Here is a 72089-nt window from a genome sequence, read left to right as displayed (position 1 = left end):
ACTGGACAGACAATTTTAAAATTCAATTAAATCTTTTAACTCGTTCATTCGCCTGTGGACTGCAAATTGCAGACTGATGATGAGAAGTCCCTCGACCTGAGGAACTCTCAGGTTGTGCGGGACCTGACCTGTAAGCCATGGTCCAAGGCAGTAATGTTTGGATGTCCCTCTCACCTCAATGTTGTTATTAGGAAGTCGCAGACAATCTCTGCTGTCACTTGACTACAGAAAGCAACCCCAGGCTACTTACTGAACTAGTTTGTTGCAAAACGGTAATGGTGAGAGAAGTTTGTAGAATAGTTCCACAGTGTCTGTTCCAAGCTGTTTCCATGCGCTTATTGGAAAAAGCACTGGTTGTAGAGGTGATCCTTCTTTCGCTGCTTACTTGTCGGTTGTCTGACATGCGTGACAGTATTTGGACAAGTATTGGCTTCGCTATCCATTCTGGGCCACCACAGAAGCATTCACATAGTTGTATTTTGGTTCACACCATTCGTCTGAGTGAAGCAGAAGGAACCAGCAGTTTTGCGTATAGCAGTAAGCCATATACAGAGGAAAGTTCTTTTCGTATCTTGTAGTGGGAGACAGTGCTGATTCCCATAGGTATTTGAGACCCCAACCCATGTTGACACACTATCACCCGAGGTAAATCGGGGTCTTGTTCTTTCTCTTTCTGTACCTCTTCTTGGTCAATTCAGCAGAGACTGCACACAGGGCAAGTGAATTTTCTTTTTTCGACGTATGACTTCGTGCAATCTGAGGAATTAAATGCAGGAAGACGAGAAATCTCGACTGCCACAACATTCTCATTGCCCTTTTGGTGATCTTGAGGAGACGCATGGCCACCCGGCAATTGTTATCGGTTGTCGACCGTTTCCCTAAATACAGAGTAGTGTAACCAGAGCCTGGTGGTCCATCCTGAGCATGAAATGGTGACCGAAGAGGAAAACATGATGCTTCTCGCAGGCCCAGAGGCACGCCTATTCCTCTAACTCTGCAGAGCGGTTGCACTGGGCGCTGGAAAGCAATGGCGATGTGAACAGGATAGTGCGAATTCCATCTGGATGTTTTGCTGTAGCACTGTGCCTAATCCATAATCCGATGAATCTTTTCTGACGATTGTAGAATTCTAACTGGAGAATTAAAAAAAAACTGAGAAGTAAATTTCTCTTCAACCTGTGACGATAGCAGGCAGTGTCACGTCGAAAACTAAATGGAACAGTTTCGAATCGTGTTTTGACTGATGCAAATGCCACCTCTTGTGCTTTTTGCCATTATAAGGGGACATCTTTCCGCAGATGCACATGCAAGGGCCTCACGATGGTTGCAAAGTTAGGTATGAATTTGAAACGGTATGTAAGCAGGTCAAGCAAAGACCGTTTATGATGTCATGTCTCTGAGTAGAAGCTTGCATGGTGGCTTGAACATTATCATGGCATGGCTTAATTCCCTGAGGTGTCAACTTATGTCCAAGAAATTGAAGTTGCTGCACTGAAAAATGCATTTGTTTTTGTTCGGTTTCCAACCTGCGTCCTGTAGGCGGGGTAAGCCTTGTCTTAGGCGGGCATCATGCTCTTCAGTTGTGCAACTGAAGTTGAGCACATCATCCTGGATAGATTGACAATGGTGCCTGTTGTGTCCCAAAGAATACAGTTCTTTATATTTTGAAAAGCCGGAGCAGTGGAAGCCAGCCCAAAACATACTGTGAACAGGAAGAGACTTTCATGAGTCACGAACGCAATGACGTCCCCGCTCTCCTCTATCAGGTTCAGCTAGTGGTACGCTGACGAGAGGTCCCACTGGTTGAAGATGTGGGTGCCAGAAAGCTGGTGAAGGAGCTCGTTTGGACACAGAAGAGGGCGTGAATTGAGAACAACAGAGGTGTTTGATTTGCGGAAGTGGTCTGTGATGCATTATTGCGCTCGATCACCCAGGAGTGCTCCAACTTTGCCGGCTCTACAGGAACTTTGTCATGCACTGCAAAAGTTATCCTTCATAGATTCTGTTGCACCAGACTGATGGACACTTCGTCTTCACCTTGTGAACATACCCAATGGCGTGGCCCATACCTGAGAACAGCTGGAGGAAACCTTTGACGGCCTCTGGAAGGTCGTTTGCCGAAATGATAGTCACCTGTCATCCGCAGGAGATGAAAAGTCCAGTTGAATTTCCAACCCTTGTAAAGCATTTATAGTCCCATTAGGGCTGTCTTGTTCGGACGACGTGGAATGTGCAATCGCCATTACTTTGCGCCAACTGTACTGGTGAGCTGGCTTTTTCCAAAATGTTTGGAATAGCAATGTTTTCTTACGGAGTAGCCAATGAATGCAGTACTTGTAGGTTGCAACTTACAAGAATGGAAGCATCTTCTGTAGACGCTTTCCAGAAGGATTGAAACCGAGGGTCTTGTGTCTACTAGGAGTTTGATAAAAAGGAACGCAAGTATCCTGCATGTGGTACAGTTTGCTAATATCCGAGTTGCTATATTTCAGTTTGTTCTATGCTTGGTACTTGTGATCCTGTCAAAACTGTTTGCTTGCAAACAAAGGCAAAATGTCCAATCTTTCATTTTCTGCATGCTTGATTCCTTGCAGGACGTTTAGGGTAGTCTGCCATGTGGCACATTGAACCAGATCTGCAGTAAATGCTGGACGACCTTTGATTGGGTGTTTTGCCCCTAACTATTGGTTTCTTTTGGGCTTGAATCTTTGCCACTTGAAAACTGAGTCCCGCATCTTTGGTAAAAACTTTGGCCTCCTTCATCGCCCGCTGAACTTTTTAGGTGATGGCAAGAGCTGATTCGAGTGGTAGCTCAAGCTCTAGTAGTGGGCGGTTTCATACTTCGGCATGAATTGTCTTATTGACAAGTTGATTGCAGATTATTTCATCTGTTATTGTCCCAAACCAGCAGTTTGTCGCAAGGCCCCGGAGAACGTGACACACTCTTGTACTCTTTTGGCCGGTCATCCACGTGTGCAACGAAAAATAAATCTTTCCAATGTTTTACTGTCAAGAATTTTTGTAACTCTCTTGCCACTGCATCATAGGCTCTGGAAATGGGCGATGCAGGTCTGCGCGATTCGGAGGTAGCTCCTGCAGTACTTGCACTTAGATGAGTGGTAGCAGTGGACAAGGCAGAATCTTCCGGCAGTTTGCAGTAGATCCGCTGACTCTCAACTTCAAGTGAGCTAAATAGAATGGCAGTTCTGCCATTATCTATTGTCGACCCATTGGAAGGGATCGTGTACTGGCGTACCATTCCTCCATGAAATCGCAGGCTCGCCTGGGTATGGTAGGAAAGACGGGTGAATCAACCTTTATAATCGAGTTGAAGCTGTCGATTGTGACAATTGTTATGTATAGGGACTGTCTATGCAAGTTTAACAGAAGGCAAGCTGTTCCCATTCAGAGCTCAGTTCGTTCATTCTTATTCATTGTCTTCTTCGGCTCAACCTACACGTAGACACAACAATTTAGGTAATTCAATATTCCCCCCTCCCCCAAAACAAACACCTGGCTATGTGCCTTCTTCGATCCAAGGTACCATGAGCACAACTAACGTTTGCAATATTCGCGACTCCAGCTTAGTCTAGGGGGTGTGCTGGTCAGGCAAAATGGCGGACAAAAGGACGTCGTTTTCATCGTTCAGCACGCGGACCACCATAAATATCTTGCATTGCAGCATAACATCTGTGTTACATAAGAAAGCAAAACGATTTTTCGACAGTAGAAACCTTCTAATCAATGCATGGGAATGACATGGCAGAAGCATAAAAATAATCACTGGAAACAGTGTTTGTTTCTACGCTGCCTACAAGAACCAAGCTGTGATAGCAGAAGACAGAATCAAAATGACCTCCTCTCTGGAGCTTCTCGGCGGTGCCGCTACGCAGCGTCGATAGATTTTGTTGGAGTCGCCAATACACTAAGCGGGATTTACAGACTGTCTTACAGTGTAGTGCATTTATATTTGATATGCTATAAAAGTTCTGGTCTTACTTGTTCCGATCCCGAGCTGCTGGCTCCAAATATGTTGGGCGAAAAAATTTCAGCTGGTCGTACGCTATGTTCAGCAGTCGCACATCCAGACATACGAGCAGAAAAAGTTCATTTTCTGTGACACACCTTCCCAAGTTTTTTTGTGTGATTTTTGGCATGTCCCTGCAGCATTGCCCGACCTCCTGGGGGCAATTTCCACATGTGCATCTGAAAGAGGATACATTTCAGTTGAAAAATTATCTTCTATGCTTATGTGAAAAGGGAGCTTGAGGCAGATGTGAGAGTGGCGTGCCAACGTTTCACTAGGAGACCTGCCTTGTTCAGGAGACCTAACCCTGAAGAAGGTAGGTTTCCTAATGAAGTATCAGCACGCCGTTCTGAGGTCCACCTGAGAGGTTAGGTCTTCACATTCTTCCTGCCAGCCTGGACTCCCTTGGTGCTATGTTTGTACTTTCTATAGTTCTGGTCACCCCAGAAAATGCAAGTTGCACAAATAGTTCTTATCTGCATAATGTAGTTCGTACTGGACTTGGGACTCCTGGCTTTCCTGTTGCTGGCTATCACGTCGTTCCCTTGCTGGCAATGGGGGATCAAAGTTGTACGGATCAGGTACATATATAGCTCCTTGCTGCAGGCCTCCCAAGTCTGCTCCAAGCGGCAGGCTGTCGTCGTCGGACATAGATACTGAAAATAAAGCATTTGGATCAATGAAACATTTGATTATGCATGATCAGTTACATTTATTTTTCTCTGACGGTTGCATTAGCTCTGGCAAAGTGTTGTAAACAAGAATGTTTAGTAGGAGTTATTTTAATCGAGTTGTGTAAATTACACATGTGTATTACTTTGTTGTGCTGGTTTTGTGGGAATTGTGTGTATGTGATTGTTCTTACCAAGCTATGGTATCAATAAAAAATGAAACAATAATTGCACCCTCTTTTTTGGTCCTTGACATTTGCATAGGTGGCTACATGTGATTACTTATGCTCATGCCACTAATTTGCTGTTACCCTCTAACAAAGAACAAAACAAAACAAAAAAAAACGTGCGTGCAAATATTAGCTACACTCTGAAAACAAACAAATGTGCACTGAAGCGTAATTATCGCAGCATTGATCATTTTCGCGGACACTTTTGCTATTGACAACAAACGTGTAGTCTGTCGTACAGCTCTATAAAGGTGCACAATTGGGCTACTAAATTTGGAAATATGTGCGGTCAAACCAGTCAAACGCACACCGCCTTGGCCGCACTACGCGCCGGGCGTTTCCGTGTGTACGAGTAAATGTCTAGCGCCTGTAGAAACAAGCGGCGAGAAAACTTCGCCATTTTCGGGAAAAGATGCGCAAATTTGGGGGTTTACGTGCCAACCCAACGAGGGGTACCTAGCACGTCCCAACGGAGGTCTGATTATTAATTTGGACCACTTCGCAATCTTTTGACGGGCAACCGATATCTCGGTTACACGGCGCCTTCTCGGTAATAAGCAAGCGTAAAATTACGAGCATCTCGGTCGGGATTCTAACCCGCCAACTGGGGATACGCAAGCTGACCTATGTTCCGGGACAACATTTTGTGGCATATCGGAAAAATTAGAGCGCGAGTACACAGCTTTCGCCAGCGCTGAAAACCCTTCCTGACGAAATGTCTGGTGATGCCAAACCTTCGACGGCACATAAACGATAACTGAAAGAAGAGTTAGGGCACGGGCGAGCTGGTGACCGAAGACACGGAAAGACGATTATGTGGCACGTCACCTCGCACAGCAAAGCTTCGTGGGATGTGTGACGGTTGTAACTAAGCTCTAATGTATCAACTTCGTGAGGACAAACGAATGCACCACACTGTTGATTTTACTACAGTTCTTTTGTTCCAGCGGGCATTGGCCGTGGCACGCTCGTACGTAGTACATATACATGTATTGTTTACTCTATTTCAGCTTCTGAAATGCCTACGAAACATACGCTTGAGAAAACTTGCCTTTTCTGTAAAGAAGCGCTAGCTTCGTCCCCGGTGGTGAAGACGTCGTTGGATGCTGTAGAGAGCTAGGTTGGCGAAAAGTGCGGAGCAGACGACACTGGCGCTTGCTCCCCGCTCGCCCGCCCGTCCGCGATCGTGGAGAGATTCACGTGACGGCTCGAACCACGTGGTTCGTCATAACGTGCACATGCCTCTGACGACACGAGACCAATGTTGCCTGTCTCATTCAAAGTTTCGGTTTCGGTTGCTGCTAATGTTGAAAATACGATTACACAAAAAATATTTCACATTTCGCGAATCCAAAGACGTCAAGTTGTTCATCAGTGCTTTGGGAAGTGGAATCACAAGTAATCCCAATTTTTCTGGAATTGAGCGGAGTTGCCCTTTAAGCATTTTGATGGCAGAAATTTAACCAAAAGTATTCTGGGTCGCCGTACTGTACTTGGTGAATTCTTATTTTAACACCTTCGAATCTGAAACAAATAAAGGAATAGGTGAGGTGATCGAAGAACTAATTCTTGTATGCAACTGACGTACGAAATAGACAGTGCCAGATGAAATTCAGTTTAATGACCGCCATTATTTTGTCAAAAGTGAAATTGTTTTTGAGCCACCAGATGGGGCACTGAATTTTAAAAATGGCATAGTGTCGAGTATATGAGGCGGTGGATCAGTCACCAGGGTCGTGATGTTTACTTCGCGTACGTGCCTGTGTCATCGTGTCCGTATTTATGATTTTCGCGCCTTTCCCAAATGAAAGCATTTCGCGTTGCTTTTAGTGTTGTTGCTCGTAAACACCTGGGATGCTGCTAATATTGCCAGCCTCTTATGCTTAGGGTGTTCACCAGCAGCCAAAACCCTCAGTCACACTGCATATAGATCATACAAAACAAAGTCTGCAGACACCGTCCGAGGTTTGCGACGGTCCTTTCACATTAGTCGTAAAAGACCGTCTGAAGACACGTTAAAAGCATACAGATGTATGAAGCGCTTATAACACTTTTTAGGCCTGCCGCAGATAATTACGTTATACATGTCCGCTGCGAACACCATGTATTTTCTATAATTTAGGAGCAATGGTGACTGCCACCTAATGAGTTGCACGTTGCGGATAGTTAATACATTTGTAGTAAGCGCAGTTTTTGTTTAGCGGCAATGCTTATATGTAGCATTCAGCCTACCACAAACCTAGCAGTACGCCGAGCCTTTTTTTAAATAAAGTTCACCGTGGATCTGCTACCAGTCATTCCATAAACCTAGTCCACCTGTGGCTTGGTTTTTATATTGCAGCCATTGATTTATCGGTCATTAAAAATCATCGAGATTAATGCGTATATTTAAAATGAATTTATTTTATCTAGCGCGTCATCACTTCCTCGCAGTGGCCTTCTTTTACAAGATCCCATTACTCGCCCCTCCACGCGTGTGAGACATCTCTCGAAAGATTCGGCTGCTCTCGCGATGTCGTAAGTCGGTGCAAAGCGCACTCCTAAAATAGGCTGAAAGCGAGTTCCGCCTTCACTGCAACTGAGGATCTCTTCCAGCTATCGTGACAGTGAGCTCGATAAGCTTGGCAAAACGCACACGAGTCGGCGTCTCGTCATGGAAGGAGGCCTCGTCGGACTGCTGCTCGTCGCCTGTTTTCGCGGAGCCTCCCCGAGGAGCCCGCCCTGCGCTGCGGGACAAAGCTGTCGGGAGTTACGAGCAGCGGGCGGTAGAAGCCTCCTTATTGTCGGAAATGCGAGCGTGCTCGACGATGACCTGATCGAAGACCCCTTCTTGGAAAAGGTGACGTTCTCTGACGGATGCCTGGAGGATGCGTGGGGTACGGTGAGCCGCCTTCGCAAGTTGCGGGCGTTCGAGCTAATACGGGTCACCAATCTGCACCTGAGTCGTGACTTCAACCAGCTGCCCCCGAGCGTGGACACGATATCGATACAAGACTCGGAGATCAAACGAGCTGATCCGGGCTGGATCTCTGAGCTGTGTGACATCGCCAAGGTCATCATTGAGAACTCCGCCCTGAAGACGTTTGAAATGTCCATGCTTTCGAGACCGGCGAAAAAGTTGTGGCTCTTAAACCTCAAGTACGCAAGCTCTTTAAAAGGGTGCTGCGCAATTTAACCTATAGGATAATCCGAGATACCCCATATTTTGTATATTATCTTGACATCTCGTTTTAGCCAAGATTCACAACAAGTTTCATTGAATTTGAAATTGTGTTTTTTTATGATACAGAAGAAACCATCTGTGTTCACTTCCACGAGATTTCGGAAACGACTTTCCAGCTTTGATAGAGGTGGACGTGACTGGAAACCAGATCACCACGCTTGATGGGTCCAGTCTGCTTCCGTTCTTGCAGGCGTCGCGAAGGATCATCAAGGTACATGGTGAGTCTCAAAACTTGAACGTTTATTTACAGCGCGCTGGAGCGTACTTTCCTCATTGCATATTTTTGTTGCATCCTAAGTCTGAGCTCAGCCAACTCTACGGGCCGATGTGACAAATCAAACAATGCCATCAGCACAACGATTATGGCGTTTGTCACCGTTCTATACGTGTCCTATCTTCTAAACAAGTCAAGCGCGGTGAATGCACGATAACTAGCACTTTTAGTGTGTGTGTTTGTGGTTGCATCTGTTGCAGCATTCGAATGCACTCGAACCTATGGTGAAACGAAGTATATACACCATCCGGGAACGCGACAAAGCAGCACACGAGAAAACAAGAAGTGACAAAACAGCACGGTCAGAACCGCACGCGCCAAAACAGCACCGCTTCAAAACAGCGAAGTGTCAAAGAAGCACGCGTCAAAACCGCTGGACGAAAACAGCACGGCGGTAAAGAAGCAGAGCAACGGAAGAGCACGTGCCAAAACAGCATACAACAAAACAGCACGCACGTAAATCCATGCTGTTTTTTCGCGCTGTAGGAAACATTATTAGCAGTACGCGCTTAAATTAATTACTTGCTTCTAGAGTGTTCAGCGGAACATGCGTATTGCCGTGGCATTTTATTATATACCGTTATAAGATTTATATTATTACCTGCGCCGTTATATTTGAGTGTCTACTTAAAGCTTTATGTGCATATTCATTAAGAGCCAAACTTGTGCTAAAGAAGTGATTGGACCGCACTTTGCAATAGGCGCTTGCGCAGCCCTTGTATCTGATTTGTTCGTCGTGTTGTACTCGAACGTACAGGCCTATATATCCTCCGCCTGTTACTCTTTTCAACTACTTCCTTCATCAGCCTCAACAAGGCCACCATTAATTTGGCACAGATAGCATACACTGAGATGATGACAGCGATCAAATTGAACAGACTGAATTTCAAACTGGCTATATTCAAAAATACCCAATGGCAGCTGAGCGCCTCCGCAATCATCATCATCATCATCATCATAATGCCTTCATTTGTGCCAATCAACAACCAACAAAGGTCTACAATGTGGCACAGTGAAAAATTTTCACAGCTGTAACACATGCTCAACTGATAAAACTAGCATGCAACAAAACACGACAGTACATTTTTAGCGAAGGAAAATAATCTCATCTAATTGTCTACTGAGATTTACGTAGCTATCAAAAACATCAAAATTTTCATGCCCAAGATTGCTCACACTTGTCTGCATTCTTGTTGTTGGTGATATCATGTGTTGATTGTGGGGATAAAAAGTGAGAGCTCTCCTATTTGAGCGAATTGGTACGTTCAAATTCACTGTGAACAAAAGTGTTGAGTCAATGTCCCCGTGAAATATTTTATACAAGAAAGCTACATCGCTCGATAATCTTCTGAGGGATAGACACTGTAGGCCAAATTTGTCGAGCAGGAGTTTATAGTTGTAAAAATGCCTTCGGCCAAGGTATTTGTTATAAATTATGCGCACAAGCCGTCTCTGAACTGACTCTATTTTAGCTGCATGACGTAGTGTCAGTGAATTCCACACCACAGAGCCAAAGACTAGTCTTGATCTGATAATCGAGCAAAATGAACGAAGGAAACAAGCATAATGCGCAAACTTTCTAGTTATTCGAGTAATCATTCCAAGTAATCTAAATGCAGAACAGGCAGTATGTGCTACAAGGCAGCGAAACGATAGAGTAGTGTCAAAGTACACTGCGAGATCACGAAGCGATGATACTCTTAAAATGCACTTATCAGCAATTGAGCATGAATACTGTATAATTTCACGTTTTTTACTAAAAGACATGACCTTAGTTTTTTCGGGATTTATGATTAAGCAATTTTCCCGACACCCGTCTGCGATATGCGATGCGTCACTCTAAAGAAGGTCACAGTCGTCGATCAACTAACACTCAAAAAGAGCTTGATGTCGTCTGCAAATAACAGCGCGTTTGAGTTTACTACGCAAGTAGATATCTCATTCATAAAGATAAAAAACAATAGTGGATCCAAATTGGAGCCCTTTGGTACTGCCGATGACGGATAAAAAGGATCAGAGAAGTTATTTAAAATGCGTACGACACAACGACGGTCAGTCAGGTAGCTTTCAAGCCATAAGAAAAGCACAGGAGAAAAGCCATTACGCGACAAATCGTGCAGCAGCAAAGCGTGGTTCACCTTATCAAAGGCTTTCGAGGGGTCAAAATAAACAACGTCAACTTGACCGCGATTACAAACAAAAGGTACTGAATAATCAAGGAATTAAGGTACAGAGGTTTGTCTCGACTGAGCGCCCCTTGATAAAATCGTGCTGAAAAGAACTGATACGTCGCTTGAAATAAAAAGACAGACCGGTGTGCATCACTATCTCAAATATCTTTGAAAAAGAACATAGCAATGATACAGGGCGTTAGTTCCCAGCTTGTGAATTATCCACCGTCTTATGAATAGGAACAACAATAGACTCTTTCCACACAGATGGAAATATACCCTTACTCAATGAAATATTAAATATATTCTCTAAGATAGGCGCAAAAAGAGTCGAGCAACCTTTAACAATAAAGTTAGGCACATAATCTGTACCAGATGTTAGTTTCGGCTTCAGTTTCCTTATAGCCGCCAAGATCTCGCTAACAGTGAGTTTGTCTACTGCACAAACATCAGAGTAGACAGGATCATCAAGAAATGCACTATCTTTAGGAACATCAGAGGAAAAACAACCACTAAAATGATTTGCAAAAAGTTAGCGATATTCTTCGGGTTAGACAGATAATCAGAATTTCTTCTTAGACAGATACCGTGTGTGCTACCTTTTTTATGTTGTCTAGCAAATTTCCAAAACTTATCTGGTTTGTGGAAAAGACTATTTTCTACTGCGTTTAAATGTACACACTCATCATGAATAAATAGCTTTTTAACAAGAGACCGATAAATGCTGAACTTAGCATACCACATTTGCGATTCATTTTTTTTTTTTTTTGTACAATTTGTGACAATGCGATTTTTTTCTTTATGTAATATATTAGATCTTTAGAATACTACGAAGGATACTTTCTTGGTTTCGATAATGGTTTTGGAATAAATTTTTTCATTCCATTTCTCACTACCGTCGTAAACGACTTCGCCGCTGAGTCGACTGAATCGTCCTTTATAATGGAGGACCAGTCGTAATTTTCAAAAAAACTTTAAAGACCAAAATAATCGCCTGTGTTGAAAGAGTAATACGTCTGCTTTGGGTGGAGCTGCATATTTCGACGAATTATGGAAAGCAGCAATAAAGGGTGGGTAAAAAGCGTCAACCTTAGCAAGTAAAACATCGGCAAGAGTTAAGCCGACGATCGGCACATTTGAAAGAAAAAGATCAAGGACGTTCCCAGCGCTGTTATCAAACCCGTTTAATTGACTAAGGCCATTAAAATTTATAAAATTCAATAGGTGATACGATTTGCTTGCTGTTATACTATTTTGACTAGTAAAAAATCCTGACTGCCAGTTGGCACCTGGTAGGTTAAAATCACCATAAATGTGCACCCTGAACTTCGAAAAGTCAATTTCTCTTTCCAATGTATCAAAGTGTTCATTAAAAATACGATTATTCGATATGGGAGGGAAATAATGATTCTCAATCAGGTAGTTACAACCATCTTTCGAAAGCAATTCTTTCCAAACGCATTCTGGGTAGGTTCCAAGGTCAAGTCTGCAATGTGAGGTAACTGACTGATTTACGGCGATAAATACGCCGCCTCCGGATTTCTGGCGAGTTAAAGCATAGTCACCGTCACGACGGTGAACGGGATAAGGAGGCGGAAAATAGTCTGCACTTGAAGTTTCCTCGTTGAGCCATGTTTCAGTCAGACAAATGATATGTAAATTGGAAGAGACTACATTTGGCAAAAATGTGTCCGCTTTGGTTCGTAAGCCACGAGTGTTTTGGTAGTACGCATTAGATGTCTCCATCATTCATCTTGGCGCGATTGTTTTCAGATGTGCTCGTACGCGAAACGTCCACCCTTCCAAAGAACGGGTGACAAGTACAACCATCGGGCCACACTTCCAGTCTGTTAATTACTTCGAATGAGCCCTGATTTACCTCGACATGCAAGGAAGAGCACGTCTTATACTTGGTCTTCATTTTAGAGCAGCAAATCGGATTTCCCTTCAACGAAGGCTCGACGAGTAAAAGAACGTCATAAGCTGTCGTGTCTGGAGCAAGGCGCGAAACAAACAATGCTGCTTTCCGAGGGAGGGGAATGGCGCCCACTTTCGAAGCCTTTCCAGTCCCGACCATTGGTTTGGTTCTTCGGCGTCTGTTCACGATCGTGAAGCCATCGGGCACTTCTGTCGCACTCAGGTGCTCACCTTGGCGTTGACTCTCCCGTTGACCAGCAGCTTGAGCCGAGTCCCGCCCGTCCGAGTTGATCTGGCGCACTTGTGCGGTCAACTGCGGAGAGAACGCCCCTCGGCGCCGCCGCGGATGAACTCGAGGATTGCCTCGGCAACACGGCCGCGTTGGATTCCGCCGTGACGCACGAGTACTGAACCCTTGGTGGTACCGGTGTGGTAAGTCGCTCCAGAAGTTTTTGTTCGAGGTCGAAAACCTCAGAACGGAGATCTTTGTTTTCTTCTCTGAGGCACTTCCCCTCTGCTGTCAGCACTTCCATTTTGATAGCGATGGTATTCATGCAGCGTTCAACAACTCGCTGGATGGAGTTTTCCCCGGTGATGCCGATCTTGGTAGCAGAGACGACCTTTTCGGGGTCCTCAGAAAATGTGCCTGAGTCATACCCATTCTTCGAGCTGGTGCGATGACGAAGAGTGAAATTATTGCATTTGTAAGCACTTTTTCCTGACTGCATCACGACTTTTCTTTTCACACTTTTTCCTGACTGCATCACGAGGGTAATAAATATTAATGCCATGCGCGTTGGCGAGGAAGGGCGTGCGTGGCCGAGTGGTTACCGCGCTTCACTGTCGCGCGAGCGTGTATACGTTCGATTCCAGTCAGGCGACTGTCCTTTTATTTATTCTTTCAACTTAGCCTCCTCGCAAGTTCGAGAACATTCTCGTCTGACCGAGTTCCGAAATTTCTACGAACCAAACATTCTACGCCGAATGATCCAGAAATCCACGAGGGTACATAAGGGACTCCGCACGGCGAGCGGAGTCAGTTTCGCCCCAGCGTTCGATTCTGCTGTCAAGCCGACCTCAAAGCCCGCGACGCTCTGCTTTATTCTGTTCCCTTTTTATTTTTGGGCACAAGTTCGCCTTATTAAACGTTCAGTTTCTCCAGTTATTATCGCCTCATCGCTTGTCATTCGTGACAATATGTTGCCTCGTTCTTGCAAATATTTTACATTAAGCATAGCTTCACGCAGCTTAAGGAATATATCTCATTCTAAAAAGCATTAGCGCAGGCCCTAAATATTCCACGTAGTTGCTAAAATGACATCCGCTATAACTGTTCACGTACACCCAACGCAGCACAATTTTCCGCACCCTCTTCCACGCCCCTTTGCCCTCTTGAAAAACGAAAGGTGTTCCGTGCAACGACAATTTAATATACTATACAAAAGGGTGTATCACTCGAACTACGGGTGCTAAAGGGGTGTAGCCATGGGTGTAAACCCCCCATCTGTAACATCCCTTTTACATCCTTAAGAATATAGGATTTTAGTGTTCATGTTGTCCAGACCATTCATGACAAGAATATGCAAGTGTCGAGATTCTGCAGGAACATTTCAGAAAAACAATAAACATAAAATGAGATAATACCCAGCCTAGGTTTCAACCTGAAGCGCATAAAAAGGTGACATCTCCTTACCCTACTGCTTTTTGGCATTTGCTTGTTATTATGGTTGCTTAAGATAGTAGCGATTGCTTTATTACGGAATACATCTCAACCCCAGGAAAAGCCAAAAACCCGGCAAAGTTTGCGTAGTAAAAAGGGCTGGGACCCGCGCACCCTTGTGGGTTTTCCCCTTCGAATTGGAAGAGATGGCTTCCGCGTTCCGTCGCCGTGGACAGCCCTTAGGGCAGCGGGGGCAGCCGTTTTTGCTGTCTTGGCGGATTCGCTTTCTCGCTGCGGCGGTGGCAGTCTTCTTCCTCTGCCCAGCATGAAAGCGTGACAGCGGGGACAACACACGACACATACGGAGCGAACAGCGCGGAAAGTATATACGCCTCGCAAGTGGGCTCATTTTCGTCTTCTGCGCATGAGAAAGGAAGTAGTGGTGACGTCAGAACGCCGAGTCCTGATTGGCTGTTCGCGACCCCCTATCTGGGCGTCGTCTGCTCCTTTGCAAGGTCGTCTGCTCGCAACGTCGTCTGCGTCTGTCTTACCTTTCCTGCGACTTTCGAAACTTTACGAGCGAGCTGGACTTCGCCTTTCAGAAAGGGCAGATGAAATAACTCGAGCGGTACGTTGTTTTTGTATAACAACTAGCAGACGCGCATCAAGGAGGGAAGTCAAAGAACTCCCTGGCGAGGGTTCCCGAGGCGCCGAGGTTTGTTTGCTAAGAACCGAGAGTGAGCGTGTTACTGTCCGCAAGTTCCCTCCCAAATATTTTTTTTTTCTCCTTTCGTGTGCGGCGAGACTCCTCACTCTTTAAAATGATACTTCAACGAAATTTTAAATATTCCCGTCGTGTTCAAAAGTAAGTTGAATATGATGCACAATATCCGTAAATGACAATCTCACGTTTGTATTTTGATCCTGGTGGCTGTATTTTTCGTTATAAACGGCCCACTCTGGCAAGCGCTCGGAGAAGGCCCAGCTTAGAGCACGTGACATCCAACGCAATCGTGACGTAGGTCGTCTCAAGACGAGCAAAGCTACGGCGAGGCTGACGCCGAGAGGATGGCCTAGTCGTTCCAGCCACCGAAGCGGCTGCTTTTGTACGAATTTTAAGTGACGTGTTAATCTTCTATAATCTTCTAGGGGGGCAATAGCGACTTCTGCGACACACAAAAGGGATTCTCGGGAAGAGGGGAGTTCCACCTTCCCCCCTTCTCTCGTCGTGGCCGGAGACGAGACAACCTCCGTCACTAGCTGTCAAGGTTCCTAGACGAGCATTACAAACGAGGCGTTAGCGACATCCACCAGGTGCTCTTTGCTAATCGTTTAATTTGTTTTAAAATTCCTTTTCGAGACTTTTTTAACAAGATATTGGTACGTTCCATGTGATACTGCTCTTCTGAACGCATATAGACCAAAAAATGAGCGCCGAAATTTCGTTGTAGTATCCCTTTAACGGCGTCGGCGGGTTGGCGCAGTTAACGTCGTCTGCTTTGCGTCTGCTAGTCAAAGCGATGGCTGCTTTATCTTTCCTGCGTCAGTCGGAGATTCACCGCTTTTTTTCCGGCGAGAGTCACCGTTGTCTCGGAAAACAAGGAGATTGAGGTCAGCAATCAAAGTATAAGACGGGAAGGGTTCACAAGGGTCGCGCCGGCGTATTCCATTCAGCCCGCCAGCCGGTCGTGGGCAGACGGTCGCCGAGTCAGAGTGCCTGCTAGGCCTATCTGCCGTGCTCGCTTGGTCGTTGTCGGTGGAATCGTGACCGTTGGAGCTTTACCCGGGTGTTTGTGGATCCAGCGTTCTTGTTCGTCGTGGTCTGTTTCAAGTACTTTTTACTTTTTTCTTGCTGCTTGAAGTCGGGACGCGTGAGAAGCACACGCAGAAAAATAAACATCCGTTGGTCGTCGCGACCGCGATGCTGTCGGCCATGCTGATTTGATCGTAAGAAGTGCGTAAGACAGCTTCGGAGCTGTCGTAGGATTTTGTTGGAACCTGCGCAAAACTTACGATAATTTCGTTTCGTGAATACGAATTTGTTCTCAAGTTTTGTCTTACGCATATTTTTGGCGTAAGATCGTTTTGCGAACCTGGCCTCTGAACTTCCGAAAGTCGCAGGAAAGGTAAGACACACGCAGACGGCGTTGCGAGCAGACGACGTTGCAAAGGAGCAGACGACGCTCAGATAGGGGGTCGCCATCAGCCAATCAGGGCTCGGCGTTCTGACGTCACCGCTACCCCCTGCGCAAGAAGCAGACGAACTTGCCCTCCGCATTGCTAGCAAAGACAGTCATATATTAATGCGAAAGCATTAACTGTCCCATGGAGCGAAGTCGGCGGCGTCTGTAGCCCTTGTCTGTAGAAGCGAAAAACGGCATCAAATGCCCATTGGCTCATCAAAACGGCGTTTAAAGTCCCATTGGCTGCGGCTCGTCATATCAGATGTTTCGTCATGAAGCCGGCATGCAGGGCCGCTAGAGGTCAAAGCAGACGCGTCTCAGAAATAAAACACAAAAAAGCACAGCAACGCAGATGCCTCGTCCTGGAAGCCGGCGGAGTCGCTCAAAGTCAAAGCGGACGCGCTGCAGAAAAATAAAACACAAAGAAAAGCACAGCACCGCATAATCCTCGCAACGGAATCCGGCGGGCCGCTCAAGGTCAAAGCGGACACGCCTCAGAAATAAAACGGAAAGTAAAGCACAGCAACGCGATGCATCGTCAAGGAAGCCGTGGAGCAGGCGGGCGAGCCGCGCCTGCGCAGTAGGGGAACGCGATGTAGCCACCGGAGCGCCGTCTACATGCAGCGCATTCCTAATGTAGGAATGCGCTGCGTGTAGGAATGTTTTCGCATTCCTACACGTAAGCAGTCTTAAGTGTCTCTCCCGAATTTTTTGTTGGACTTTTTTATTTGCCATGCAGACATTCATTTAGTTTGTAATGATGGTGAATACGATACGGTACGAACTTAGTTCTCACCAGAGACACAAATTGTGGAGGTAGGACGAACCAAATGGAAAAATTCATCTTTACAAAAATCCTGCCAGCCCCCCCCCCCCCCCCCCCCCCCCGCGAGCAGCGACGACGGAGTACAATCATCAGAGTGCAAGCATACACTAAAGTGCGGATAGATTATTGAAATCTTTATTCAGATTAATATGATCGTTCAGTTGAAGAGGCACACCTTAACCTATTTATTTTCTTTCTATAATTTGTTCTGAAGTACGGAAGTTGCCAAGGCTGGTTATATCTATGAGACTGATATTGCCGCGCGCGCAGCTGGCCGAGTAGGCAGCGCGCGCGTGGTCTAACGGTTATCGCGCTTGCTTTCCACGCCGAAAAGCCAGGGTTCGATTTCTGGCCGCGGAGGCATATTTTTGTTGACTCTGTAAAGTAATGTTCTGGTAAATCCGAGAACCATGTTGCTTGTTCGAGGTCGGAATGTTCTACACGCCGAACCTTCTACGCCGATTATTCCAGAAGCCCACACGTGTACATAAGGGGCTCCGCGTGGCGATCTGCATTCAGTCTCGCCCCAGCGTTCGACTCTGCTGTCACGCCGACTTCGACGCTCGCGACGCTTTATTATTACCTTTTGTAGCTTTATATTTTTTGGCACAAGTTCGCCACATTAAACGTTTATTTCTTCTTGTTTATTTATTGTTTTTGCTCCCCACCCGTGACATTTTGGTGGAGATGCGGGGTAACGCATGCCCCTGCCGCGTACCCCTCCGAGGGCCCGCAGTGCAAGTCCGACGCCAAGCCCACGAAGAACCAACGAAGGCACTACCGAAATCCGGTTCAGTCGTCGCACCCAAGGCCTACACCCGGAATTCGGACTTCTGCCGCCCAGGACCAAGCAGCCAACGAAGCCGACGATGGCCAACCAGTCGCCGACCCCCGCCGCTCCTGCCGTCGTCTACCTGCCCGCCGCTCCCCGTACGCCGACCCCCTTCCACGGCGAGATCCACGAGGATCTCGAAGACTGGATCAAGCACTACGAGCGTGTGGCGCGCCACAACGGGTGGACTGCGGAGCAGTGCCCCCAGAACCTCTACTTTTCGCTGGAGGGTACTGCGAGGCATTGGTTCGAGAATCACGAGGCTTCGCTTACGTCGTGGGACATCTGTGTGGCCGAGTTGCAGCCAACGTTCGCCACCCTACACCGACGGGAGAAGGCAGAAGATCTCCTCCGAATTCGAACGCAGGGCCCCGACGAAAGCGTCACAAGCTTCGTAGAAGATGTCCTCCGCCTGAGCGCCCGTGCCCACCCACGAGCCACAGACGACAAGAAGCTGCGGGTCCTCACGCGCGGGGTGAGAGACGACATCTTTGGAGGCCTCGTGCGCAACACGCGTCCCGCGTAAGGGAGAAATAGAGGGAAAGAAGGGCGATGCAATGGCCTTCGCTTTTTTGGCATATGGTACCACAAGACTCTGGTGATGTGCTGGTGAGGGAAAGGAATTCGCGGAAAGCACGACAGCCCAGTCAGAGACCGTTTCTCGACTCGTTCGTACGGTCAGCCCATGCTGGGAGGATTCGACCCTCTACAGAAAGGCAACAGGCTTCGAGTTCTTGGAAAACGAACGGACTGCTTCAAGCTTACAAAAGAGCAGAAAACGAATGGACCATAAAACCGTGGCGTGGGGTTCGTGTCAAGTGGGACCGTGTACAGAGCGACCGTGGTGCATACGTCCGCTCCCTTCCTTCCTCTCCCCCCCCCCCTTTCCTCTACCCTCCTTCCCTCCCCACTCCTCCGCGCCTTGTTCCCCCACATTTTTTTTTTAACAAAACCGTGCTTTGCTTGTTGATCTGTTTCCGCCTATACAGACGCTCACCCCGCAAACACAGTGACAGCCCTAATGAGACCCATACCTCGGCAAACCTCACTCATGAGGGCCCTCACTCACCCTCACTCACCCCCCCCCCCCCCATCTTTACAGGTGAGGTGAGGGTGAGTGAGTTTCTGAACCAGGAAAATTCATGAGTGCGAGGGTGAGTGAGGGCCGTGAGGGCTGTGAGGGCGGTGAGGGCCGTGAGGGCCGCGAGGGCCGTGAGGGCCGTGAGGGCCGCGAGGGCCGTGAGGGCCGTGAGGGCGGTGAGGGCCGTGAGGGTCGTGAGGGCCATGAGGGCGGTGAGGGCGGTAAGGGGTATGAGGGCCATGAGTGCATGAGGGGCGTGAGGGCGGTGGGTGGCGTGAGGGCCATGAGTGTGTGAGTGGTGTGAGGGCGGTGAGTGCGTGAGGGGTGTGAGGGCCATGAGTGCGTGAGGGCAGTGAGTGGCATGAGAGGCGTGAGGGCCGTGAGGCGGTGAGTGCATGAGGTGTGTGAGGGCCATGAGTGCGTGAGGGCGGTGAGTGCGTGAGGCCCCTTCAGATCGAGCATCTTCCTCAGCAATTTTGGTGTTAATGGCGGGTTGTTCTCTAGCTTTCCCTAGATCGACACGAATTGCTGAGATCGGGTTCGGCTCGAAATAAGCAAGCAACTCGGAGCAATACGAATACGTTTGAAGCGGCTGCATCCAATCAGGAACGCAAAATTTTCACGTGATACCTCGTGCCGGTGATGATGACACCGAAAGACTTAGTTCTGGCTTGAAACCGATCGTTTTTTGAGAATAAACTGTTTCAGAAAGGTGCATTAGTATTCTTAACCAGATTTAAATGCATAAAAACACGTTTATAACGCGTAATTGTGCCTAAATAGTGCAAGAAAAATTACATTTTATGATTACGATAGCAAATTGCAGCAATTGGTTGCTGCGTGTGATCGCGGGCGGCCCGTGTTGCTGGTGTTGCGACGTAAAGTTTCTGTGCAAAATTGCCCCATCTGAAGCTGGCCTGAGTGGCGTGAGGGCCATCAGTGCGTGAGAGGCGTGAGGGGTGTGAGGGCCGCAAGGGCGGTGAGGGGCGTGAGGGCGGTGAGTGGCGTGAGGGCCGTGAGGGCGGTGAGTGGCATGAGGGCTATGAGTGCGTGAGGGCCGTGAGGGCGGTGAAGGTGGTGAGGGCCGTGAGGGCGGTGAGTGCATGGCGTGAGGGCGGTGAGTGGCGTGAGGGCCATGAGTAAGTGAGGGGCGTGAGGGCCGTGAGGGCGGTGAGGGCCGTGAGGGCGGTGAGTGCGTGAGGGCCGTGAGGTTCAGTGAATCTGAGTGAAGGGCTGAAGGTGAGTGTGACTGTGAGGGTGAGGGTGAGTGAGAAGCTGAAGGTGAGTGTACCTGTGAGGGTGAGTGAGGGGCTTAGGCGAGTGTGGCTGTGAGTGTGAGGGTGAGTGAGGGCGACCTAAAATGCCGACCTCTGATGAGACCTCGACCCTGCTCATCCTTGAAGCGCTGTGAAAGCTGAATACTGGCTGGGCCAAGTAGCTATGTGGCTCCTGCCGCTTGACTTCACACTAGCGGATCCGTAGGGCAAAAATATGAGGGAGCGATGGCGGCAGTTCATTGGAACAAAGAAAAATCTAGCATCAACCCTCCTGTCAGTTGAAACAGTAACCTTCGACAGCAGGGATTGCTGGTCAGGGAGCACTACAAAACGGCTTGGGACATCCAAGCTGACCCCGAGGATGCTAGGGTTCTCATCAGCGGATTGGGCCTGCGGGAACTTAGACCGCAATTTTAGGAAACGGAAACACAGCCCGAGTTTTCTGAGAATAGATGGTGACTCACTTCAACACTACAGTTGTGAAGCCGCCTGTAAACGCGTGGAATTGACATGGAAGCGTGCTGCCCACTGAAAATTGGGCTTTTTTTTAATCAATTCTAGACGGGAAAGTCAGTTCAGCTGAGAGATTGTGCATTAATATTTTGTGTGACGTCTTGGTTGTGAAAAGTTTGGTGATCAAGGAAGTGTTGAGTCCTTGATACGTAAAAACGCAACTTTATTAGAGTATATATCCGGCCCTTGTGGCTGGCCGGGATTACATTGTGGAGGGTCGCTCCAACGCTCGGCGGGGACGCGCGCGCGGTCTCGCGGGGCGCAGAGTCCACAGGCGCGCGAGGCACGCGAAAACGAAACCTGACACGCGCCCGGTTCGGTGCTCTCCGGACGCGTGGTTCCACCTCAATATACGCGACTCCTCGGTGAGGACCGGGGTGCGAGAACTTTAATACACAACAGGAAGAAGGTCAAGTGGGCCCCATTCGGACGGATAACAACCTTCATCAAGGAGGACTCTTTGCAGTTTTTGAAATGTACCCAGACGCAAGTACCGCATCTTGGTCTCACAGCCAGTCAGTTTTAGTAGGTCACGGTGTAGTAGGTAAACCAGCCCCTATATAGGCAACATGCAGCAAACGTAGAAAAAACATATCTTCGGGGAAATCGTGTTTTGAAGCTCGCCGACGCCAAACTCGGATTAACTCGAACGCTGTGCGTGCCTCCACCGCCCAACTGCATTCGTCGCATGATCATGGGATTTAGTTCTGTCACGGTTGGACAACACAAGGCTCGTTTATCTTCAGCACCTGTTCAAGTTCTTTAAAACTTTATAAATTCATTCTCCTAAAATTATTAACCTAAAATATTGGGTAGAAGGTAATGAATACGTTTATTTTTGTTTTAATTTTGATAGGGCCCAAAATTTTTCCCTTCAAGCACGCATTAGTTAGTGTGTCTTGTTTGTGTTCCTTTGGAATAACGCAAAAGTAATCAAGTAACGAAGTAATTAATCGATTACTTTTTACGGGGAGTAATTTGTAACGGTAATCCATTATTTTTTAGGCCAAGTAATTGTAACTGTAATTAACTACTTTTTTGAAGTAACGGGCACAAGTCTGCATTTGAGCCACCGATATCGTGGTGACTGATATATACAGTCTGTCTTTTGTGTAATTTCTAAGCAGTGTGACACCGGCTTAAAGGTACTCCTAGTAAAATCAAACACCGCAATATGACCGTCAAGAATTGCGTAATAAATATAAAACAAATATTAAAAGGACAGCACGAACCTCGTGCTCAAGATTCATAAGCTATGTCAAACAACGTGCGGAAATAAATAATAAAAAAGTGCAGCATGATTCCTTTTATTTAGGGAAGCCTAAATTTTTTTATGCACTGTAGGGTTCGGTGCTACTGCTCACCCGCAAGAAGGACCAACGAGGCGGATCTCCGAAAAAACACACCTTTACTTTCTGGTGGCAGCCAACCGACCGCCGAGCCCCGAGCCTCGAGCGTGGGTCGCGCGCACGTTGCGCGCCGGGCGCGGAGCACAGGTTCTTTTGCCCGATGATGGGCCGCAAATCCCACAGTACAAAGCATGTTTTTTTTTTTTTTTTTTTTTTTTTTTTAAGCTTTATACGCGCTAGAGATTGCAGTCAACTATATCAGAAGGCGCGCTTGTAGCGCTAGCCGCCACATGTCCGAAGTGTCCGAATGAATATCTCAAATTAAATAAACATCACAACTTGTCTACGTACTTCCCCAAAGCAGCTGTTCACCGTTCTACCACAAGACACAAAAAATCTGTAAGCAGAAACGGCAGTAACTCGACGTAACACGACTTTCTCTTGGACTCTGCTCTATGGCGCCATGCTGAAACCACTGAAACGGCGAATTCGATGCCTGGGTTGAGTGCGCCTCCACACGGAGAGACGCCGCCTCCTCTTCTTTCTCCGCTTACTTTGGCTTGTTTGGCTTACTCCCTCTCCGCTGGAATGGGACGGCTCAGGGTATAAAATCATCATAACCTTCGAAATCCCGAAGCGCGCGTAGCGGCGCGCGCGAAGGCTTCGCGCGCTTTGGGATCTCGGAGACCATAAAATCATACTTTTTTATTTTTAGGCTAGATGGCGCAAGATACCGCCTGTTATAACGTATGTGGCTCTGATTAGCATCCATCCATCCATACAGCCCAGCAGCAAGATGGCGGATAAGGAAGTAGCAGAAATAGCCAGGCAGCCGAAATAGCGGAGCCCGGAGGTATTTTCTTCCGAAAGAATGATTGACACATCAAACTATGCCAGTCCCAGTCGTAAAATCGAGGAGTTAAAGCCGGTGTCGCCAAATGGTCAACCAGAAAACGAATGCGAAAATACAGGACGAAGCACGAGTAAGTTTCTCAACGAACAGTGCGTAAGAAACAGGGCGCAAGTGAGCTGCTGGTGTATACTGAACATGACTGAGGAAATAAGAAAATTGACATCAAGAGAAGAGAAGGAAAACGTCTCTCGAAGTCAGCTTTATTGTTTCCTCAGTACCGGGTAGTTTCACAATGTCAAGTTACTTGCAGGACTTTTGCCGGGGCATCTTTTCGCCCGTGATTCGGAGAGTCCTAGACTAGATACCCTTATCTATGTCTTATCTCCGATGCTTGAAATAAAACGATGTGATTATTCCGTTGGATTATTTTTCATAAGGACTTGCCTCGCTCGCTTACTTTCCATGACTTTGCAATTGTTTTGAGCGCGTCTTGCCCATGGCGGACGCTAATTGCGGATCTCCGTTTTCATTCGATTACCGGATGAGTCGTTTATCAATGATTAAACCGCCAAGAGAGTGAAAGGCCAGCCCGGCACTTTGCACGTGGCTCATAATTTGCAAGATGCACGCAGCAGTTACGTAGAGCAAGAAGGTGGTTTCTTTTCACATGTGGCACATTGTGGCTTGGAGTGGGCTTCGTGACCTTGGGATCATATGAGTGTTTGCACAGTGTTGGAGTCCACATGGACTCGGTGAGGCGATATCAGCAGCGCTGTAACCCTTTTGCAAACGATGTTACCTCGCGTTTCCTCATCACCTGGGTGCCCATTGGAATTCTCTGGGGTGCCCTCAAAGCGTTTCTGAATGTGTATTTGAGCGACATGCCGCTTGTCTTCAATTGCAGGTGCTTCGCTTTATGAATACCTCTATGGGGAGCTGCGAAGAGGGTATTACTTAGAAAATGACGAGCAGCGTTACGAAGATAGGAGAGAAAAGTTTTACATATTCTTCAAAATTCCCAGAGAATTAGAAAAGGTGCGTCTTTTTCTGTTTTGGTTTTTTGGGGGTTTGTTTAATAGCACCTTTTCAAAAGTCCATCAAGCAACATTGACGGTCACCGTTGCTTGCTCATGAAGCGCATGATGGGATCTGAGTTCTTGCTGAGTGCTGATACAGCGCTCGTTTTCAGTACATACATGTGAGCAAGCAATGGCGGATAGGTGTCAGCGCGGACTTTTAAAGAGGGTCTATTGCAACACACGGGGAGCGTGTCGGCATCTGTGATCGCTTCTGGCACAGTTAATGTTGTGGCATGCATGATTTGGAAAACGAGAGTTGCTGCAATTGGTTCTTTCCGCTTGCCAATTCCTTCTGTACATTTTACATTTTTTCTCGTGCTAAGCACGTGAGAATGTGCTTACATTCGAGCATATGCAGCTTACTGGCTGAAATGATGTCTTCATAGTGTTGATATCGCGCATGGGTCATACAGTGCTCAACGAGTTGAAATGGACCAGTGGAGCGGATAGTCTCACTCTAAGAGTGTGCAGTTACTCAGACGTTTAGAGCTACTCTAGCCTAGAGTAACATAAAGGCTCCACCATTTTGTCAATTGGGTGATCGCTAGAGTGTACCTGCGCAGGGCCACGCGCTCTACTGGTCTATTTCGCTTTGTTGAGCAATGCATGCATAGCTGATGTACGTTACAAGAGATGCCGTTGATGCGCGACTGAATTTGTTCCCCTCGTCAAGAGCAAGTGAGAGTGGCTCGGATAAGACGTCTCATGAAGGGTGCTTCTAAGTGGTATCTAAATTGATGGATATACATGCATTAACTATGTATCTGGTTATGAAATATGCACGCTTGCATGTGAGCATTTGTTTACGGACACTTCACTCATTTGGGCGTATCAAGTAATTAATGAGCAGAATGTTAGGGCGCAAGTGAGCTGGTGTATATTAAACATTTTAGTGAAAAACCCGACACTGAGGTAATGACAAAGACATTCTCCTTCTCTTCCTTGTCGTCGTCTGTCATTACCTCAGTCTTGGGTTTTTCACTAATATATCAAGCAATTAGCTTAAAATATCGAGTGTCTAAGGATGAAAATGGTGACAGCAGTGATTTTCTAACAAGTAGCATTCTGGAAACAAGCAGCATCTTAAAATTGCTCCCAAGCCTCTCTGATGAAAAGAACTTATTCAGTGGTAGCATGCATATTGAGGTTTGCAAAGTTCATATTTGGTACTGTACACTGTTTCTGCTTAAGTCCAGACGCCGCCGCCGCTATGAGCTAGTGGGACCAACCAAACTGTCAAAAGCGCAAGTCCCTGGTTCTTTTCTGTTTATGATTGCTTCAGCAATGATAGAACATGTACAGAAACATGACGAACACAATGATGGTGCACTTTTCACACTCTGATCAGTCCCATCAGCTCATAGTGTCGACTAGGTCTAGACTTAAAGTTTAGTATCTTCTGAATGAGATTGGATCGACTCGTAGAGGTCCAATTCGTCGTAGCCCAGTTTGCAGAGAGGGCAACCTTTCGAAGGGTCATTCGCCAACCAGCGTAAAATAGTTAAAATAGTTTGCGGAGAAAAGTTTGTTTTTATTAATGTTGTCTTTCTCCTTTTTAGATATCTTGACCTCAAGTTTGTGTTTCTTTGTTTTTTTTTATTGCATCATGTACAAAGCATCTGTCAGAGCAAAGCCTCCTATCTAAAATGCAAAAATTAGTGCAAGACGTTTGACCTTGAGTCATTCAAATATGGGCTGGTACTTGGATGATTCAAGGGTTCGCCTAACAGGGATCACTGGATGGCTTCTCCACAGATACTTAAAGGGAAGATAGGGCACTTCTACCTTTGAGAAAAAACGCTTGAATTGCGTTCATTTGGCCTTTAGAATAACAGATATCAAAATCATATTTCAATGCCACGCACCGGAGAGCCATACGAGCAATTTGAAAATAGGGCTGAAGCCCCGCCTCCCTAGCATTGGCAAGCCAAAAGATCCGTCGATGACGTCACGGACAGCGACTATCTTTCGCGTTTTTCTCGCGTTTACAAACACTTGCGCGGCAAATGGTTTTGTTATTCGGGTTCACGAGGGAAAAATACGCTAGAATTCACTTCTAGCTCATTTTTTTCAAGAAGCTCCGTAGCTTCCCTTTAACATAATCTAATATTATTCTCACTCTTATTCATTATGCTGGCTAGTGGCATAGGCGGGGGGGGATTTAAGGAAAAGAATTTCTGGCTACACCACTGGCCATTAAGTTATCTAAAGAAAGAGAGGAGCAAATATACTCGTTTAATTTGTTTTATTTGAGATACCGCTAGCCTTTTGGCAGGCCCAAGCAGGGTACAAACAATTTAAAAAAAATGGCACTGTGTGCGCAGCATAAATTAAAAATACATAATGACACCACATGAAACGCATGTAATAACAGATCATGAGTGGAGATATTCAGTACAAGGATATAAAAATGCCATAGCTATGCAAAGTCACAACACTCGCTCGAATAAACGAGGCTTAATTTTGTACTACATATAAAAAAGAGTTTAGATCATGGAAGTGCTTAGTCAGGCTATAGGCCAACAACTGCGATTCAGTAATAGACCGATCTCACCGGCCAGTTTGACTACGCCACCGCTGCCGCAATGCATTGTGGGAACTTTAGTCTTTCTGCACATGCGACAACCTCGCTGGTGCTCTGCGTGTGTAGAGCACGAGACGGCACGAACCCTCGCATGCACGGCCGTCTGCCTCCTGTGAACTAAAGTTATGGCGGCGTCACGCATGCGTCAAACGCTTAGTAAGATCGGTTTTTGGGACTGTTTCTTCCGGTAGTGAATTCCAGTCTTCTATGGTTTGAAAGAAATATGGATATTTGAATGTGTCATTATTGCTGAAACGGTCCTACAATTTTAGTCGGGTTACCTCGACCTGAGTGGCTGTTTGATGTTTTTAAATATTGATCCGAATTTATTTTGAGGTAACCGGGGTATAGCTGATGCGTAAAGTTTATTTGGGCAATTTTTGGTTTCATTTCCTATGTTTGCAACTCACATATTTTAAGCAAGACGGTCACACACTTTCCATGTGTCTATATTTTGAGAAAATGAATTGTGGGAGACCCAATTTTTGATTTTACTGGTTGCATTTGAAAAGCATTCTTGGTGGGGATCTTACTCGAGGCTTGCATATCCCAATGAAGGTCGAATTAGGGTCTTATAAGCAGCTAATTTACATTCTAGCGTTGAGTGTTTTTAAATTTCTCTTTTAGAAACCTAACTTTTGACAAGCCGTGTTGCAGATATAATTGACACATGTGTCCCATTTTAAGTCCCATGATATTACAACTCCAAGATATTTAACTGTGTCCTTTTCATTGAGGGAAATGTTGAAATTTCCTAAGTAAAATCAAGAACTTCCTTTTCGTTTGTGATCATTATAGTAAGCGATTTATCATGATTAATCTTTATACCCCAGTCAAGGCATTAGCATGAAACAGGCAGTAACGATGCATTCAGTTTTCCTCACTCTTTTCAGCTATTTAGTATACAGTACATGACACAGTCATCCATGAGGTTAAGGTGAGACAAAAATATGGAGCGGGATAAAGTGTTATATTTTATGAAAAATAATACGACATAGAGGTGATAGGGAGTTTTATCCTTGCATTTCTTATATTGCCTCGTGCATGATCAAGAAGATACGCTTTTTCTTTCATCTAGGAGATCTGCATACACTCTTACCCCAAGCGTAAACGATATGGAGGCCAGAATGACGTCTAGTCAGTCTCGCCCTAGCTCTTTCCCAAACATTCCATGTCGAATATTCGAGATGACGAGGAGAGTAAACAAAGAGCCAAGCGCCATACAGGGGCGGATCCAAGGGGGGGGCTGACGGGGGCGGCCGCCCCTTCCCCCAAACAAAATTGACCTCCCCCCCTCCCCCCTTCTCAGAGGGCAATTTGACAGGGGTGCATTCCCCGGTGCGCACGAAAGAATGGGAGAATATTGTCCTTACAAATTTTTTGCCCCCCCCCCTCCCCCCCCCCGCCCCATATTGGAGTTCTGGATCCGCCCCTGGCGCCATATTGCCGATTCATTCGCTGATTCTCTCTCGCGATAGCCAGCTGTTACGACAACATACCATTGCTTGCTGCTACTTTTTCGACGCATGTTCTTTTTTTCATTTCTGGTACAAGTTTACTGCCATTAAAGCTTTAGTTCATTTTGTTGTCTCCTGCCTCATTGTCTGTCCTTTGTGACATTATCAATAGGGGTTTAGTGGACGCATATGGGAGTTCTTGCCGTCACTTTGAGGCGAGGATTCAGCACCCCTCGCACAGTTTGCAGCATATTTAAAATAGTGGAGCACTAATATGCTTTTGTGTTTGAATATGGAGGCTAAGTTCATGTTGAAAAAAAGGGTGATGAAAAGACCTCTTTAACAAACTCTCCTTCGACGAGTTGCCCTATTACGAACTGGCCAATTCAATGAATTGCCCTTCGACAAGTTGTCATTTAACGGGTCGGGTTTCGACGAGTTTGCCTAGACCTCTTCTGAATGCAGGTTGTAATTTTAGTTAACAATTTTACAAAGAAGCAAAATGTTACTTTCTTGATCTTTGGTTATGTTACAGAGTTTTTTTCCTTTATTCTCCAAGGTTGCAGGTGCAACCTTCCAGCACTAGAAATTGCCCACTCTTGTCTCTTTACAAAATGTGCATGCCATTTGGGAAAGGGGAGCCTCTCGCACCAGGGTTAAGGAAGCCCAGTTTGTTCCGTGAATTTCTGTTTGGAAAAGTGCCAAAATTTGTACTTGCCAATTTGTCACAAAACAAAAATCCCAACAAAAAACAAAAACTTGCTCGTGATACCTCTTTTTTCGAGTAGGAATTGGGTCGTCATGCACATCCTAGAACTCTATAATATACTGAAACGAGGGTTCCACCATTAGCATGTGCTCTAGCATGCAAGTTGTAGATTTGGGTTTCATTTTGCCATTTTCTAAAAGTGTCTCGAAGTGAATGGACGTTTTTCTGTATTTTAAGAATCCTCCACCCTCGTTCTCAATGGGTAGTAAAGGAAAGAGAATGTTTTGACAATGTTCTGTATTTGAGGTACTGGTTTGTATTTCGTAGTACCAGCTCACAAGGCGACTTAACTCTCCCATCGGCTGAGCTTCCTCTCTAGCCTCGGTCCAGTGCGAAGATGCTCGAGCATGTTTTCCGACTGACGGCGGGTCTCTGGAGCTCACAGGATCGAGGTGTGGAAGGTGGGCACTGAAGCCAGCCATTGTTGCCTTCCAGTTCATGCTGTATGGATTCTTCCAGTGTGCGGATGCTTTCCTCTTTGTGTTCACGCTACTCCCCCTGAGGTTCATGCTTGCTCTCTGGTTCCTGCTGGTCTACGCGCTCAAGACCCTGTCGAGGTGAGCGCACTAACTGCAATGCCTGCTGCGCAAAGTGACCGTCGCCCCGGTGAAGCTCGCCGGTTGGCGGTCACGGCGGTTGGAGGTTGGCGGGGCTCTCGATCTGTACGTTGTGACAACCTAGTGACCTTTTTCGATTTACGAGAAATTGCAAAGGCAGTAGGAAGAAGAAGAATCGGCTCCTCAGACCTGTTGGCAAGCATTGCAACTGTTTGCAGTAATGCATTCCCCATGCGGTAGGCAAGGAATTTGAGCATTGTTGATACTCATCGCAGGCTACCCGAATACAGGGTGTCTTCTTTTAAGCTTCACAGATTTGTTTAAAAAGAGCCGTGAAAGCTACTCTTGTGTGGTTTGTGCGGGAGAGTTATACTGCCAGGGGGACATACAGGGGGCTAGTCGTAACGATCAGTTGGCTAATTAGGTCAAATTTGTTAATTAGCTTTTCACTTAGTGAAGAATAGACATAGGGTTCCAATTAGAAACTTAGTGAGGGTCAGTCAAAATCACTAGATCAAATTTTTTTTTAGAAAGATACAAGGTGGGGGCAGCATTTTACGGCATTCTTAAGAACTTGTGGTTTGGATGCATTTATAGGTTTTGGTTTCCAATCGGAACACATCTTTGTGCCAGCGGTCCTGCTCCCTGGTAATCGCAGCACGAAGCCACCGCCTCGCCCCCCTCGTAGGACTACGGTGCCTAAAACGGGTCTTCGACTGGTGTGTTTACCGGGTCCAAAAAAGTGGTCCCTCGATTTCCGCCTGATGACATCATAGAAGTGTCAGGCTGTCGCCGATCGCGGCCCTGGTGGTGTCTCAGCAGCTGTAGTGGATATGGTAGACGCCTGTTCTGCTGCAGGTCGCTCCCCTCTGTGACAGTCTACGGAAGCTACAGCAGTTGGAAGTTGAAACGCCGTGACGACAGCGACACTTGCGGTCGCTCGCGCTTTTCGCCAGCATTTCTACGGCCAACCTCCAGGATCGCAACAGTCAACAGCATGACACTCCAGCTTCTGTGACGTCATTTGTTGCCACTTGGAAACCACTTTTGATGTATGGGCAGCATAGGACGCTAAACACATCAGTCGGAGACGCGTTCCAGGCACCATAGTAGGACGGAAGGAAGTATTGCGCACGTGCGTTGCGCGTCTCAGCCTCTGGGGGGCAGGACCGCAGGCAGGCACTTCAATAATAAACCAAAACCTAGAAACATGTCCAAATCGAGTGTTTTTACAGAACGCCGTAAAATGCTGCCTCTGCATTATATCTGTCTGAAAATAGTTGATTTAGCGGTTTTGGATGACTCTGAGCAAGTTTCTGATTGGAATTGATGTCTGTTTTTACTGATTAAAAGTTAACTAACAAATCTTACCTAATTACCGACTGATTATACGATTAGCCCTCTGTATTGTGTTCCCTTGGCCGTATAACTCACCTGCACAAACCACAAAAGCATAGTTATCGCGGGTCTTTTTAAACAAATCTGTAAGCTTAAAAAAAAAAAACCTTGTATAGTTGTGTTTTATTAATACAGAGATTTCCATTCCCCCCAAACATTTTCTGTAATAACAGAACAAAAATGCACATATTCACCCAATTCATCCCTACAAATTTCGTCTATATATGTAGTATGGTATCCACATTAACTCCTTAAAAGGGGCACTGATACCCCAAAGGTCGTATTTTTTTTATTGTCTAAAACAATGCAAATTGTAGTCAGACAGACACAAAAAAAAAAAATGAATCTTAAAAAAAAAAAAAAATTTTCCATTGTGCACGCACGCATTTTTTTTTTTTTTTTTTTGCCGTTTTTCTTTACCACTTTTTGCCTCCTCACTACTTTGGATTCGTGACATCAAAAATCATGAAATTTAGAAGCTTTGTAGGCGACATTTCTATAACAGTTAATAGCGGCAATCTTAAAACATGTTTTTTAACGCAATTGCGAACGCACTACGGCCCTTCTTTTTGAAATACAAAAAAATCAAAGTCGGTGTGATGTCGCCTCCTGGATTTGTACCCTCCCTCGGAAAACTTGGTGGCGCTCGAGCAGAGGATGACCGGTGAGTCGGGGAACTGGACGAAGAAACCGGTTTTTCACTTTCTGCCGGCGCTCTTCTGTTCCGCTCCTCACCTCCTCGCTTCGGGTCGCTGTGGCAACGGTGCTTTGCTTTGTAGCATGGAGCGGAGGTGCGAAAGAAAGTCGACCCGCAGGAGATCGCAAAATTTGACGTTGCTGACTGGCGCGGATCGCGCGGGAACTTCAAACTCGGCATTTGGAAATTGTTTTTTTTACTACAAATACTGAATCCCCAAGTTTCGAATTCTGAGGATAATGTCCCGGCATCGTTTTCAATTGTTTCCGATAATAAAAAAAAAAATGATTTTGATATGTCAGCGCCTTTTTAAGAGTTTTAAGTTTGGGGGTAATTTTTGATCCTCAACTGCCTGTCTTCAAAATTACATTTGTTGCTTCGAAGTCAAGTTTCAAGCCATAAACAAAACGTGAGCAAAATTGTAAAAAATTCGGGGCTGCCATCTGTTGGCAGAGCTTCAAACTAAGCCATGAGCAAGCGTGGTTCGTCTAAAACGGTTGAGTGCATGAATTAGGGAAAGCAGACAAGCCATACCCGTACTGAACGGTTTGGGGACGGCTCCACGTTGACGAGCTAGGCTCGTCCAAAACGATTAAGGGGTAAATGGGGTCCATAATAACAAGGTCTTTCTTAATGACTCGTGACATTATTTGCTGGTGGTTGCATCGATTTGTTCTCTTTATGCTGTAGAATCTCTAGAGAAGCGAGTTTTCTCAATAAGTATTTTTGCTATCTACCGAGTTCCTGTACAACAACTGCAAGCTTGCACTATTTTTCTCGACTACTAAGTACTACATTCCTGTTTTGCATTGACTTGATGTGGAACCCAGAGTTTGTTTCACCTGAAACCCCTTTGCGGCTTGAGCATCTTTCTTTGGAGTATCTCCAGTGCCTGCCTTGCATTTTCGGTTGTGGTAACCTCGTGGTCTCCGAGGGGCATTGAGAGGTTGTGGGCCAAGGACAGACATTTCTGCCGTGCTTGCTTCTCTTGAGGCCCGACAATTGTGCCTGTCCGTACCAGCGTCTTCCTGAACGCCCGGGGCACTGCTCCCAGCCGGGTGCTTCAGCCAGCAGAGATCTGCGACCTCCTCAAGGGCATCATTCTCGTCGCCGTCTGCTTCCTGGTCAGCTACGTGGACACTTCCATGCTGTACCACATTGTCAAGAGTCAGTCCGTCATCAAGCTGTACATCTTCTTCAACATGCTGGAGGTGAGTTCTGCAGGGACGGCATCTGCCAACAGGGAATATACATACAGTCTAAGCTCATGACAACAGACCTGGTTACAACTGGATGTAACATACCGATTTGGGAAATTTGGTTGGTTTTCCTCTACATACTATTGACTCAATTTTATATCTGCATACAACATTACTCCTCTTTCAACAGACCGAAATCTCGTTCAAAATCAAGGTCTGTTGTAACGAGCTTAGACTGTACCTAGCAAACTTGCAATGATTAGGAAATCTGCGCTATGCATTACGAGAGTCAGGAGGGAAAGTTTGCCATAGTCGTTGCTTTTGTTTACCCGTGTGTGTTTATAATTTCGTTTTGCTTCTAATCTACCTAAATGTATTTTTGTACCGTGTATAGTAATGTAGCATATCTAGATACTAACTACATCTTTTCTCCAGCTCAGCATGGTTTTCGAAAGGGTCTTTCGTGCGTGACTCAGCTTGTTGAACTTTACCATGATCTTGTTACAACAACTGAGAGTGGAAGTGAAATGCATGCTATTTTCCTTGACTTCCGGAAGACTTTTGATTCTGTGCCCCACCCTTTGTAAACTGCACTCTTTGGGCCTTGATAACAGCGTCTACCAATGGATAGAAAATGATCTTTTTGAAAGAAAGCAATGCGTAGTCATTAACGGTGCGAAACCTAATTTTCTTGCTGTGACATCTGGCGTTCCGCAGGGGTCAGTCTTGGGGCCTCTTTTATTCAATACCTACATAGCTGTAGGTATTGACTTGCCTGTGAGGCTGTTCACAGACGATTGCGTTTTATATCGTAGAGTAGAACATTTACGTGATTCTGCACTTTTACAATCTGATTTAGATAAAATATCCAGTTGGTGCCAGACATGTGAATTAAGTCTCAATGCTGACAAGGGTGTCCACGTCACTTTCGGGAAAAAACGCCACAGCACCTTATCTTATTACTCTATTAATTATCGACATTTACATAGACACACGCATGTGAAGTATCTTGGAGTCATTTTATCGAGCAATCTTTCTTTTAATGGTCACGTAATACGGTCTGTACCAAAGGATGGTAGAATGCTAAATTTTATTAACAGAAATATACGCAGTGCTCCCAACAAGCTAAAAGAAACTGCTTACTGCTGCTTGGTAAGACTGATGCTTGAATATGCGTGTTTTCTGTGGGACCCGCACCAAGCGTACCTTGCCATTTAAATAGAAAAAATTCAAAACCGTACTGCAAGGTTTGTATCGGGAAAGTACAAAAGAACATCCAGTGTGGCAGAAATTAAATGTGAGATCAATTGGCAACTATTGGATTTAAGGAGAAAAAAATTTTGTCTAAATTTTTTATTTTCTATATTTAGTAACTTAACTAGAATTGATAAGTGTAAATATCTTGAATTAGCAAACTATATTTCAACCAGAATAGATCATTGTAACAAGATCTAAGAAATATTTTGCCGAACTGATTATAAAAAATACTCATTTTTCCCTCCCACAATAATGGACTGGAATTCATTGCCTGCATCAGCATTTATTACAGATGACGTAGGATTTTTTTTTTCAGTATCCTAAATTTTTTTAACATTCGAGAGTTTGTGTGTGTTCTTTTATTTAACAGTATTGTATTTTTGACATTGCATTTGTTTTATTTTATGTTTCCCTGCTATAATGCTTCGGCGCTGCAGGTTGTTTCTGTAAATAAATAAAAGAAATAATAAAAAATAAATAAAAAGTTAATTGCAAAATGTAAGGCACATCGCTGGTATAAGTATTTTTTTCACTGAATGTGCTTCAATGCATAGCACAGAGCTGTGCATGGAAGTTTACTAGTTCAAACCGGAGAAACATTTTAGTGCTTGAGTATCGAGCTAGTGTGGAAGTTTAGGTACTTCAGGTATTCCTTGGCTTGCGGGAACGCTGCTTGAGAGCCCCTTCATTAAAATAAATCAGACATAACTGAAACCTATTTTTACTATAAAAAAAACAAAAAACTACACCGAAAATGTTTGAGATTAACAAACAGCAGAGTTGAAAGGACACTAACGCCCTCCAAAAAATTTATTATTTTTTGCCAGGCGATTTAATACGGTGTCCAAAGACTACACAATCAATATTTTGCTGCAGAGTCGCTTACATTTTTAATAAAGGAAAAAAATGCAACTGCTCAAATCCCAAACATGAGCACGGAACGGTGTTAATGGTCGCGACATGTAGACTGGGGTGGAGGAATAAATGTAGAGGAAAGATTCGCCGGAAGTCACGTAGCTACACCTAACCGCATCTTTTTTTCTTCTTTGTTTTCTTCCTCTGTTTTATTTGGCCGTGCAAAGCAGATGACAGTTTTAACATTGTAATGTTCAAGCGCACCAGGGTGAACTCCTCGTTTGCAGTAACGCAGCCAGTTGACAGTAGATCTGAAAGTTTGCTGCCAATTTCCCTGCTGCAAAGGTACTCCCCAGGCTCGGAGTTGGGCGGCTCCATGCATTGGCCACATTTGCACCTAGTATACAGCTTTCGAAGAAACACTCGACCCTAGGGACAACAAACCGTTTTCGAGCCCAGTCACTGGGTTTGAGGCTAGACTCTCACCGGCGTCCCTGCTTACCCTAAACGAGTGGACTGTGATTTCGACGGGCGAAGCCTGCGTAGGCGCAGTTTCAAACACTGCTGGCGGCTAGATTCTCGTATTTTCCCACTGTATTTTGTGTTTTATGGTGCATGTATTTTCCCGAGAACATGGAGAAAGCATTGTACCACATTTCAAAAATCAAAAAATCAAAAAAAAAAAAAAGAGAAAAAGAAACTAAACTATTTTTGTTGGGTATGCGTGCAACAGAATAAATGCGACTGGAATGTTAGTGCCGTTTTTTTTCTTTTTTACGATAAGTTTCGACGGCGCCACCCGATGAACCGCGTGTCAAACAACAAAGCACTTGGCTGTCGAAAATAATTTGCAGCAGAAGATAACTGAAAAGTATTCATTTTTCACGCTCACAAATAATGTGTTTACCGATGGACAGGCCACGGACATACAATTTAACAAGTTTTAACATTCAAACAATATCTTGTATGTACCACACGATGCAGCATTATCCGAGAAGAATTTATTTGAGACAGATCTCAAATAACACAGTCACAGTCGACGACAATCACATCTTGACGATCGGACAGAATCCCAGATGACTTCGTTTTGGGGAACATTTTGGGGAGAACTTCTTTTTTTCACGACAGCACCAAGGCAAAGGAACGAACGCGACTGACCCGTTTCCCACCACAACCCAGAAAACTATTTTTGGAGATGACTGGTCATTCTACGCGGATTATCTCTGGAAGGGGGGAGAACAATGTTCACAAAATCGCGTCGAAGGCTGTTCGACATCCTTCACCCCCTTCGTTTCCCATGAATGTAAAGCTGAACAGCTTGAATGGCAGGCACTCACCAGCCTTATTTCTCACAATGGAAGATAACACAAAATAGGTACGCAGCACGTATAAAAAAAAAAAAAGATTAAGTGGAAACTTTCAAGAGGGGCGAGAAAACGTTGATTGTAAAACCGCAAAAATGTGGGTAGAGAACCGCGCTGAGCAGGTCTTCGCAGTCCAATAGAGTGGCAAAAAATTTCTAGGTAATAGAGGGTGCGAGAGTTGCACCAGCCGCATCAGCATCAGCAACATGGCGGCGGCCTAGGAGCGTTTTTTGGAAAGGTGTATATTCACCACCAAGTGCACAGTTTGTGCTTGATGTTTGTGCATTTTTCAAGCCCTTACCAATTTGTGTTCGTAAGACGAGCAGTGTCTTCAGCCAGGAGAATGGGCGACGACTCAGCGGCGCCTTCGTGTGAAGGTAATCGGGCGTGTCGTACGGAATAAATTCGAATTGTTTTGATCGGTAAAAAATTTATCTTTCGGAGTGAGATAGATTTGCTGCTACTGCAAACGACAGTTCTGAAGTAGACATCTTACGCCCGTCGTCCTCTGCCGTCGCTTCGTCCAGCCGTCTGGGCCGTGACCTTGCGGTACGGTGCCATGTTGAGATTGCACAGAGTACTTTCGGCATACTGTGCAACTTTTTTTTTTTTCCCGATCTATTCGCAGCTTTTTAGAATCCATAAAAACGGGTTTCATATTTCGTTTTATTTTTAATATTTAGTGTGTGCCTTCGATGACCCACAACATTATTATATTTGGTGTGCGTGTCTGAACATGTGTGACCGTGGAGAAGTGAGTGAGCGAGACTCAAACCGACCGGTTTGCAGGAGGGAAGGAAACAAATTTTGAGCTGCAAGTTGTGTTTTGGGTAGCTGGGTTGTCCTACGTTATGTACAAATAAAAACCTTGGCGAGCAGGAATACGCTGTCAGTGTCCCTTTAAGTTGAGCATGATACCTAAAAGAAGTGCAAGTGGATAGGTCAGCACAGCACCTTAGATACTAATGTTGAAAGACAAAAATTAGGGGGAAAAACAATTTAAACTTTTTTTTTATCTACAAGTCACCAACAACACATTTCGTTGTTACTGCACTCAGAGAGAGCCCATGTACCGAGTTTTTTCTCTTCAAAGTTGCATTATTGGATGTTTGCATGTTTTGAAAACCCGACTTTTTCGCAATAAGTTTTTCATTGCAATCCACATTTTTTTAAAGGAGTGTACCAAGACTAAGATTTCTAAAAATGTTAGCAATAACATTTCATAATTTGAAATAAAACTTTGATGACTCATTTATTTAGTAAAAAGATTTCAACATGTGATAACCTAAGAGTGATGCTAAATTGATGTGGATGAACCTCCTCTTGGTAAAGCATGCAGATGCACAGTGCTCGCCAAACCCTGCGGAACACACAAATGTCTCATCTCATGGGAGCTTCATCCTTCCGGCAGTTGAACAACTGCTTCACCATGTAGCGCCCCGTAAAACAATCCAAGCAGGGAAGGCCACCTGCTCGAGCCCCGGCTTGAACCGGGGACAATGAAGAAAGTTTGCCTGCCGAATGATCTATGCTTTGGGCTACCTCCTCGCACCTCGATGCATAGGCAGCTGCTGAAAACAGATTGTCTCTGGTTTAGCTGCGATTTTGGCCTGGACTGAGGGGCCTACCCTGCTCGAGCTGTTCCCTTGAGCGTCATGCAGCGCTCCTTCAGCTGCTGCCAGGACAGCGCTCCCATGAGATCAGACATAATTTGTACATTGCATGTAAGTTGTGCGAGCACTGTATTTTGTGCCATGGGTTGTTGACGGGAGTACTTAAAGGAAGGCGGATGAAATGTTTGTATTAAGTCACAATTTTTTAGAAAGTTATAATAGATTGGGTCAGCATAAGCTGATATTTGCGCTTAGTCAAAGAAATTTTAGTAGGTGCAAGAATCGAATATAAGCTAAATGAGAAATGGCAAAAAATTCTTGAAGAGCAGTGTCTCCTCTTACAGAGTTTGGAGATGTTTTTGATGCATGTTTAGAATGCAAAGGATAGTCTCTAATTCTCAGTGCACATTGTCTAGGTGGCAGACAAGCTGTTCTCGTCCTTTGGACAGGACATCCTAGATGCCCTTTTCTGGACTGCCACCGAGCCACGGGGCAAGAAACGCGAGCACTTGGGCGTGCTGCCTCACTTGGCTCTCGCTGTCGGCTACGTCTGTATCCTTTCTGCTGTCACAGCTGTGGGAAATTGCAGTTGGGCCCTTATTTTCGTGCTTGTGTGATGCACTGTGTTCAGGTGGCTACAAGGCTTACCTCTGGCACTGCCTGATGAGTGGCTACGGAAGCATACTGATGGGCGTCTTTTGAGAGTCGACTGGCCGAGTGTCTTGGCAGCCTGTGGAGCGAAAAGTCTCGCTCCACAGACCGGGATCCCGGGCTCACCGTCTACCCGTGTCGACCTGGACTAGTGTCGTACCAATGTGTGCCCGTGCGTCACTGCTGTGTGTGGGCAGTTATACATTCAAATCTCGTTCATTCAAACTCTATTAATTCAAACTTGCGGATAATTCAAACTAACATGCAGGTCCCATCCTACGCGTCTCTATGGGAGGAAACTCCCGCTAATTCAAACTTTGCCTTATTCAAGCCATTTTTCAGTCCCCCTCGAGTTTGAATGAATGAGATTCGACTGTACCGCACCTGTTAAATGTCGCTACGAAAGTAAAAGTCCCAGGGAACGGGACAAGAAAGGCGAGACAAACTAAGTGCTACTATCAACTGAACTTTAATGCGGAAGAACGCTGAAGTGCATATGCCCTCTACTCGCAGCAATGATGCATTCTCTTTGTGTTTGATTCTATCTACGTAGCAGTGCACCAACTAGCCCACCTTTCCATTCTATTGCTAAATGTTGCATCTCCAGTAGAGACATCGGGTACCCTTTGGGGCAGACTGACCTCTAACTGTCTAAACTTCTACACAACAAATTCTATGGGTGTGTTTCAGTCAATGAGCCACAACTTGATTTTAGTGACACAAGAGGCACTACTGTGTTTACTTTTGTCTTGGGAGCAGGAAGCATCTGACCCTTCAATGCGGTTCTCCTCAGGAAAGAGCGAGAACATCATTGCACTCTACCTACATGAAATGATATTGTGAAACTGACGAGCGTAGTGCGGTCGAGGGTTCTTTTTTTCCGCTAAATGCAAGACCAGTTTGTTTTTATTTACTCGTGTCGCTACATATACACGTTAGTGAAAATCTCTTAGTATTTAAGGTCTTGCAAGGCGGAGAACCATCTCACAATTTTGTATTTGTTGTTAGGCCCCTGACAGGTTTTGAATGCCCAGACGTTGACCGAAACACAACTACAAGGTCCCAAATACGAGGGAACATATTTGCCGACCAAAGCCGAGGATTGGCTGCCAATGGCTGCCCTCTTCCTTGTCTGTCAGCGTGATGCAGAATCTGGAATTCATACCGTAAAGTCCCGAGTCATCACCCAAAATTTACACAAAAAGTGTGGGTGTAAGCAAATAATTTCAGGAAAAGCTAGAGTCGAAACCGGTTATAACGAAATTGGAAATCACTTCGCTATATCCGCTATTTCATTATAGCCAACTTCGGTTATTATGAAAAGCAAAAGGGAATGGGAAATAGGGATCGCTTCGCTATAGCCGCTATTTCGTTATAGACGCTTTCAGCGAGTCAGTTAATCGAGCTGCCATCAGTCGGCGCGCCCTTCGCGCGCTTTCCGGGCCGCCATAGCCGACCTTCAGTTTCTCACCGTTGCTCCGCGTTGTGTGCTGCACAGGCCACTACCGGAGCTTATTTTTCGTGTTCTTTTACGTTGCGCGTTAAAGTCTTGTATTTGCTTTAGGCCTTTTCGATATTTAGGACTTTCATTTAATCATTTGATATTTATAATTCGACATTAGCTCTTGTATTTTCTTATTTATGAAATGGAATCGGACAGCGAATGGGTCGACGATACAGAATTTTGAGGCTTCAATGACCATGTAAGTTCATCCCATTCTTACGTTTTTGTCGCTAATAAAGGGCAGTCAACACTATTGCGACATATGTAAATTGCAACTGACACAGTAAGGCTATGACAGTCGTGCTTCTCGCTGCATGTGCGCGCTCGTTTCCGTAAAGCCGACCTGCATGTAAGCGATTGAGCGCGCGACGAGACGAGCGACGGAGATTTCTCACTGTCGCCCGTCGCATCGCCCGGTTTTGGGATTTCTAGAAAACATCGCTCACAGTCTTGGTCGCTTGCTCCGTCGCTTCCATGCAGTTTGCCTCGTCGCGCGACTGACTGAGCGACAGCAATGCGGGTCGCCGTCGCTTATCTGGTTGCTCGCCAAATCGCTTACATGCGGTTTATACTCAATTAATTTTATGCACACACCATTGAACCATTGGCGCATTGATATTAAGTATAAACCGCATGCAAGCGATTCGGCGAGCAACGAGACAAGCGACGGTGACTTGCTTCGCTGTCGCTCGGGCAGTCGCGCGACGAGGCAAACCGCATGGAAGCGACGGGAGCAGGCGACCAAGACGGTGAGCGACATTTTCTAGAAACCCAAAAAACCGAGCGATGCAACAGGCGGCAGTGAGAAATCTTTGTCGCTGACTCTCGTCGTTGTCACCGTCGCTCGTCTCGTCGCACGCTAAATCGCTTACATGAGGCTCAGCTTTACGGAAACGAGCGCACACATGCAGCGATAAGCACGACTGGATAGTAAGTTGAAATTTGCATATGTCGCAATGGTGTTGACTGCCCTTTATTAGCGAGAAAAACATTAGGATGGGATAACTTACATGGTCTCTGAAGCCATAATCTTGTATCGTCGATCCATTCGCTGTCCCATTCCATTCCATAAATAAGAAAATACAAGAGCTATGTTGAAATATAGATATCAAATGAATAAATGAAAGCCCAAATTATCAAAAAGACTTAAAGAAGACACGCAATTTCATCGCGGAACGTAAAATAACGCGAAAACAAAGCTCCGGCAGTGGCCGGTGCAGCACACAACGCGGAGGAACGGCGAGAAACTGAAGGGCGGCTATGGCGGCAGGGTCACGTGACGTCAAGATGGCGGCGCCCATGAAATGTTGCCTTAAAGGGTCTATAACCGACTTCGTTATAACCTGTCTCGACAGTATAAAATGGCTATCTTTTCGAACACATCTAGCATGGCTGCTCAGGAAATACGTGTCAGCTCAAAACTTGAATTAGTTTCATTTTACGCACACAATGCTCGTGACTTCACTATCGCAAAGTCTGTCACTCACATACCCACGACAAATATTTCATCGAACGTTGTTTCATCCAACTCCGTTACATCGAATGCATCATCCAAGCCAGTTCATTGAATGCCAGTTCATTGAATGCCGGCCGTGTCATTGAACGCTGTTTCAATGAAAACCACCTAGTTGAGCAATAGAAATATTTGATCTGGGAAAACATTTTCTTTTAACACTGGAAGGACAGCAGTGCTATAAGAATTATTATAATTTATAAACTTTATTTTCCTACGGTGCGGTGAACTAATAATTAGACATTTCATTCTCTCTGCTACTTCTTTAATTTCTATTTTTTGTTTGTGGTAAGTGATGACTAGTGTTGTTAATTTAGCTGATAACAAACGGGACCACAGACCTGACATTTTATAAATCGTGCAATCATGGGGTGTAGTGGCTAAGGTGCATTCTTTCAGGGGTGTATCCTCGCCCTTGAAGAGCCTAATTCTATTTCAAGCTTTAAGCTGAGCAACAACCTGTCTTCGTGGCATATGAAAAAAAAAAAAAAGAATGTGTCGCTCTCATTTGTTTATTTTTGTAATCGGCGGAATTGTGGACCTGCCGGCTTTTTAACCTGTTCTTAGAGGAGAAGCTACTCTCTTAGGATAGAATGAAAACGCAAGTAAACAGATAAACATAAAATAAAATAGGTGCAGCAAAAAAGAATCTTATTCGTTTCATGCGTGAACAAATAGAGAGGAAACAAAGGGTGTGGTTGAGAACAACCGCTTATCTTACCTGAGAACGGTCAGTCGCATACCTAGTGAAGTGAAGTTCTACGATTCAGTAACCAAAATGTTTGTGAAAACGTTGCCTGGGTTGTAATTCTATTTCTGGGAATTTCACAGCAGCGTGAAAACTCGGAAGTGAGAGTGAAACCTGTTGAAAGCATTGTAATGATCCCAAAATCAGTGATATGAAATTCAATGAAACGGCATTTTACGAAATGTTAACTTATTTGATGAAACGGCGTTTGACGAAAGGAATACCCAGAGCAGGCTCTTGCACAACTTTTTCGTTGGTGTGTTCTCGCGTTCGTCGGTGCACGGTGTGCTTACAACGCAGGTTGAGGCGGCATTGCCGTGTGGCGTGAGCATCACCGCAATACACTGAGCTCAAAATATAATGCTTCCTAAATGTTTGTGCGCAGCATTGGAGCGAGCCTCTATATTTACCCGCCGCCTTTGTCCCAAACGTGGCACGTCCTTACTGAGTGCGGTCACAACATTCTGGTGGAGTGACCGAGTATTTGCAGTGACCTTATATCGGTGGAGACAGGCTCCACGGAGTTGCTTTTAGTTGCGAAAAAAATAAAGCATCTTTGACCTTAGCAAGGTGGTGAGTTGGGCAAGTTGGTTTGCACTGAACAAGGTGATAAAGGGTGCACAGGAGACAAAGACACAGTGGACGAAAACAGACGAGATCTAGAAGGCGTTTATTAGTACGGGCTTGGGGGAGCACTGCGCGAGTCGGCCATCTGGCATCGTCTGAAAAGGTGGTTTCGTGTTTACACGCAAATATGAACAAACGTTTACGCTTGGTTGTTTTGCCGGTACGCTTCTCGTGCCATAAGCACATTTCCCTTTCGATAATTTTCTTTTGTGTTGCATATATTGAGTCGGCACTTGTCCGTTTTCTTCTACTGTCTTTAGAACCGTATTCTTTGACCTTGCCTTTCGCAGTCACATTCCGAGATATCGGATGTTTGTTGACCTCGCGATTTATGGATCGGTTGTTGCTTGCGTTATATCTCCAATTTTTTTATCCTTTTCCGAACAAACTTACTTTTCTTGGTCCGCGGTCGCGACATTCGGGAAGGACGAGTGCCTGCGTATAGCGGTATCTGCTTAGGAGTATTTGTAAGGGTGGGCTATTACTGTGCCTTTTTTTTTTATTAATAGTTTGCCCAACAAGTTGGCTGGGCGATGACTCAGGATCTTGCGGTATGCTGTTCTAAGCCATCCGAGGCTTCATTGAAAAAAAATTAATAAAATCTTTGAAGCATGCTTTTCACGGTGAGCCAAACTAGGAACAAGACGCGGACTTAACAGAAAACATGGTGCACATATATCCGGGAGCAAAGCAACTCGAGACGTCCGGAAACACCGGCGTTGTTCTTCGCGCTCGTCCCCGGGTTGTGGTCGGTTTTTCTCGCGCAATACGCTGCTCTAATAGATGGATAGAGATATTTTCTGGCTCTCCGAGGCCTGTAAGGTTTGATTGGTGGGCGGATCAAAGCACATTTGTGGCAGATTCCTCAACTCTGTTGTTTTTAGTGCTGCACTGCCTGCTTGTGATGCTGCAGGCTACCACGTTAAACGTTGCCATCAACTCGCAAAACAAGGCCCTCCTGACGATCATGATGTCAAACAATGTGAGTCTCGGAGAAGGGCAGCCAGACTGCCAGTGACTTTGGGAGGGGGTGTTCCCCGCTGCATGGCAGCCCGTTCTCGCTGTTGCAGTTTGTCGAGCTCAAGGGCATGGTGTTCAAGAAATTCGAGAAGAACAACCTGTTCCAAATGTCCTGCAGCGACGTGCGGGAGCGCTTCCACTACGTCATCCTGCTCTTTGTGGTCATCCTGCAGACGATGAAGGAGTACAGCTGGCAGGAAGGTACCCTCAAATGCCCTCAACCCCTTCCAGGGCGAGGTCTTCCTTGGTACGACTCAAAGCCTGCCACCGAGGCTACTGGCACCCTGGAATGTATGGCGCCAACTTGGGGGGGGACAGTGTATGTGAACCGCTGCGAGTACACTGGGCTCGTTCTATTTACCTGCGCCAGCCTGCAAAAAGTGCAGGTACGATGTACTTCCAGTTCAGGTAGGCTGCACTCGTCATTCAAATATGGTTGCATTCAGGAGGTGCAGGTGAATCAAATGAGTCTATTTTTATTTTATTATTTTTTTTTATTATCACGCAGTAGGCTTGTTCGATTTACCCGCACCTCCAGCGAGGGTGCGGAAAAGTGTAGGACAGTGTGCCTCCGTCCTCTGTATACTGAGAAGCGACCGGAACCTCCCAACACTTTTCTACGCCGAAGGTAAATAGAACGAGTCTAGTGTGAATGTCTGGCTAACTGCGTCGTGCGGCGTTCATCGTGATAGTACAGGTTCACATGAATGTTGCCCGAGGCACAATTGGCTTACACCACGCGCGTCACTTGAAGCCACACTCGGCATTCAGTGCCACTGAGAATTGTTTGAAGATGCTTCTAAAGATTCAACAAAGTACAGCTCGGCACGTCCCAGTTATTTTACCAATCTAATGGACTTCAATTGCTAACCTTAAACGCAGAAGTGAAATGTTCCATGTGGCACAAAATCTCCCGGCACACAGCTCGTGCAAAAGCACCTTAATTGACGTGGCTGGCCTCCATTGTTGGAGAAGCCAACTTTTTTTCCCCGCAAAAATAAGGGCAAAAAATAAGCTTTTCTCAGCACTGTCCCTACAGTCTACGGCGGAGCACAGATTGCTATTCATTGCAAAGGGACTTTCAACCTTGGAACTGTAAAAAAATAATCTCAATCGCTGGTGCCCAGAAAGCCACTTCAGGGCTGCCTGGATCCCTCGTCCGCCTGCCCGCCGGTGCCGTGTAGACGGGTAGGGAAAAAATGGGGATTTTTCATTGTTGCCAGCAGAGTCGCCAACCTGGAATCACCATGGCCGTTGTAACTTAAAAATTCATCATCTTCATGGAAAATTTTATTTTTATAAAATATTTTTGCTATCAGTTGAGAAAGGGTTATTGATGCGGCTGGTTAATTTCCAGTCATATCAAAGACTATTAAGAAATTGGCAGACTTCCCATTTAAGCCCACACCGCTATTGATTGTCTCAAGTTGTGGTGGTAGGGGGCATAAATGGTGTCTATCAACTCTAATCTTTTTTAACCTGGGCACTTTTTATGCAAGACCTGTATGGGAACCTGAATAGTAGCCCGTATGATGAAACATAGCATAGCAGAGACAATGATTAAAACGTACAGCGCAAACAGACGGGGCAGAAGAGAGAAGAGACACCATCGCTGAACTTACAGCCAACATTCAGTCGTCAAGCCGCAACCCTACGTACGACGACCAAACAATAAAAAGAAGAAAAAGGCACACACACACCCATTGACATACCACCAGATCCCGGCACCGTCATCACGAATGTTGTCGTCGTGCGATTAAATCTAACTCTTTACCAGATAGTGACACCAATGGGGCGCTTACACAGTCTTCCTTCAGGCGCACAATCATCTCCGCTTCGACAATTTCTCTGTTCAGGGCATTGCCGCTTCCTCCAATGACTGATCAATTTTTGAAATCTGCACCACATCCACTGACAAGAAAATGAGTGCCCAAGTGGCCCGATTTCACCCTGTTTACATCGTAATAATGTTCTCTTAACCCATCAATCGGGCATCTGCCAGTCTGCCCTATGTACCGTTTACCACAGGAAAGCAGAATGGAATAAACAACTTCAACTCTTCATTCAACAAATTGATTTTGATGCTTCTTAGTACAACCCAGAGACCCCCTGGCTGTAAGATTGACATTTCTGCAAAGCTTAGGTAGCTTGTTAGGGGCAGAAAAGATAATGGTGACGTCTACCCGCTTTCTTGTTAGGGGCAGAAGAAAAAATAATGGTGAGGTCTACTCGCTTTTTTATTTTTCATAAGCCGTGGGAAACTATGCAAATGTGGAACCACATCAACTTTGTTTCTTTTTTTCTTTGGGAACGTCTGCCTCGTCTATACCGCCTTCTATTTTAATTTTATTCAGTGAAGTGCATGAGACCGGCGTGAGTAGGTGTTCCGGATACCCCGCTATCCGAAGGTGGGAAACTTGAGCCTCAAAGCTAGCCCATGATCGATGGATTACGATTTCTTCTGTCTTCTGTCCTGTCTGTTTGCACTGTAGGCTTTAATCATCATGCCTTACCGACACGTCCAAGCTTCCATTTTAAACAGTTTTATTTCTGGTACATCGCATCTCTTTTAAATGTTTACTATTGACCCCATGCCTCCTCGTCGACCTCATCGCCATTGTTGTCTGCCGTGCACAATCGTTTAAGTTCTGCATCCGTGCGAATCTGCTGCAAAAAATATAGAAGTCCTGTTCTTATCGAGTACAGGTTAGCTCTGATGCTCAAGTTTTCTGCCTTTGGATAGCACAGCATCGGGAACACCAACTTACATCGGTTGCAGGCACTTTATTAAATAAAATTTAAAAAGAAGGCAGTATAGATATGGTAGACGTTTCCAAAGAAAACAGAAACAAAATTGCTGCGGTTCCGCATTTGCATAGAGTTTCCCACGGCTTAAAGAAAACAGGAAAGTGAGTCAACGTCATCATTGTCTTTTCTGCCCCTACCAAGTTATCTAAGCTTTGCAGAAATGTCAATCTTACAGTCTCTGGGTTGTACTAAGAAACATCAAAATTGATTGATCGAATGAACAGATGAAGTTTATTCCATTCCACTTTCCTGTGGTAAGTGGTATGTAGGACAGACTGGCAGATGCCTGAATGATAGGTTAAGAGAGAATGATTGCGATCCATACAGGGTGGTGTCAGGACACTTGGGCATTCATTGTCATGACTGTGGGTGTGATGCAGAGTTTTAAAAAAATGCTCAGTCATTGGAAGAAGCGGTATTGCCCTGACCAGAGAACTCATCGAAGCAGAGATGATTGAGTGCCTAAAGGAAAATGGTGCAAGCGCCCCGTCTGTGTCGCTGTCTGGTAAAGAGTTAAATTTTCTCGCACGACGACAGCAATCGCGATGATGGTGCCAGGATCTGGTGGTGTGTCATTGGGTGCATGTGTGCCTTTTTCTTGTTTGGTCGTCGTATATAGGGTTGTGTTTTGACAATTAAACTTCAGTTGTAAGCTCAGCGATTGTGTGTCTTCTCTCTTCTGTTCCGTCTGTTTGCGCTGTACGTTTTAGTCATCATGCCTTACCAACATGCCCAATCTTCGAGTTTGTAGAGTAATGACAGAGAGAGCATTTTAGTGTTTTCTGTGCAGATTGCATTTTCTTGGAGAATCGTTTTCTCAATTTGGGTATTTGTTACTTTGCTCGTGTAGAATGCAGTCATTGGCGGTCTGTATGAGTTGACACATTGTGCTCGTTTGTAAGCTGAAGAAATGCGGTGTTGCGAAGGGCGTCCATGCTTTATCCATAGATGTTAACTTGGATAAAAAGTGAGAGGCTCTCTGGGACTCAGCTGTACTGGTTGCTGGGTGCTGCAACTGTTTGAGGTCATTTGTTTTAAAGTCATTTTTGAATGATGCAATCTTGCAGAGCAATTTTGGACTCTGCTGCCAGACTGCATGATGGTGATGCTGGCAGAGGTTCTGGTTGACTGGGTCAAACACGCCTTTGTGACGCGCTTCAACGAGATATCATACGAGGCGAGTGAAGACAGCGCAACATCTCGGAGGTTTATGGGTAGCGACTCGGAGAAAGAGTAAACGATGCCTCTCTTGCAGGTGTACAAGGAGTACATTACCAGCCTTGCGTACGATTTGGCCAGCAGCAAGCTGAAGAATGTAAGTTAATTGTGACTTTTGTCAATGAAAAGTGTTGTTTATTAACATTAGTAACTGCCCCAGATCATTTTGTAGATATTGGCACTTAACAGGCTTTTTTAAAGTCTGATTTTATTGTCTCCTACAAGTATGGTGTCAAAGCGGTGCGAGATATAATCAACTAGCATTGATTCGACCACGGTTAATTCAACCTATCGTTTAATTTGACCCTGTTCAATGGTCACGGCAAAAGCCCATACCTTTCTATAGAAAAGAAAAACAACTTGTTTTTCAATCTTGAAGTATAAAATATTGGTTAATTCAACCAGCTGTACCTGCCGTCCGGCATGATGGCCGCGATTGGCGATCAGTTGCACCTACGATTGCGATCGGCCGTGCTGGTTGGCGAAAAAACCCAATTGAAAATTTGGAAGCGCGCATTGAATCGCAAAGAGAGGAAAAGGGGAGCGCACGTTGAGACACGGGACGCAGCTGGGTCTCAACACAAAACAACCATTGCAACACAGCTGTGGAGCAGCGAGCGCTGCTCCACGGCGGAGCTGCAATGCCGCCACACCGAACGCGCGAAGGACATACACGGCTGCGGCCTGCGCCTTGCAGTGGCTCATTATAAAAATGTTAGCCCATCTGACCTAAAGCGCTGGATATTCGGAATTTTGCACGCATCTTTTAATCCGACTTTCAGATAATTCAACTTAGTTTTGCATGCCCCGTCAAGATAGAATTAACGGAGGTCGACTGTATAGGTTTAAAGTTGCTTTCAAATGGTGTTGCGAATGGATGGCATAACAATACTAAACAAGTGGCTGTTTTGGGTCCTTAGAGGGTTTCTCATAACTCTTGTTTTCTCAGCCCACTGTGTTTAGGAAAGGAGACTAGAAAGTTTCGTGACATATGGTGTCTTTGATCCAATTGTAAAAATATGTTTGGTTTGAGGATGGCTAAACTTTGAGGGCAAATCCGCTTAAATTTTGTTTTTGAAAAAACAATGCAGTCCTCTTTTGTGTCACCCAGGAAAGGCCGCACATCAAATATTACGACATAGTTCTGTCTAAATGTTTCTTAAACGATCCGGCAAACTTCACAACTCGACAAGTTCCCAAAATCAGCTGACTCGAGTGGGCGAATCGAGGGACAACCAAGACTCTGCGGTCAAGGCTACGGCTTGGGCGTTGCCAACTTTGAGCTAAACATCATCACCATTGCCCCTTTTTGCTGGTTTTTACTTCTCCAGGCAAGCGTAACGGGTGATGTCAGCAACATTTCCTCTCTACACTCAGCGGTGTCCACGTGACTGGCATAGTGAGCTTGCACAGCGTGCTTCTTGGAAGCCGTTAGGCCGTTTTGCCGTGGTGCCTCTGGTCCCGCTGTTACTGCTGTCTCCCGCGTCACAACCGCCTCTGTCATCTCACCGTTTGTGATTATTGTCTGTCGGAGTTTTGCTCACCTTACGGACACTACATGCGCAGACTTAAGCGGCTGTTGATCAGACATCGTCGAATGTCATAGACAGCAAAACCTGCTGAAGAGTGCGGTGCAAACGACACTTGTGCCTGGCACACGCTCACCCCCAATCCCACCTGTCGTTGCGTACAGGATCACGTGACATCTCGTACCACGTGATGGCCATGTTCTTGGCGGCTTGCGGCCAATGTTGTTTTCTGTTTCGATTTCTGCTTGTATTTAAAGATTTAACAATAAATATACCATTTTTCGTGAAGCGAATGACGTAGTGTTTTTTACTAGTGCTTTTTAATGCAAAATCAGTCATTATCTCGAAAACTTCGGAATTCAGCGGAGTTGCCCTTTAAAAGGAGGTGCGGGTCTTGAAATAGACAAAAATCACAATATTATAGTTGTTTTTTCTTCAGAACCATATATCTAGGTTGAATATCTTTCAAACTATGTGCCTGCAAAATTTAGACCTCTAATTTGGTGTCTAAGTACGAAAAAAGCTATAATTATGACACCATCACAGCGTTCATATGACGAGTTCAAGACAAAAATTAGCCAACCTATGCACGACACACAGATCCATGCCTGCGCCGATCCAAGCCCGCTTGTTCGATCGCGGCCATTTTGGCATTGTTTGAAAGCTGGTTCTCTTCCCTTCACCCCTATGCCTTTCATTGCTACGAACACGTCAGGGAATATCCGCATTCCGCGGGTTTTCCAGGTCCCGATAGTTATCACTGATTGGCTGACGCATAGACGTCACTGCCCTCGTCACACCGCGCATTCCTGTCATAGGCCAAGACATGTCCCTCCGCTCTTTTTCTTTTTTCCTCCTCTCTGCTTCTCTTTACTTCCTCACTGTTTGCCCGCCGGGGAAGCTTCGTCTCTTCCCACTCCTTTGCAGTTCGTCTGCTTTGTTTTCGTTGTGGTCGAACACGTGTCATTTTGGTTCTCCTTTGTGGTATATGTTGTTGCTGGTTGGTACGAGCGGTTGAGATGCCGAGCGACGTTCGATTTAAGGCGAGTATGCGGCAAACTTTCGGAAGAACGGCTAGACGAGCCCAGAACAAGAAGCAGGTGTCGACTGCAAGTGCGCCTCTGTGATCTTTGGCAACGCCGGACTTGTGGGATCTGCCGTGAAGATCAACAATGCAACCTTGCAACCTGATGAAGGCATCGCAGAACCACAGTGTGCGGGACCAAGTTCTAACACGGACTGTCTCTTGGGCCCATCGCGATGTGGTTCGTGTTGACTCCACATGCTACTTTGCCGTGGGACGTATTCAGCAATTGGACGAAAGCCAGCAGGCCTTGTTGGACAAGTCGGCGACCCGACGCAAGTTCGAGCTCCTCGGCGGCAATACGGGATGTCAGGCAAGCAATGCTGGGACCCAGTTCATTGTCGTTGACACGAAGGTGCTGAGCGACCTCCTCATGCAGGTGAAGTGTGGTAGCTGTTGCGTAAAAATACTGACACTCACTAAGGCCGCAGATAAGGAGTATGGCTTGGCGGTCAAGCTCCTGCCCGTCCTTAGCGCCTGTGAGTTCCGAATGAGGAAGTTTTTTTCCCCAAGAGTAGCTGTAAAGGCCGCATCCACTTTCTTCGAAGTGAATATGAGTGCCATGAAGGGAGTTCTGTCAATTGGCAAAGGAGCGACAGCCCTTGCAGACCTCTGTGCATCCACGAACCTGTCCCACCGGGGTCTACACGACAAGAACTTCAGGATGTGTGCTTCTGAGAATGCAGCAAGTGATATTGAAGCCGCCAGCATGAAAGCAGTCAAGCGGACTTTTTGAACCCCTGTCGGAAACATTATTGTTATTTCGATGGATTTTGGATGACCCGAGGACGCGGCTCTCGCATTGGTGTGGGGTGTATTGTCGAGTTGTACTCCGGCCTGGTCGTCGATCATGTCATGTACTCCAACTTCTGCCTTGGATGTGCCCTTGGACCACAGCCAGAGGAAAAAAGGTATAATGACTGGTAAGTGTCCCAGGAGTGCCAGAGGAACATTGGGTGCAATGCTGGTCACACGGAGGTGGAAGCAGCACTCACCGTGTTCCAGAGGTCCCTTTTTGTGCATGGGCTACACTCCGATGGAGACAGCCGTACGATTCATGCCTCGTCCGAAGCAAAAGTCTACGGCTTTGTCAAGATTCAGAAGGAGGACTGTATCAACCACATCCACAAGCGGATGGGGGCTGCCTTGTGCTCCCTCGTTGACAAGAAAAGAGCTCGGGGGGGAGCCACTGGGTGGAAAGGGCCGACTGACCCAGGAGAGAATCAAGAAGATCACAAATTACTACGGCTATGTCCTGAGGAGCGACAGCCACGACGTTCAAGGAATGAAGAAGGCACTGGCAGCCACTCTCCTGCACATGACGTCTACGGACAGTGCCCATAACCGCAGCAAGTGCCCTGATAGAGCCGAATTCTCGTACAAGTACAACAGAGCCCGGGCGAACAGTGAGCATCGAAAATTCGTCTTCTGGACTGTGTTCGGTCTGCGTTGGAGCCCTTGTTGCACGTCTTAGCAACGAAGACCTCTTGGCAAGGTGCAGTGAAGGGAAGATGCAAAATGCCAGTGTGAGTCTGTATTCTGACATCTGGATGCAGACGTCGAAGAATGTGAATGGACAGCATGAAAAGGGCTGCCACTGAAGCTGTTGCAGTCTACAACCAAGGAAGTCGAGCAACCATCCAGTCCATCGCTGCAACCCTGGGCTATATGGCTGGTGCGTAGCACGGAGAAAGACAGTCTGCACTTGCATAAGGCATATGGAGTACGCCAGAGGTGCAGCAGTGTGAAAGAGAAGTCCTCCAAGTGACACAAGACTGGAACCACGCAAGGCTACAGCCCTGGACAGCCACACAAGCAAAAAGCCCTTTTGAGGGCCAAAACAAATTGGCTTTTGAGCATTAATTCTTGTTACTCACTCCCGTTGTCCAAAGTATAGTGTACTGAATACTGAAAACCTTTTTCTTTTTCACATATACCAGAGATTCATTAGATTTTGTGTATCTTTATCTTTGTTAATGTTCCCATGAACCAATTATTTTACTTATATCAGTTTTCTACAGGAAGAACTACACTATATATTGAAAAAAGTTATCGCAAAAAGGTTTTTCCTACACATTTCTCCAGTCGGTGTCAAAACTACGAGTGATTTTCTCAGCTTAGTCTTTTTTGTCAACATGAACATGCTTTGCCTTACGGGGTTTCTCGTAGGGTTTTTCTTCTATGATATAATTAAATTTTATGGTATTTTATGTTATTTTTATGGCTGACTGGTCAAACATTTTTATTAACAATACCGTGAGCTCATTGTAGTTCATAATTAGGATGTTTCATGTAATTAGGCAATCTGACCTGATGGTGTAGCTTTAGCATGAATATAAATTGATTTATAATGCATGGGAGGTCTTTAGCTACAAATCTATGTCATTCGCAGGGGTGGAACGGCTGCACCATTTGCTCCATTTTGAGCATCCTGCGGCATTTTGCGGAAACTATGCCACAGCCAATACTTTGCGCCATTGTGCTCCGAATCGCACAACATGCGCCAAAATAATTCTATTTTGTCTTGGTTTTGGGTTTTATCAACTCGATTGGCAACAATGAGCGCGTTTAGCTTGGTCGGCCTTGCAATGTTTTGTTCCGTTTATTTTTCCTGTGTATCCCGAGTCGGAAGCATGCGAAAAAACTCAGTGGTCATATTCCAAGTGCTACATCACCTGCGACTGGATTGTTATTCTTATATCCGAGGTGAGGTCGAGTTGTTAAGCGTCAAATAGCCTGAGGGTCTGCTGTCCGGGTTCTGGATGTCAGCCAGTTGAAAACACATTAGCGAAAGATCCCTTTAATTCTTCATCGTTAGAAGTTAGAACCGCATTCCTGCAAGATAAATCATAATTTGATTTAACCGAGATGCTGTCCGATCCGAGTCCTTGCCGGCCAGCAGCTCTCACACGAGCGGTATATCTGCTCGGCATACTTTAATCTTGCACTGGCTCATTGTTTCGAATATGATAACTCTGTTAATCGTAGTCTGATGGTTTGATATTCAGTTGTACAATAGGATAGACTCAAAATTTGTTGCCCTGTTCCTCCACGCAAATGCACGTCCGTTGCTTACGCACGTCTGTTGCTTACGCACGTCATGTGGTTCGCACATATAATTACTATGACGAGCATGTGTGGGTCGTGCTATAAACAGTGCTGGTTTGCATTTTGAACAGCTGAAAGCCTCTCGGAACAGATCAAGGACACTATTTTTGGAAACATATGGTACTTGCTTTTTGGTTCTCACTGAGGCCAAGTTTTTGCACCTGTTACACTGCTATCCCGTCTACATAGGTTCCTAATTACTCATGCTCATCTGTGCTGCTAAGCACAATTGAAATTGCTCCTGTGCTTGTCTAAGACACAATCTGAAGTGCAATTAAAACTGATTTGAGCTGTTCCTAGCCTGCTCCAGAATGTAGTTTTAGCTGCTCCCAGCCTGCTGCAAAACAGCTGTTTCAGCTGCTCCCGTGGCTGCTCCCAAGTACATTTCATGAGTTCCACCCCTGCATTCGGAACAGAAAGCTTTTCTGGAAAAAGGATTTAACAACTCGTAAGAAATGACCTAATTGGACTATATATATATTTTTCTAACTTTGGAACTAATTCATGTATCCTGAGACTAATTAGATATTTGAAAAGGGGAATACAAAACATGCCACTGGCGCTGTAGGTATATAAAATAAAAATAAAAAAATATTCGCATAAAAAAAAAAGCTTGCTTTCAGGACCAGTGTCTCCCCCTACCCTGAAGTTTAATTTTATGCTCCGTTTATTGCAGATGTAGTCTCTCGCATTGGATTTTGGTGGGCAGAGAAAGGGGTTTGTGTTTGTGCAGTTCGGGCGAGACACTTGGTCACAAGATTGCTTTTCAGAGAGCCGCAGTGGATTTCCTGCCCTATGAAGGAGCTTGCTTTAGGTGGGAGCTGCTGAGCAATGCCTGCACAAGTCGGCCGCGATTTGGTTGACCCAAGTGACTGGTGCGCATCTCCCCAGGCGTACTCAGACCATTCGGACCTGATATCCCGTCGGATGGGCTTCATCCCCCTGCCGCTGGGAGCCCTGCTGCTTCGCATCATAGGCGCTTCCGTCCAGGTGCGCGGCTCCATGGGGCTGCTCATCGGGCTCCTCGTCTACTTGTGGTACGTTGCCCGGCATTGGTGCTTTTCCGCCAGATTGCCAGCAAAGCTCGCGAGTTCGGTCTCTCTGCCGTTCTCTCGCACCCATTGACCGATTGTTTTTTTCAACTAGAACGTTGGGACGTGTAATTCTTGCAAAAGTTTTGCCGGCGTCACTATTTACTCGTCGGATGATTGCGCCATATTTGGTGCATTTTGTCGGGGCCTCGGTTGGCGCACGAGCTGCATGCCGCCGGTGCAGTTTGCGCCGCGCTGCTTAGAACTTGTTGGAGCTTGGGGGCCGAATAGTCCACCCTCGAAAGGTGGAGAACCATCCCAGGGCCTCTAAGAATGTCACCGTACTGAGAAAGTAACATTTTAGCATTGGTCTACCCTACCACTTGGAGAGGGGAAGGAAAACGGTACAGACACCTGTTTTACGGCGTCTCTACTCTTCGTGTACTTGGTTTCGTCGTAGGTCTGGACACAGTGCAAGTCTCGAACGCATATGGGCACGGACACACGTAGCACTAAAGGCGCGAGCATTTGCCGCGCTCAATCGGTTTAGCCAAGGGAAGAGAAGGAATTCCAGTGTGTTGCGTGCTCGTCAACTGCGCCAGCCATGTTGGTGTCCAAATTACAAATAGCGCTAGGATGACGACAGACGAAGGAGTGGACAGGACAGGTGCTATTTGTTCGTCTGTCCTCGTCCTAGCGCTACATGTAATTTGGTATGTATAACCAACTAGCCCGCCAGAATATTTTAATGTTGGTGTCCCGGACGATGTCGGGAACCAAGAGTGGCGAGACATGTTTGCAAAACATTGGGAGGATGGCCACTGCGACGAAGTGGGGTCTTGCACTCCCAACGAGTCTCGAGTAGTATCGCATCTGCCACCTGCCTCCATGCCACGACTACAGTGTACCACGGCACTTGCGCCGTGGGTGTGGACCTCGACCGCTTGGCAGTGCGCGTGCATTGAGCTTTACTGCTTTGCGTCGGTGTGCTTGGGGCCGATGCGGAGAAGCAACAGGGTGAGTGCAACGGGCTCGCGAAGGATGCTTGGTGCTGTTACAGGTCTCAATTCTAGATTCACCTCCAATTTTTAAAAGTTGCGCCAAGAAAGGGGAGAAAGCCTGATCTGTATTTGAGTAATTACGGTGGTCGATATATTGTCCATGCGGCTGACGATGAAGAGGGCGGTTGTTTTTGAAATTTATCGTACTAGAGTATGGAGTTTGGTAGGTTTAGAAAATTTGGGGAAACATTTTTGTGGGTTGACGTTTTAGCAGATATGCTGGTATTTGCCCGCATTTTATTTCGCCGTTTGCGGGCTAAATAAACTGCGGCGTAAAAGTAGGGGGGACAGAGACTCGATGTCTACTCGAGTGCTGCAATTCATTTTTGGACCCTTTTTTGCTCCACTGTAAATGAAACCTACCCTGACCAGAGTCTCATTTCTAGACAGAAACCTTTGTGTTCCTCTCGCGTCGTCTGTATTCCCATTACGAAGAGTGATAAGTGATATGCTTCGGAATCAAAGGGGAACCCTCAATTACCAAAGGCAAATTTATTTAGCGATGCAATAATCTTTTTTCGAGTGATGTGCTAACAGATGTTCTAAAAGTGTCACTGGCTTCTCCAAACAAACAATTTGCCCACTACAAAACCTGCTAAAAAGGGTCCCGCTTTCAGCACTGTATCTTGCGTATGTTTTCATTATCTTGTAGTCAGTGTATTTTTTTCTAACTAGTAGGTGCTGTGAATTTTTACCCAAGGGCAATTTAGTTCTCAATTCTCACCCCGGCCGTTATTCCGGTGGTTGCACTTCCCCCACCCAAGTGAAATGTGTTTCACCAAAAATCAAAAGCTGTGGTTCTTTTTCGAACAAATTTCTCGTTTTCCTCACAGTCGCTATAGTGATGGTGTAGATGAGCACATATAAACGCACATAAAGACCACAGCACATGTCCATGCGCTCCTGCTCAACCATGAGCAAGAGAAAAAGGATCTGTGTTTCCTGCGCCGTCATACTGCTACGGTGGAACCTCGATTATGCGTCCCCGGTTTATGCGATATCCCGCATTTTATGACTAATTTTCCCGGTCCCAACGAATTCCCCATAGAAATACCGTATTAAAAGTTTGGTCTACACGACGCGGGATTCTACGCACCCCGCATCATACGACGTTCCAGCGTGGAACGCGCAACGAATTCAACAGCTGCATGAGGAGGGGGGCGGCGGCATGGCAATGCGGAAGAGTTCTGCGCGCCGTTGCAGAGGGTTCAAAAACACGCCGTCGGCAACCCAAGACAGCCGCAGTGCCGGGAGAGAGCAGGAGAATGCGCTTTCCCTTCTCGTCCACGGGTTGTGAAATGCCTCGGTGTTTTCGCGTTGCGTCCTTGCTCCTCTCATCCCATCAAACTACAGCAGATTATTAGCTGAGACATCATTTAAAACCTCTTGTCTTTCTCGCGCAAGACCAATCACACTATCCGTAATTATTGTTTGTTTTTTTTTTGTTTTTTTTTTTTCTCAGATGATACGATTCACTGATTACACAACACTTTTGCGCGGTCCTGCAAAAGTCGTACAATTGGGGTTCTACTGTATACAACTTCCAATAAGTTATTGTAGAACATGGTGTTTTTCTAATGCGTCTGATGTTTGACAACATTATTTTAAACGCAAAGGTTAAACTCGAACTAGTATTACTATCGCCTGCAAAACATCTTTTCGCAACTGCGCGATTCACATAACTCGATGCTGCTCACGATTTTGAGTTGCGATGTCACGCACCGCAGCTTTTGTTCACTTGTCTTGCAGCCCGGACGACCGAGCAACATGCTGACGTTGCAAATGAAATCGCGCCTCATGAATCGAGCTTTACAAATTATAGTTGGAGACAGTCTGTTTGTGAATCTACGCAAAGTCTAAATGTGCTCCCCTTGAGATGAGCTTACAAACAACAAACTATTTACAACCTTTAGGGGCATTTGTATAAGAGTTCTAAGAAAACAGTAGACCCTCATTAATTCATATTCTAGAAAGCCACACATTTTTTTTTAATTATCAGAAATTAATTGAGATATAATGCAAGATAAAATTATGATTTATTATATGAATGGCTACAAATAAAATGCAGATATTTTATCATTTTTTTTACATAGGCCTTCTGATTGTAAGCAGAGATTTCACACATGAAACATTTGTGAAATGTGTGATATGATTTATTTATCCCTCAATAACGTTGTTTATCATGGACTGTTTAGACAGCGCGTGACAACTCAAAACGAAAATAAAGTTTGTTTATCGAGCCGAGAAGTTGTCTAATGTGAACTATTAATCAGGGGACACATGAGCAGTTTTTATAGCAACTTGTGCAGACACTGTGACGTGGACCTAGATATGCCATTACATGGAGTGCCGTGTAAAGACTCGGGGCTTGTCCATGAAGTTGATCTTCGCTGGAGCCATGCGTCGCCCAGGACATCGGGCAGAGTTGGTAGCGAGCCAGGGTGTCTCTTCTCAAACTGTTTATTTAGATTCTATGTACAGTCTGCCGTTCGGTATGAGAACAACATGAGAACACAACCACACACAGGATAATTGCTCCGCCGGTTCCTCAATGCTTGTAGTGGCAGCCGTTTCCTCAGGGACGCTTGAGATTTGGCTTTGCTCCCTGGATTCTACGTCAAGGTGACACCGTGAAGGTCGTCCCCAAACGTCCAGGCACCGCCTATGAGCACGCATAAATGCACACACAGGTTAATTGTTTTGTTGACTCCAAGAGGGCACGAATGCCCAGAGGATACTGTCCCCCTCCTTAGTCGGGAAGGAAAAGACCTTGGACGCTGATAACTGGGCAGTTCTCGTTCACAACTGATCTCCCTCTTCCGGCTTAGCAGGGATCCCCGTGGCCGTTGGTTCCTGCTTGGATGCCTCGAGGAGACACCTTTCCTTTTCAGCACCTTACTTGAGCCAATATCCATGCCGGCTTGTCTTCCTCTTTTGTCGAGGGTACGGATGTTCACCCGGGCAGCGGGGCAAATAATCGTGGCTCGAGGTTGTCGACGAAAGGCGTGTCCTCGGGAATGTTGGAGAACGGGTGGCGTTCCGTGTCCAGGTGCGGCCACTAAGGTCGTTCGTTACAGCCGCCACCTTTGGGAGTCGGGCGCACCATGCACCGTTGACCGCCGTACATTCGGGATCATTTTCAAATCGCTATCAAAAATACTTGTTTGTACAAAAAATATATAGAAAAGAAATGGTAAAATGAGTGCACAGAATAAGGCAATGTTACAGGTACAGCCGGCTGAACTCTCTTAATATCGCAATTGTTTCGTTTTTGTCGGCGATGATATCCTACATTCGTGTAAATACTGTATGTAAATAATGCTATCTTTGTTACAAGGACTGATGCAAGCAGTTAGCCATGTTAGACAAGTGCAACCACCATTTCCACGACTATTTTTGACAGCCTACTAGCCTGGGATAAACCTCAAACCTACGTTGAAATTGAAAATACAGTTCTTCGGCTACCCATGGGATTGTGGAACATATTTTTCCGCACAAAATTTAATTTCTTGGCGGTGCTTGGAAACCATAAATCACGGGTGATTCATGGCTTATGGGCGTGGTCAGGAAAGATTTAAGCCCCCTGATAAATGAGTGTTTTTTAGAAAAGAACTGGTATACAAGTCTCGCCTCTGAAGGACTCACACGCACAAAGTGTAGCCATAAGGACCAACACATTTGGCATGCCTCGCAGCAATCCAATTCCAAACGTGCATATCTGAAATTGGGCATGCAAATGTAGTTTTGCAACAAGTCTTTAGTCTATTTTTTTGAAGAGGTTAACTCTCAGGTAGTACAATATTAAAAATAAAGCAAAATTGGAGGCCATGTGTTTCTTATGTCCTATACCGGCCTGTTTGTCATCTGCACACCGGTTTATGAGCTCGCTCCCGGGTGGCGTGCTGAACGCAAAACGGCTAAGAATCAATAGTGGAGGTTGGCAATGAACAGGATAATCGCGATAATTAATAGTTTTAACGAAATATATCAACAATGACCACCTGGCAGCAAGCTCACAAACCATTGTGCAGACGACGAACATTCGGTATGGGGCAGAGAAAACGCACGGCCGCCGTTTTGGCTTTATTTTTAATATTTTATCATTTCTGACTTGAGCTCTGAAAATATAGACATAAAACTTGCAAAACTACTTTCACATGGTCAATTTTAAGTATGTAGATTTGGAATTTGAATTTTGCGAGGCGTGCCAAATCTGATGGTCCTTACAGCTGCACCCTGTATATGTTTGTACAACCGGCTCAGCAAAACTGCATTGAAAATGTATAAGTGTTGCAATATATGCGCAGGCGAGAGAGAGTTTCAGTGTTCTCATCAACTTTATCTAATGAGAATGGGGTATTTATACAAATAATGCCTGCAGATGTATTTCTCTGTAACTCTGAAGAATAGCCGATCCTTGGGATTTGCGGAAGAGGCGAATGATGAGGCATTGATAATGTCGGAACACAGAAATGAGATGTCTGTGGATTGCATTTTTCTTTATTGTATACGTTGTCTCTTCTGTTCCATTGGCCAGCTCCTTTAGTAGGTCCTAAGCATTGGTCTCCGTCGTCGGGGAAGTCTCTTCATAAAACAGGCAACCCATCGTTACAACCTCCGTGTCAGATTTGGGCATTTAAACTTATGAAGTTGCACCGTTGTGTAACACTTGCAGACAGAACGTTTGGGGAAAAAAGGCGACCTATATGCCGGAAGACATGGTTCAAATATGCATTAATTGTGGGTTTCTGCGGTGCATTTTCCGACATCTTGGTTGTCACTTTGCATCAATCCAGAGCATGTGAAAGCCAGAGGAACGATGCCTATGGAGAAGTCTCAGGAGTTTGAGTTTTTGGTTTTATTTTTTCTCATTGTGTCTAAGTAGAGCAGGGTTGAAAGGGTTGAAGGTGCTCGTTTTACTCTTGTTGAATGGTGTCCAACCTGTTCCAGCCTGACAGCACTGAAGGTGCTCATCAACCTGCTGCTGATGGGGAGGGCATGCACCCTGATTGAGCAGCACCGGCAGTCCGTCAAGGAGAAGGTCCCAGCCCCGAGGCAGTGCACGAGCCTGCCCTCAAGCAGGCGGGCGAGGTCGGTGCACCCTTTCTCTTCCTGTTGTCTGCCTTCCCCGCACACTCTGTTGGAAGAGTCCAGAAAGCTCATTGTGTCAGCTATTCCACAACGCGTTGCACGATAAGAAATGCTCCAGTCTTTCTTAATTGGTAAGGCTGCAACGGTTCCTTCAGGGTCTGCACAAAAATAGTAATCGTACTGAGCTTTTGTTATTTGGGCCCACTAGATCCACTATTGTAATCTCCCGACAGATAGCCCGCCTAAAATCGAAAGCAAATGGGGTGAAAATGAGGAGTGGGTTAACTTTTTCAGTGTGTGATAAAAAAGAGAGTTGAAAAGTGCTAGTATTAGATTTTGTGACCTGGAGAACTCGCAATCACAGGGAGGAGCAACGAACCGAATTTGTCTGTCGTTCCCCGTTAGCAACGTTCACTTATCTCCCGCTGGGCCGACAGAGCGTGGCCTCGCCGTCTCACCCTCCCGTACACATCGCCGTCGACGCTCCCTGCTGCCCCCTTGACGCTTATTCTTTCTTCTGTTTCTGGCATAAGTTTGCCGATTGAACCTTTATTTTCGGTTCACTCTCGTCGAGCCTTCTCCATCCACGACAATATTTCAAAACGACGTCTGTCATTGACGGGGCCCTTTTAAAGCTCTGTACTCGTTTTTACCTTGAGAAGCAGAGTAAGAAATGCTAGGCTTCCTGCATAACATCACCAATTGCCCCCTTTTGCGGGGAATTGAGGCATACTTGTACACACATTTAAGATCAGTTGTTTGCTGTATTATTGAGCTATACATTTGAGATACTAAAAGCATGACTGTTTTTTTATGACAACCAAATGTTGCGAGAACTTTTTTGGGCAGCTTACGAATTATGCATGTGCAAAACTTGCTTTCTTGTCCGTTGGATAGCGTGCGTAAATGAGCACGCTATCCAACGGACTGTCAGGTATGCAATTGAGGGGACAAGAGTACTGGCATTCTGAGTCACTGTTGGAAGTAACGTGTCGCAAGTAACGACGATGCTGGTAACGCTACACTTTTTTCAGTGACGCTCGAAAATACTCGTTCGGTTTCTAAATGACTAACGAGTAAAATATTTTCGTTACGACTTTTCGGTATTGATCGAATTATGTTACTCTTTATCCTCCAGTAATGTTTTCCTTGTTTTTATTTTGGCTTAAAACAAATTAGTGTGCGTTCTCCAAGCTGTGCAGAAAGGAGCGGATAATATTTTATTTTTCACAGTTTATTTCGAAATTCTTCACTGAGAAAGCAATCTCAATCCGACCAGAATGAAAACAAAAACCCAATGGACCTCTTTCCAGTAACGAGCACTGTCTGCGGTGTTGTTTTGGAACTATAAATTACAAGCAGCCCAACTTGCCTCCGCCCGTCGGAATACATTGGCATTGTGCTGTAGTATTGATCTTCATTGCCTTTTATGACCTATAGTGGGTGTAATGGCACTAGGAGCGCCACTCTTAGGCGACGGGCACTCGAGCGGGTACAACGAGTACAGTTTGTATTTCTTGGGGGGGTAACGATCAAATTTCCCGCGGGTGCAGCCTGGACAACCTGCCCGGCACCCTGCTCGCGCCGTGCGCCCAGAGCGAGCCGCAGTCTCCGAGCCCGAGCATCTCTTCGAGCCTGGCGGACATCGCGGCCCAGGCGCAGCTCCTGCAAGACACGCTGCAGCCCCGCCCCATCTTCTCGAACAGCGCGGTCAGCCTCAACGACCTGGGCATCAACGAGCAGGTGTTTGGGGAGGACATCGAGGCGAGGGAGGAGGACGCCTTGCGCAGGCGGCGCGACCGTTCGGTCAGCACGGGCATCCTCCTCGGGGGACCTTACGGGCCCTCGACGCACCCCGTCCGCAAGGAAGCCGGCGACGTGCGCTTTGCCGAGGAGAGCTGACGGAGCGGGCCGCTTCTCTCCGGTCCCGCCGGTGCGTTCGCTCCACGGAGGACGTCGGACGGTGGTTACCTCTCTTCTCTTGGGCTGCACTCAACTCGGGGCTGCCTCTTCTCGACGTCTACGAGGGATTGCAGCTCGAAGAACCGGCTTCTTTGGACTTTGCCCGGTTACCGCCGTCGTTTTTTCCAGTGCCTGTTCGGAGATGCCACGGAATACGGTCGGACCAGGTTACGACTCGTTTGGGGGAAATCGGCTATGCGACCGATGGTCGTTGTTCGTGCCATCGATGCAGAGCTGCCTCTCCTGCCAAGCTGGAAAGCGACTGTGAACTGTCGCCAATCTTGGCTCGTGGTCGTTTTAAAAGAAGTGAGGTTCCTGTTCTCTGCGACGCGGCTCGTCGACGAGAGTTGCTTTGGCTCTGTGTTTTGGGTTTTGCTTTGGTCCGACGACGCGAGGCAGCTTGAACATTATGCCACTGTACAAGTTGTATGAATAGACAATGTTAAAGCCACGCCAGAAAGTGACTTCAAGGTGTCCCGCAGGATACTTTATGCAATGATTTGTGAAATTTCTGCTAGAGTTGAACTTGTTTTCGGTCAAGCGTACAGTGCTTTGTAACCAGCCAGGCTGGTGCCACGTTTCTCTTTTAGAGATAGTGCATGATGTGCCCTTTTGGGATTGATTCTGACGCTGTTTTGCTTGGTACCCCATCATTGGTTAGGCTCGTCATTTCTGGAGAGAGTGCATCATGTGGCCATTGGGGGTTGATTCTGCTGCTTCCTTGTTTGGTTCCCTGCCATTGGTTAGGCTTTTCAGTTCTGGATGTCCTGGAGAGAGTGCATCATGTGGCCATTGGGGGTTGATTCTGCTGCTTCCTTGTTTGGTTCCCTGCCATTGGTTAGGCTTTTCATACGCAGTAGAATCTCGATGATACAAATCTTTCGCGGAAAATATTTTTATCATCCGAAAATCGTATCATTTAAAACAGGCTCCAAGAAGGCAATAAAATATGCGTACATACTCTGTGACACCAGATGACTCTGGATGAGTAGCTTGTTTCAATCCTGGAGACAGTGCAATACCGCCAGTGTTGCACTGCTTCCGGGATCGGCCAACTTTTTTATTTTTAAAGTTTTCTCTAGCCTAGCCCCAGACGTGGCTAAAGAGCCTTGGCTAGGGCTAAAGTAGAACACCCTGGCCATACCTTTCTAGCCGTGGTGACTATGGCCCTGTGGCAGTCGCTATTTCTCACGCCGCGGCTGCTGGCCGTGACTGCCGCTGCTGCACAAAGGAGTCGTTCTTAACCTCCTTGAGGTTGGTGCTTTTGTTCATATCATCCACCGTGGCCCGAGAGAGCATTCACATGATCCCTAAATGTAGCACATTACAGATGAGATTTCTCGCTCGGGGTTTTTAAAAACTTTTTGTCATCCCGAAATTCAGATCAGCCGTGATTTTATCATCGAGATTCTGCTGTAATGTTGTTTGTGCTGCCTGCCCTTTTTATGGTCATGGGCCAGTTTTATGCAAGATACAAGCTGCTTTTATTTACGAAAATGCAGTCAGTGTGCAGGCAAGCTGGTGGAAGATTTACTATGGTTACTTTAACACGGGACTAGGGCAGGAGGAGGAAAAAAAATTTGACAGTGCTAGAAAAAGAAATGGGAAGAGACACGTCTCTAACTCAGCTAATGATTTTATTTAACCACCCACGTTATACGCAGATCGCCACAGAACTGTGGAACATACCGTTTTTCAAGACCAATGTGATGTGGGTGTGGGTTCTGTGCATTGGCCCCGAAAAAATGGGATGTTCCGCAGTGTGGCATAGCAGATCTGTGTAAGTAAACCGTCGTTAACTCGAAGTCGTAAAAACTAGAAAGCAATTTGAGATAAGCGAGATACCGAATTTGAATTGCACTGATTGCGCATTTTGCGATCAGTACAATGTATTTCCAACAATCGCAGCAATTAACTTGACGCTCACAGGGTGGGGAGAACAAAACGACCCCACCCAAATTATCACCAAGCAACGCTCGTAAGATGGAACAGCAAAACCGGTAAGCAAAAACGAAACTGGAAAAAAAAAAGGAAAAGACGAGAGGAAGATAACGTTGAGGGCAAGGGAGAGAAACTGCCAAGCTGGGAGAAAAAAACGAAAAAGTAAGACAATAAACGTCCTTGATGGGCACCCTGCTTGGCGCATTGCCACGCGTAAGAGAGGACTTTTTTTTCCCCCGCATTGGCTTGTGCGATTTCTCGCAATTTTGTTTTATTTTTGTGTTTGTTTTCGGACTGCTGCTCCTTCCTCACCAAATTTTAGGCCACCAGTTCATTCTTTGCTGTGCCCTGCCTGCTTTCTTCTTTTTTTTGTAATGTCCACATTTAGAAATACGAGGTCGTCCTGAAAGCTTTTTCGAGATAAGCTATGAGCAGATGCATTGTGTCTATGGTAGTTGATTCCATGACAAGAAAATCTTTCGACTTAACCGACATTTTGGGATAGTGAAGTTTGAGTTAATGAGGGAATACTGTACAAGGAGGGTGGTTAAATAAAATCATTAGCGGAGTTTCTTTTTCTACCACCATAAAAAAGTTTTTCTTCCGCCCCAGTTCTGGGTTGAGGTCGTCGCGGTGCTTTTATTTATCATCTACGATGCCTTGACGTCTGGCATTTTGTTGCCAGTTTGGTGGGACTTGCTGTTTCCATGATTTGTATGAATACTAAAGCTAAAAAGATATTTTCACGACACTGGCGAACATGAATTTGTCTACGGCAGGAGCGACGAGAAATGTGAATGTTTTGACGAGTTTCTAGGAATCGACAAAGTTCCTTCGTCATGTTATGTTTGTGCTACAGCATGCAATTTCTAGTCATGATGTACATGCAAACATGGGAAGGCTCGACTGTTCTGTGCCACGGTGATATCCCCCAGCTCTCGATTTCTTGCTGTACAAATGGAGAGAGGGGCATTTTTTTAACCGGGGCTCGTTTCTCATCTTGCCCCTGTATGGCTTGACTGCCGAGGAACCTTAGCTGCTCTCCGCATTGCTGCAATCAACCCTGTGCATGCCGGGGAGAAAACCTCGAGGGATGGGCCTGTGAGATGAGCAAACGTTTCGGCCTTTGAGAACCCACATTTGAGTTGGTACTGCCGTACGCACGGCGCATGGGCGTTTTTGCCAGCCAGGGTGCAACTTGGCATTGGGTTGTTGTGATAGCGGCCACCCGTTTGGAGCGTTTTCTTTGCTCAACTGGCACAGTCGGTTTCACTGTACTGCACGTGCTGAGGCGAGCCACTGATCCTTTCACAAGTTGGAGCAAACGCAGTTGATGTATTGTTCTTTGTACAGGTAATTTAGCTGGGCTTTTTTTTTTTACTATATTTCTTTTTAGTGAACAGGCTTAGCAGTTCATTGCTAACATTGTGGTCATTCCATCATTTTATGTCTAGAAGGTTCGGGTGTGGCCACGTACCCTGGCACGGTGCTGTACTCTTTTGCCAGTGTGAGATATGAGGCCTAACATTTTATGTACACTAATTTTGTTTGCGGTTTATTAACAGGATCACCGAACCCCAAGACTCGGATATTTATTTACGAGGGCCAATTGAAAAGTAATGAGACCTATTTTTTTTATTCAGAATCGGCCGGCTCGACAGGCTCCGATCATTTTTGCTCTTCGAGGTGGCAGCCTTCACATTCGATACATTGGTCAGAACTTTTCGAGAACATTTCGGAGAAATGTCGTAAAACGTTTTGCGACACCACTTTTTCAACATTGTAGCTGCAACTTTGTTCGCTCCGTCGTACGAAGAGAACTTGCTTCCATGCAGTTATCTTTTTTTAGCATTGGAAATGGCTGCAGTTTTCAGGGCGATAAATCCGGGCTGTATGAAGCCATACTTTCGCAAACACGTCTTGTTCATCCGCCATGATGACACTGCGAGGTGCCTTGCTGCAACACTACGCTAAAAATGGTCCTGCTTCGGGCATTCCCAAGCTTCGGAACAAGATTGCCCATCCACCTAAACAGCAGCAGTCTCATTACTCGTCAATCTTCCCTCATGTCTACTTTTGATAGAATTCTTTTTATGCTGCGTGTGCATGCGTGTGTGCGAGTGCGTCGGAGCAGATTTTGAAAAATAAAATATTGCAACGAGAAAAGGGGTCGAATACAATGGCCATTACATGCTGCTTCTGCAATGCGGCATGTACTGTATGGTAATATTCGGATGGTTGCGCATTTCTCCGAAGTTCCACCATGCATTAAATATACAAGGCGGGTTTTTGATTTTTTAATGAGAAAATGTCACCATTTTTTTCTGTGGTTGGGAGAAGCTACCAAGTTGAGCCCCAGCACTTGCAAGCATGCTTGCCCTGCCCTTGACTACCATGTAATGCATTCATTTAACACAGGAAGCTTTTGCATATCTTAAGGTTTGCGTGCTACTATAGTACTCTGGGTGTGACTGGGGAACCATTTGGTAATAGTTTTATTAGTACAGTCGGTTGGAGAACCACACAACTACGGACATAAAACGAACTTGAGAAATGGTACGAGAGTACACAGTAAAAAGTGTGGTCCTCCACTTTTTTGTAGGTGAGTCAAGTTAGGTGAAGGAGAGTGTGCATATCCTCACTAGTTTTTGAGGAAATAAGGAAATCTGTGCAAGGTTGCTACTGTAACTTGATAGGATTTCGCCTGATCAGCAGCCTGGTCAAGGCGACCCGAGTTGGTGAAACCAAGTCGGTTCCAGGCGGCTGGGTACGTGTGCATTCAGAAAGTGCAAAGATTTGTATGGCTGCTTCGTAGATTGAGCGCAGCACTGCTCTTTGGGTAATTTGTGTTTCTGCAATAGCAAGCTCAAGTTTATTTGTCTACGTCGTCTTTGACGTTGATGATAGACTGTCGAGTTCACGCCGAGCTGTTGGAATGGCACCCGTTTTTCGGTGTCCGGAAACCGACACTGCTGCCGATTCGTTTGTGCCTGTGGTAGCAATAATTGGTAACTGAGGAGTGGCAAAAGAGTGGCAGAGGCATTATGGGGTTTCGCTTCCCCTCGGAATGCAAGATGCACGATCGCTGTTGGAACGGACCAGTAGATTCACACTTTTTGGGAACCACTTTTGTGTGCAATTCAGTCGGTAACGCTTTTAGCATTTTAATTTGAAAGCTCTTACTGAAAAACGGGGCAAGGTATAAACTGGATTGGTGAGCTGCGAAAGGAGACCTTGTGCCTTTAATTGGGTCATCACAGGCACGTAGCCAGGGGAGAGGGCCGGGGCCCCCCCCCCCCCGAAATCTTCCATTTTGCTGGGACAACCCCCCCCCCCCCCCCTAACCAAAATCCTGGCTTTGTGCCTGGGTTATCACATTTATCATCTAAACTTTTTTTTTTCTGCACATATAGTTAATTTTGGCAATAATCGTAATCGGCAGAATGTTGCATCCGAATGGCAGGTTGCACGCAGGTTCCAAGCTGCAACAAGAGTTTCAGGCAGTTGCTCTGCTCTGTGGATGCTGAATTTTCAGGGTGACTTGGTACTTTCATGTGCAACCTACTTACTATTAGTTTCCTTGGCATATTTCAGTTTCTTTCTGCGGCAGCAAGAAATTACAGGAAAACGCTTAAGCTTTGCCTTTAAAGGAAAACTGAAGCAGCTCTGTATTAGAGAAAAAACACCAAAATTATTTCTCATCCGGGGTCACGAATATCGAGATTATTTTTTTATTAGGTGCACGGAGGCTTCAGAAATTAATTTTCAAAGTACCGCTGAAGCCCCTCCTTCCCGGGGCGTGACACCACATTAGGAGTTTTCGGAATCTTAAATCTTGCGCATCTTCAGCGCCTGTCAAAGCTATACACGCACACTCGCTATTTTCAAAAAGGTCGGAAAGAGATGTCACGACTGGTGTCGGTGCGGGGGCAATACACCTAGCAAGCTTGCAATTGCATGCACTGCCCACACGAGCAACACGCGCTTGACGGCCCGAATATCCCAGTATGACGTCGTGACTGGTCGGAGGTTTTTCGCGTTTTCTCGCATATAGTTACATCTTGGAAGATAACGAACGTGATAATCAAATTCACGGGATAAAAATACGCCAGAAGTTACCTCTAGCTTGTTTTTTCAAGAAGTGTTTCAACTTCCCTTTAAAGGACCCATGAAACGAATTTTGGGCTGGAGTAAATCAATTTTTATTGGGATTTTACTAATAGCACATCGTTCAGTGGTCTAAAAGAACAAAGGTAGAAAGTCAGAAGCCTGACTTTCGCTACAAAAATTTGCAAAACATAGCGGACTATTTCGTACCTCCTTCCCTTCGTAAACTCTCCGCCTTTTCACTGTGATACATCCGCGGACCCCGCAGCGCGTCACCGGGCTACTAGCCACCATAACCGGGCCCCCGCAGCGCGTCACCAGGGCCCAAGCGCACGTCACACGACACCGGACCTCACTTAATCCCTTTACCCCTAAGCTGACATTGCGGTGGAAGCTACGCGCTTGCCGAACCAATCAGCCGCCTCCCTTTCATCACCTGACCTCATTCTCTGCGGGTCGGTATGCGCGAGAGGGCGTGATCACGTGGAAAATGTGTGGCTGGCCCAACGAGCACGTAGCTTCCACAGCACTGTCAGCTTCGGGGTGAACGGGGTGGGTAAAGCAACTAGTCGGAATTTCGAGCGACGGGCTAATCTTCTAGGGGGACAATGGCTGTGTCCGGGCTACACAAGCGACATTCCGAGCAAGAGGGGACTCCCTTCTTTCCGACTTCTTGAACTGTTTGGTACAATGCGCGATCTTTGAGTTGAGTAGGAAAGCCAAACAGAAAAAAGTTGAAAAAGCGTTTCATGACTCCTTTAAGAGTGAAACGTGATAGCTAAACCTAAACTCCCGCTTGTTCCCAAGCGTCTGCGTGGTCTAGTCAGCAGCCTGTCTGGCTTGCGACCAAAGAGTCAAGGGTTCGAATCCCGCCTAAAATTCTTCAAATTTTTTCTTTGCTTACTTTATAAAGTGAAATCATTTAAGACATGCGGCGACTTTAAATCGCATTATACGTTATGTTTTAATCACTTCCATTCCACGCGTAACTTCACGCGAGCGTTGTGGGTTGTTTGAAATTCCCGTGTGAGGTCGTGTAGCCATGACGTGACCCCATCGACCAATCTGGCTTTTTCCGTCCCACTGACGCCGGCTTTTCTGCCACGAGACTTACCTTCGACTAGTTGCTTTTTCCTGCGGTGCTGCACTTTCTTAAAAATTTCGACTACAACTGTTTACACAAGGTTTTAAAAAGTTTCTAGGCGAATGACAGTGAACGAGCAGAAAACATGTCTTTAGTACGCTGCCGCCCAGCCCCTGCAACGCTCCAAAAGGTAGACTTCCGGTCACGCAAGATGCCGATATGGAACTTGTGGTAGTAGCACTTGTGCTGCAGCGACTAAGCAGGGATGCGCGATCAAGCAAATTGTTATAGAAGTCGGAGTCTGTGAAACGTCCAACGAGCTCTCGGCTTTTCGTTTTGTTTCGCTTCTGAACATTCTTGGAGCAGAGACACTTGGCACGGTAGCAGACAAAAATAGGCATTTCTTGCCGTGTTTTGGTGGCCGGAGACGACCAAGATTCTTGAGGTATGGGCCACTACTGGTGTGTTCCATACTGTCGGTTGTGTTACGGCCCGAAGAAAGAAAAAGCGGTGATAGTTAACGTGGGCGATGTTTAGTTTGGGCAACTCTGTCGTGCTGGGCACAGTACGACGGAGTGCTGCTGGCTTCAGATCACGTTGAACTAAAACATACTTTGCTTGTACGTAAACAGAGGACACTTGTAAGCTATATCGCCAAACACATCTGCAGGCGGAGTGGAATCGACGCCATCGACGCATTCACAATACGCCCGAGTAAAAGTGTCGTTGGCCTCAGCAATCTTCTTAGGTCGCCTTCATTTTGTTGCACTGCGCTCCCCCTTGATTACTTTAACTTGTGATTTAAAACCACAGGCAACAAAACTCAGATTTATATGGATCCGAGTTACTCCGGCAGATCACGTCACGTGACATGAGGGATACAGGGGTCGCCTTTTTGGGAGGTGGATCGGGGCACGGAGGGCGGAGCTACAAACAAAAACAAACATTGACATCACTGTTTCTTTTTGCTTACGACGTCAAAGGTTGCAGCTTGCATGCTGTTGCATGCAACGTGCAACCCACGACCGCCTTTTGCAATCTTTGTGCTCGTGACGAGAGGGTGGACGATAGACGCCTCCTTTTTTACAGCGGAGCTGTTAAGGGATAGGTTCTCCAGGATCGTGTCCGTGTATGCTGACACTAACCTACCTGGACAGCTACCGCCACCTATAAGTGAAGGCGGCAAGCACACAACCAGCATGGTTTCCGCCGTTGCTCGTAGATGGCGGCAACCTTTCCAGCTATAATAGAAGAATGGATAGTTGGACACGGTGGGAATTCATCGCAGGAAGCAGCGCGAAAAATAGACGACGACGAAGAAGCACACAGTGTATCCTTCTTCACGAGAGTGGAAAGGCTGAACGTTTTTTGCCAAAGTCTTTTACATATCTCAAGAGTGACACGTTGACTCCCTCATGTCTTCCCACTGCACTCCTAGGTGCGCCCTCTCCTCAGCCTCTGTCCTAAGCATGCCCTGCAATGCTACCCCCTTTATCTGTTCTTCCTGGGGGGGGGGGGGGGGGGGGGGGGGGGCAGGGGGCAGCCCCTGTCGCCCCCCCACCCCTCTCTTGAATCCGCCACTGCGTCTGAGCAGAAGTGGACGACGAGGTCGATATAGCCTATAATTTTCGGCACAGGCATGCGTTTGTGCCTCTGAATCTCTCGCTGTCCCTCTCGATATGACGATTCAAAGGCGCCAACAGCAGAGCCTGCTTGCTAGATGCAGCCAGTGAAAACCTGCGCTGGGCTTGTCCTTGCCCCTAAGGACAGACAGCTCGGCACTGTGCTTCAATCAAGTTCGGCCCGCTTCACCCATTCCTATACTCCGCGACAACTTTTCTTGGCAATTCAGCGGAAGGTACAGGCGGTAAGTTGGGCTAGTTGGTTTAACATCGTCAAACGTGAAAACAGCGCAAAAAATTGAACAAAGGACAAGTGAAAGGCTGAACGCTTTGTCAGTGCTTTGTCCATGCACTCCTTTCACTTGTCCTTTGTTCAATTTTTTGCGCTGTTTTCACGTTTGACGATGTTAAACCAACTAGCCCAACTTACCACCGCAGCGCTTTGTCCGTGCACTCCTTTCACT

At 46.0% G+C, this 72089-nt stretch overlaps 1 protein-coding gene across 1 annotated transcript; it reads left to right on the top strand.

The window, feature by feature from the left end:
* Window positions 1-23008: 23008 nt before the first annotated feature.
* On the top strand, window positions 23009-66978 carry LOC8029005 (transmembrane anterior posterior transformation protein 1 homolog). The gene is made up of 12 exons (XM_029975415.4): window positions 23009-23217; window positions 23992-24122; window positions 29412-29533; window positions 32650-32839; window positions 38333-38468; window positions 43844-43941; window positions 44030-44180; window positions 47855-47964; window positions 48043-48102; window positions 54618-54763; window positions 60769-60909; window positions 62463-66978. Exons 1-12 carry the CDS (start codon window positions 23106-23108, stop codon window positions 62809-62811), a joined length of 1746 nt encoding a protein of 581 aa, XP_029831275.1. The 5' UTR covers window positions 23009-23105; the 3' UTR covers window positions 62812-66978.
* The last annotated feature ends 5111 nt before the right edge of the window (window positions 66979-72089 follow it).

Source organism: Ixodes scapularis, unplaced genomic scaffold (genome assembly GCF_016920785.2).
Source record: "Ixodes scapularis isolate PalLabHiFi unplaced genomic scaffold, ASM1692078v2 PGA_scaffold0__279_contigs__length_252992795, whole genome shotgun sequence".
Lineage (NCBI taxonomy): Eukaryota > Metazoa > Arthropoda > Arachnida > Ixodida > Ixodidae > Ixodes > Ixodes scapularis.
The sequence above is the reverse complement of the archived record's forward strand: the minus strand, read 5'-3'. Positions and strand labels throughout refer to the sequence as shown.

Excerpts from the sequence above, each read along its gene's own strand:
- LOC8029005 (XM_029975415.4), top strand. The coding sequence starts at position 23,106 with ATGATTGACACATCAAACTATGCCAGTCCCAGTCGTAAAATCGAGGAG. Across the intron at positions 24,123-29,411 it reads TTCCCAGAGAATTAGAAAAG|TTCATGCTGTATGGATTCTT; the intron begins GTGCGTCTTTTT and ends GTTGCCTTCCAG. Across the intron at positions 29,534-32,649 it reads GCGCTCAAGACCCTGTCGAG|CGTCTTCCTGAACGCCCGGG; the intron begins GTGAGCGCACTA and ends TGTCCGTACCAG.